Source organism: Fringilla coelebs, assembly GCF_963513975.1.
Source record: "Fringilla coelebs genome assembly, chromosome: 24".
NCBI classification, from domain to species: Eukaryota; Metazoa; Chordata; class Aves; order Passeriformes; family Fringillidae; genus Fringilla; species Fringilla coelebs.
The window spans coordinates 7,440,774-7,509,294 of NC_140050.1; the positions used below are offsets into that span (position 1 = coordinate 7,440,774).

At 54.1% G+C, this 68,521-nt stretch overlaps 4 protein-coding genes across 6 annotated transcripts in view; 3 read left to right on the plus strand and 1 right to left on the minus strand.

Moving 5' to 3' along the window:
* Window positions 1–8,739: 8,739 nt before the first annotated feature.
* FEM1A (fem-1 homolog A) lies at window positions 8,740–12,750 on the plus strand. Its single transcript, XM_084221159.1, has 2 exons — window positions 8,740–11,093; window positions 11,542–12,750. The coding sequence occupies exon 1, from the start codon at window positions 8,884–8,886 to the stop codon at window positions 10,888–10,890; it is 2,007 nt and encodes a 668-aa protein (XP_084077285.1). The 5' UTR covers window positions 8,740–8,883; the 3' UTR covers window positions 10,891–11,093; window positions 11,542–12,750.
* A 2,474-nt stretch (window positions 12,751–15,224) lies between these two features.
* TICAM1 (TIR domain containing adaptor molecule 1) lies at window positions 15,225–17,313 on the minus strand (the record flags this gene model as incomplete). Its single annotated transcript, XM_084221112.1, has 1 exon — window positions 15,225–17,313. Exon 1 carries the CDS (start codon window positions 17,274–17,276, stop codon window positions 15,225–15,227), a length of 2,052 nt encoding a protein of 683 aa, XP_084077238.1. The 5' UTR covers window positions 17,277–17,313.
* Window positions 17,314–18,944: 1,631 nt separating this feature from the next.
* UHRF1 (ubiquitin like with PHD and ring finger domains 1) lies at window positions 18,945–45,944 on the plus strand (the record flags this gene model as incomplete). Of its 2 annotated transcripts, XM_084221162.1 has the most annotated exons (18): window positions 18,945–19,003; window positions 28,679–28,761; window positions 29,457–29,529; window positions 37,002–37,265; window positions 38,000–38,172; window positions 38,573–38,788; window positions 38,921–39,027; window positions 39,185–39,371; window positions 40,067–40,190; window positions 40,264–40,371; window positions 41,094–41,198; window positions 41,654–41,760; window positions 42,256–42,418; window positions 42,508–42,645; window positions 43,008–43,119; window positions 43,239–43,396; window positions 43,657–43,755; window positions 44,565–45,944. In XM_084221162.1, 15 exons carry the CDS (start codon window positions 37,002–37,004, stop codon window positions 44,709–44,711), a joined length of 2,208 nt encoding a protein of 735 aa, XP_084077288.1. In that variant the 3' UTR covers window positions 44,712–45,944. The 2 variants fall into 2 exon arrangements, with proteins under 2 accessions (XP_084077288.1, XP_084077287.1); XM_084221161.1 differs by lacking the exons at window positions 18,945–19,003; window positions 28,679–28,761; window positions 29,457–29,529 and adding an exon at window positions 34,342–34,494.
* A 1,626-nt stretch (window positions 45,945–47,570) lies between these two features.
* Window positions 47,571–68,521, plus strand: part of KDM4B (lysine demethylase 4B) — a 73,013-nt gene continuing 52,062 nt past the window's right edge. For both annotated transcript variants that reach the window (XM_084221361.1, XM_084221362.1), the window contains exons 1-5: window positions 47,571–47,669; window positions 57,031–57,181; window positions 59,652–59,827; window positions 60,794–60,908; window positions 62,175–62,368. In XM_084221361.1, the coding sequence (XP_084077487.1) occupies window positions 57,041–57,181; window positions 59,652–59,827; window positions 60,794–60,908; window positions 62,175–62,368 (626 nt within the window). In that variant the 5' untranslated portion in view covers window positions 47,571–47,669; window positions 57,031–57,040. The remainder of the gene's footprint in view (window positions 47,670–57,030; window positions 57,182–59,651; window positions 59,828–60,793; window positions 60,909–62,174; window positions 62,369–68,521) is intronic.

The window sequence follows — 68,521 nt, forward strand, 5'->3', positions numbered from 1 at the left end:
CCTGGCTCCTTCTGTCACAATCCCAGTGTGACCTCTCACGGCAGCAAGCAGGGTCCCAGACTGTTTGCCCTACAGATGAGGCTCTAAAACTTAAGTCAGAGACCCCTGCAAAAGCTTTCTATTGTAGGAATAAATAATCACCCCTTCCACTCTACACAGGCACTACTGATACCCTTGACTCCTCTCACCCAACCCCAAAATCCATTGTTTTAGGTGGCACTAGAACAGTAATGTGGGCTTTGTCCCTTGTCACTGCAATTCCGTGTGTGCCCCAGAATCGACTGGGCTGAACCAGGATTCCTGGGGTGAGAGCAGGAGGGGCCAGAGGTTCATCCTGAGAGCACCCCGAGGCTGAGCTGAGCAAACGAGTCAGGCAGAAGAATTCCACCGGGGTTGGCAAATTCTTCTCTCTCACTGGACTTGATGGCAGCCAGTCCCCTGTGAATCCCTGACCTTCACACTCCACAGGCTGCCTGGGATGGCTCACAGGAACCACAGGAGATTTTCTCCTGTTCCTGATTGTCAGAGCACACAGCAATTCTGGTGTGAATGTTGTTGCATCTGCTTTGGACAAGTCCCGTCAACAGCACCTCTGCAGCTGCCCAGAGCTGTGCCAGGACATGCTTCGGGGTGCAAATGAGGATAGGGAAGCATTTTCACTGAGAGAATCACAGAATCCCAAATGGTTTGGGCTGGAAGGACCATAAAGCCCATCCAGTGCCACTGCTGCCATGGCCAGGGACACCTTCCACTATCCCAGGCTGCTCCAAGCCCCGTCCAGTTCCACTGACTGTTCCAGATGGGGTTTGAAATTAGTTGGGTGTCTGATCCAACCATTGGGCTGCAGTTTGTGGAGACAGACGGACATCCCTGGACAGCAGGATAACCTGCCAGTCAAGTCCTGTCCCAGGGTGAGAGGAATTGTTGTGCCAGCTGGGCAGGGAGGCTGCATGACAACACTGAAAGCCCAGCTGCCAGAGAAACCTGCCTGAAATACCCTCCTTGCCTCTTAAACTCCAGTCTTGTGCATGAACCAGCTCGGTGGGTGGAAGGGCACCATGTGATAACTCGCCTCTTTCTGCCTTTTGACTCCCAAACACTCCTCTCTCATTTTTCCCTTTTAGCCCTTCTGTCCCTCGCCCTTTTCTCTCTCCACCTTCCCTCTGATTGCTGAGCAGCTTTTTGACTTTTCCATCAATAAGTCTAAAGAGCATTTGAACTGCTCTGGTCCCCCTTCTCTCCTCCCTCCAGTTCCAAATCAGGCAAGCTCATCGATCAGAGGAGCTCAGGAAATATCTGGTGTTTTGTTGTCAGGCTGATAATAACATTGCAGTTGTGAATGGGCTGCTGCAGGCCTGATCATGGACACCTGCAGGGTTTGTTTAATTGCATTTAATGACAAATCCTATACAGAGGAGCATTGCCAGAGAGATTTATTATCCGCCAAAGAGGCAAAGCACAACAGCTCAAAATATAATTTGCACTGAGCATTTTTCCCCCTGCCTCTCTTTAAAGCACGGTAATAAATGACAAATCGGGTAAAGTGGGAGACATGGGGCTGGGGAGGAGGTGGAGGGCAGAGGACAGAGATTGAAACCAAAGGAAATAACAGCAATAAGGCCACATTGTTCTCTCTGCCCTCCCTGTGGTCTGGTGTGGAGGAAATTCTGTTTGTTTAATTTACAGCCTGGGAGTGCAGCTGGGGATCTCTCTGTGATGAGCCTGGTCAGAGATAGCTGCAGGCCAAGAGTCCCCACTCTTTCCAGACAGGCTTTTTCCCATCTTCTGGAGCTAAGTTTAGCTCCCATCCTTAGAAACAATTCCCGAGGAGCCTCCCAGGGCTGGGGAGAGGGGCGAGGTCCAGCTCCACAGGACAAGGAGCCACGTCCCTGAAATCTCTGGGACAAAGCAGAAGTGGCAGATCCCCTCCTGACAAATACCACACAGAGAAATACAGCCCCACAGAGACAGTCTAGACAAAAACCTCACATGCCTCTGAGCCTGCAATTTATGTTTCCTACTGAACACCTACCTCACTCTGAACAGGGAATGGCTGGGTGTGAAACCAAGAGAGAAGCTCTTGCTCACATGTCTCTGTCTTGATTTTTACCTGTCTGGCAATGACTTGTGGTAAATCCCTTTGTGCAGCTGTGTCCCAGAACAAGGACTGAAAACTTGGTCCTGGTCACCTGGAATTCCAGTCCAGCTTAGCACTTCCCAAACTGTCTTCTCTCTCAAATTCATTCTTCTTTACAATTCATTCTCTCTTCCAGTTATCTTGGGCCAAAGACTGAATTGTCCTGAATTTCTATTTCTAAATATTGTCTCACTTCCCAGATGTTTTCACTGCATACTCACTCCTGTCCCACTTGATATTCAGACTAGAATCACAGAATATCCTGAGTTTCAAGGGACTCAGAAAGACCATCCAAGTTCAGCTCCTGGTTAAATTTTAGCCGGGAGGTTTGGGGTGACAGCAGTTTTGTACAAGAACACATCCCCCTGTGTTCAGCAGCTGGCTCTGTCCTTACACAAACAGGGTGTTGGGTAACACCTGGACCCGTTTTTATCTGATTTCCTGGACAATGGCAGTATCACTAATGCTTGCTGTTAAATAAGACCACCTGGACATCTCCTGGTATCAGCCCCAGCTATCACAAACACTCCTGCTACCTAGGCCTGCACAAAGGGCTGTTATCTCGGAGCAGCACAAATCCCCAGACTGAAACACCCATCTGGAGTTGAGTAAAGTGTCCATAGAAAGCACATATGTTATAAAAAAGGAGAGGGAGGGATGGGACTGCTCCCCATGAGCTCCCACAGGGCACAGCCCCTGCCAGCAGCAGCAAACCCAAACCCTCTCCTGTTGCTGCACACTCTTCATCCTCCCATGGAAGGAGCAGCCAAGGCAGCTGAGGAATGGTTTTATTTCTTTCCCTTTTTCCCCACCTGCTTACAAAAGTACCCAGAAAAGCTGGGTGAAGATGGGAAGAGGCTGTTCCCTGCCTGATGTCAGTGGCTGAGGTGACAAGGAATAAAGTCAGATCCTTTCCACGGGTGTGAGCCAGCACTGTCCTTCCACACCTCATCCACGTGAGGGATTAGCAGAGAAGACCTGGGCAGTGAAAGAAAAGCTGGACCTGAACCAAAGATTGCTCATCAACGAATCCAGAGAAAGGGAACAGCAAAAGGGGTCTGTTTTCCTTGCTGAAATCAGCTTCTCAGTGGCAAACCAGGAAACTCGACCCTGGCATTATCTTTCTCTTTGCAGAGTCCTTTTCTCCAGTGTTCCCCAGCACATATTGCATTTGCTTATTGTAGTCAGACTCAAATACAGCTGGGAGACAGACAGTTGACAGAGCACTCCTGGAGAAGTTTATCCCAGGGTAAGGCAGAGGAGCCCCTGCTGAGCCCTGATGTCCCTGTAGAGTCTCTGGAGCGAGGAAATGGAGCAGAAGCTCACGGGAACAGCACAAATTGGAGAGATGATTACAGGGAGGTTTGATGTGGTCTCGGGAGGAACGCTGCAAAGGGCAGCATCCATCCCTGAAGGAGTGACAGGAACAAGGATTACAGGATGAGAAGAACTGAGGAAGGATGCTGGGAGAAGATGTCCCTGAGGAGGAATGGCTGCTCTCCTGGCCTGGCTCTGTGTGGAAGACTAGTGATTTTGTTGTTGTGTTTGTAAAGGTGACAACAAATCATAGCCTGCCATACAGCCCAGGCTGCCACGGCCCAGGTGTGCAAGTGTTTGGGGGTGCAGGAGCTCCTGTCGTGGCTTATCCTGCTCCTCAGTCCAAATGTCCCCCAATTCCCTCTTTGGCCCCATTTATATCCTGAGCATGATGTCCTGTGCTCTGGAACATCCCTGGGGTCAGTTGGGGTCAGTGCCAGGCACCCCCAGCCCCTCCCCAGCGTGGCTGGACAAGCACAGGAAAGGCCTTGGCTCCGAGTGAGCTCAGCAAGAACAAAAACCTCTCTGAGTTATCAGCCCTGTGCTCAGCACAAACCCAAACACAGCCCCAGAGCAGCCACTGAGGAGGAAATTCACTCTGCCCCAGCTGAAAGCAGCACAGGACCCAAGGAGCCCACCCAAACACACCAGGGCAGGGTCAGGGCACCCAGACACTGCTGGGCTTCAGTGCCTGGCAGGGCTTGTTTGGAGAGCTGAGCCCTTTGCTTCCAACAGGGCCTTGAAATATAAAAAGAACAAATTTTCAACACCACTCAGAGCCTCCATTCTCAAAGGTATTTAGGTGTGAAAATGAAACTCTTGAATCCTGCCGAGGCCAGTGGTAAAAGCACTGAAATATCTTTAATAATTTGGGTTGTTTGTGCTGTCAAGCACTTTTCTCTTTTTCCATTTTTATTTTTTTAACTCCCCAGGCTCGGCATTGTCCACATCACTGGTACTGTGGCAGATGTGATTTGGGAATCACAGAGTGGTTTGGGTTGGAAGGACCAGAAAGCTCTCCCAGTGCCACCCCTGCCATGGCAGGGACACCTTCCCCTGCCCCAGGTTCTCCAAGCCCCCATGTGCAACCTGGCCTGGGACATTCCAGGGATCCAGGGGCAGCCATAAATCTGCTGCCAGAAGAGTTTTAAACCTGTACACAGAGCTGACGTTTGATAGTGCCTGAAAGAGAAGATCCAGGTTTCATAAACCACAACAGCTCTCTCTCCCCCTGTCTCTTCCTTCCCCACTGACAGATTAAACCCACACAGAACGTTGAGGCAGCAGTGCAGCCATTAGTGCTGCAATGGCCAGGCTGGTGTCTGATGTAAATGAAACTTTGATTTAGTGTTCCCCCAGCAGCCTCCCCAGCGTGTTCACCCTCTGCAGGCTGATCAAAATCCTCCCTCCCAGGTACCTGCAGCCTTGTGCCCCACATAAGCACAGAAAATAATGTCATCAGAGCCCTGCTGATGGAGGCAGTTACAGGACAAAGGCCCTGCAGCAAGGTGGGGATTGGGTCATCGTTCCTGCTAATGTCAGGGTGCCATTTCTCCCTATTTTTAGAATTGTTCCCTTTGTACAGCAAATTGCTTAACTATAGAGACAATCTGGTGTTCACCGCTCTGGGAGCGGGGACCCATCTTTCCTGCCTTCAGGAAATCACACAAACTGCTGAAAGCTGGAGATGGATAAAACCTGGGCACACAGGAGCCTGCAAACCTCAATTTCCACAGAAAAACCTGCGGAGCTGCTGCAGCCCTGACTGAGCACAAAGGAAATTTCTGCAGGTTTCTAAATTATCCACTCTCTGCTTCAGAAGGAACTCAGGGATTCAATAAATCAGTATGGACTCTGCTCCTAAATTTTTTCGCTGCTTTTGGAACTCTTAGCACAGCTCCAAACTTCTCCACGTTTTGAGGGAAGAGATGGGGAGCAATGGATTAGGAATTCTGGAGCCTTTCACACTGAGGATGTTCCAAACCATCCCTCCCAGCCCTTTGTTATTCTCCACACTGTACACCGTGGTTGTCCCAGACACCTCAGCGTGGATTGAAGCTCTGGGGCTTCAAAGCACAGCAAACACGAGCTGTAAATTCTGAGTTTGCAGCCCAAATAAGCCAGGCAGACAGAGAACAGTTATTATTCCTGGGTTATTGGCAGAGAATTGAGACACAGGAAGATTAAATGACTGGCCCAAGGTCACCAAAGGAGCCTTCTGTAAAGGTGAGGGCTCAGCCTGGATTTCTGAAGTCTGCCCAGTACTTCAGCCATCCATTCACTTGCTCTTTAAGTACCCTGTCATTATTTCTGTGAAGGAAATTATGCTCCTCCTGCAGCAGCCAGCACCGTGTAATTCTGCTTGTCTGAAAGGGAATATGAAATGGCAGTTTCACAAAAAATTAACCCTCCTGCCTCGCAGCCTGGCAGCCCTGTCACAACGTCTCATTTTTTATCTGCTCTTCCTCCCGTGGGGATTTAACTCCCCCCTTTTCCCCAGAACTCTGGCTGGGGTTTTTTTCTGTGTTATCCCAAAAAACCCTACACCCCTGTGGGGTCTGCAGGGCAGGGATGGGGGGGCTTGGAGCCCCTCGTTCCTGCCCCAGCTCTGGGGATTCACCCAATTCCTGAGCTGCTGCTGCACAGGGAGGATCCCGGCAGCTCCTGGGAGGAGCAGCAGCAGCTGGAGCACCTGGGAGCAGCCACAGGTGCCTGGCAGCCCCAGGGGATGGCACAGGTGAGAGGGGGAACAGCCACAGGTGCCTGGCAGCCTCAGGGGATGGCACAGGTGAGAGGGGGAACAGCCACAGGTGCCTGGCAGCCTCAGGGGATGGCACAGGTGAGAGGGGGAACAGCCACAGGTGCCTGGCAGCCCCAGGGGATGGCACAGGTGAGAGGGGGAACAGCCACAGGTGCCTGGCAGCCCCAGGGGATGGCACAGGTGAGAGGGGGAACAGCCACAGGTGCCTGGCAGCCCCAGGGGATGGCACAGGTGAGAGGGGGAACAGCCACAGGTGCCTGGCAGCCTCAGGGGATGGCACAGGTGAGAGGGGCAGCAGCCACACCTCTGGGGCCTGAAGGGGCTCCAGGAGAGGGACTGGGGACAAGGATGGAGGGACAGGAGCCAGGGAATGGCTCCCAGTGCCAGAGGGCAGGGCTGGGTGGGAGACTGGGCAGGAATTGTTCCCTGGATCCCTGGCGGTGCCCGAGGCCAGGCTGGACTGGGCTGGCAGCCGTGGTCTATAAAAGGTTTGGGGTGAGTTCCTGAGGCTCCAGCACGTTGCACACCCAGGGATCTGCAGGACAGGCTGCTGTGACACTTCTCCTCCTGCTCTTTATTCCCTCATTACTGAGAAATTTCTTATTAATGGAAAACCCATTTCCATCAGCTGCACTTTACCCCACGATGTCTCTGAGCCCACCCAGAGCCGGGTTTGGGACCTAACAACCTGTGTGGCGTTCTGGTGAATTCCTAATGGATTCTATGGAGGGGAAATTAATAGGAAGCTTTGGTTAATAGATACTTCAGATAAAAGAGCGAGTGCATCTGGTCACCATGGCAACAGGGAGAGCCAGCGGGGAGAGGAAATGTCACCGTGTCTGTGCCTTGACCTGCAGCACAAACAGCCTGGCAGCTGGGCTGGCACTGCCTGTTGACAGAGGGGACAGGCACAGGGACACTCCCGGGCTGGCACTCACAGCCCAGGAAGGCCCTGACACGCCCAGAGGGCTCAGGGTGTTCAGGTGGAGCTCGTGGGGCTTTTTCTGGGTGAAAACTCGAGGAACTCGTGCCCAGAGTTGTGTGTTTCCACAGCCCTGAGGGAGAGGTCGGACTCGGTGCTCCTGGAGGGCTTTTCCAAGCCGAAGGGTTCCCTGGTTGCTCCTGCCCTGGCGTGCAGGGAGCTGCCCTTGCACAGCACAGACACCCTGCAGGTGTCTAAGGGACCTTGCCCCTTTTCTTCTCGAACACAAAGTCACTGTGCCACACAATTCCAGGAGGTTTGGGCTGGAGGGAGCTCAGAGCCCACCCAGTGCCACCCTGCCATGGCAGGGACACCTCTCCCTGTCCCAGTGCTCCCAGCCCTGTCCAGCCTGGCCCTGGGCACTGCCAGGGATCAGGGCAGCCCCAGCTGCTCTGGGAATTCCATCCCAGCCCCTCCCAGGGAACAATCCCCGGGCACACACCTGGTGTGGGAATTGTGCCACGGACACTCTGCTCCAGGAGCGGCGGCTGCTGCTCCCGGGCACTCGCAGAAGCTGCTGAAGTGAAAATTGGGCTCCTGCTGCCTGTTATGCAAAAGCAGTTTCTTAGCAACAAAAGTGATATTCTGCGTGAAGGCAACAGGCATCAGTGGGATAATCCACTGTAATTCCAGACAAGACCTAAAACGGGTGGATGGACTGAATAATAATAATCATGACAGACAGAATAGTAATAATGGAAATAATGAGACTAAGCTTATTTCCCTTGGTAGGAGAAACCCAGCTATAAATAAAATACAATGGGAGAAACCCTGTGCCAGTTCTCTGTATAAAGATTAGGGACACCTAAACTCAATTTATGCCCTAAAAATAGACTCTGGTGAGTAAAGCTTTGCTCATCTAAGCCGGGCTATTTATTGCTTGAGTGTTTTCCCTCACTCTGGGCAAGTATTGTCGCTCAGGCATGGAGTGAGCTGGACCTAATGCCCCGTGGGGGGAATTGGAGCGAATAAATCTGTGTTCGCTGCTGGGGACGAGGCTTTGCCACCTCCAAGGCAGGAAACTCGTATTTTAGAACGCACCACCAGACCTGTGCAGGACCGTGGACAGGCCTGCGTCACCCATCTGACTCCGTTACAGCTCAGGACCTTATGGCTTCATAAAACCTGCAATTAAACCACGTCAGATTAATGCTGTGCAGCCGCTGTGTCTTGAAGTGCCATAACATCAAGGAATTTAATAGAAATGACACCGCTATGAAAGCAGCACACGCGGGGAGCCACAGACACACCTGGACAGCGCCTGGGCCGCGCGGGGCGCACTGGGAAGTGTAGTCCCGGCGCTGGTGAAATCCCGTTAGCGGCGCAACACCCAGCGGGCTAAGAAGACTACAATGCCCAGCATGCCCCGCAAGGTAAGGGCGCACATCCTTCCCACCTCTCCCCTTACCCCCTCTGCCTTCTGGGAAACAGAGTGCGCGCGGTGCGGCGTCGGGCGAGCACTGCCGCTCCCGGGACTACAATTCCCATCATCCACCGCGCGCCCCGCTCCGCCCCTCGAGGCGCCATTTTGTTCCGCGGCGCAGCCTGAGATGGCGGCCGGGCCCGGGCGGTGAAGGTCCCGCCGCGCTGAGGGCAGGGGGGTCCCGCCGCCCTCCGCCCGCCCCGCGCCGCGCTGGGGCCGCGCCGCCGCCGCCGGTCCATGGCCTGGAGGCGGCCGCTGGCGCCATGGACCTGCGCACGGCCGTGTACAATGCGGCCCGCGACGGGAAGCTGAAGCTGCTGCAGAAGCTGCTGGGCAGCCGCAGCCGGGAGGAGCTGGAAGCACTGACGGCGGGGCCCGGCGGCGGGGGCGGCCCCGGGGCCGGCAGCACCCCGCTGCTGATCGCGGCCCGGCACGGCCACCTGGAGGTGGTGGAGTACCTGCTGGATCACTGCGGGGCCCGCGTGGAGGAGGGCGGCTCCGTCAGCTTCGACGGGGAGACCATCGAGGGGGCCCCGCCGCTGTGGGCGGCCTCTGCTGCGGGGCACCTGGGCGTGGTGCGGAGCCTGCTGGACCACGGCGCCTCGGTGAACCAGACCACGCTGACCAACTCCACGCCGCTGCGGGCCGCCTGCTTCGATGGGCACCTGGAGATCGTGCGGTACCTGGTGGGCGAACGCGGGGCCGACCTGGAGGTGGCCAACCGGCACGGCCACACGTGCTTGATGATTTCCTGCTACAAAGGGCACCGGGAGATCGCCCGGTACTTGCTGGAGAAAGGGGCCGACGTGAACCGGCGCAGCGTGAAGGGAAACACGGCCTTGCACGACTGCGCCGAGTCGGGCAGCCTGGAGATCCTGCAGCTGCTGCTCCGCTCCAAGGCCCGCATGGAGAAGGACGGCTATGGCATGACCCCTCTGCTTGCCGCCAGCGTCACTGGCCACACCAACATCGTGGAGTACCTGATCCAGGGGGGGCTGCAGCAGGACGAGGCTGCGGGGGGCCAGAGCGGGACCTGCGCCTCAGGTGGGAGCCATCAGAGGGGCTGCAGTGAAGAGGGCTGTGAGGGCTGCGGTGCTTCGGCTTCCAGTCAGGACGAGGTCCCGAACGTGTTCTGCACTCGAGAGGCTGCCGTGGAAGCGCTGGAGCTGCTGGGTGCCACGTTTGTGGACAAGAAACGAGACCTGTTGGGAGCCCACAAGTACTGGCGCAGGGCGATGGAGCTGCGCTGCGAGGGCGGGAAGTACCTGCCTAAGCCCGAGCCCCGGCAGCTGGTGCTGGCCTACGACTACTCGCGGGAGGTGAGCTCTCTGGAGGAGCTGGAAGCCCTGATCACGGACCCCGACGAGATGCGCATGCAGGCGCTGCTGATCCGGGAGCGCATCCTGGGCCCTTCCCACCCTGACACCTCCTACTACATCCGCTACCGCGGGGCCGTCTACGCCGACTCGGGCAACTTCGAGCGCTGCATTAACCTGTGGAAGTACGCCCTGGACATGCAGCAAGGCAACCTGGAGCCCCTCAGCCCCATGACTGCCAGCAGTTTCCTTTCCTTTGCCGAGCTTTACTCCTACGTGCTCCAGGACCGTTCCAAAGGCACTTTAGCCACCCACCTGGGCTTCTCCGACCTCATCGGGGTGCTGAGCAAGGGGGTCCGGGAGGTGGAGAGGGCCCTGGTGCACGGCAAGGACCCCGTGGCCGACTCGGCGCAGTTCACCAAGACGTTGGCCATCATCCTGCACCTGGTTTTCCTGCTGGAGAAGGTGGAGTGCACCCCGGAGCAGGAGCACCAGAAGCGCCAGACCATCTACCGCCTGCTCAAGTGCAGCCCCCGCGCCAAGAACGGCTTCACCCTCCTGCACATGGCCGTGGACAAAGACACCACGACGGTGGGGCGATACCCCGTGGGCAAATTCCCATCCCTGCACGTGGTGAACTTGCTGCTGGAGTGCGGGGCGGACCCGGACAGCCGGGACTATGACAACAACACCCCCCTGCACGTGGCTGCCCGCAACAACTGCCCGCTGATCATGAGCGCCCTGATGGAGGCCGGGGCGCACATGGACGCCACCAACGCCTTCAAGCAGACGGCCTACGAGCTGCTGGACGAGAAGCTGCTCACCAAGAGCACCATGCAGCCCTTCAACTACATCACCCTCCAGTGCCTTGCTGCTCGCGCCCTGGACAAGCACAAGATTCCCTACAAGGGATTCATCCCCGAGGAGCTGGAAGCCTTCATTGAGCTGCACTAGGGCGTGACACCGACGGTCCCCGGCCTGTCCCACCCCGCTGAGGTTGTGCAGCTGGAGGGCTCGGGCTGGCTGTGCCAAAGTGCCCAGGGCCGTTACTGTGCTGAGCTTTGTCCCCATCTGTCACCACCCAGCTGGCGTGTCGGGCAGGGGAGGAGGAGGAGGAGGCCCCTGAGCTCATGGCTGTCCCTCGTTGTCACCTTCAGGTACCAGCTCTCTCCAGTGCACTCTGTCCACAGAGGCCACAGCCCCTGCCCTTCCCCATGCCACCATCGTGTCCTGAGAAGGAAGGAAATGGAGATTCCCTGGGACCTGCTGCCTCTCCCGTTAGTGCTGGATTAACTCAGTGTTCAGCTTTGGAGCAGCTACACATCCCCCACGTGCTCTGGCCCTTCCCACCCCACACACCCAACACATAGAAAGTGAGTGAGGAATGAAATACCCTCCAGTTAATCCCTTCCCCTCCTTCCTGTCAGCTTTGGGACAGCCCATGCCCAACAGCCTAGGGGCTCATGCTCTGCCCAGGGATGGCACAGGGCTGGGTGTGCTGAGGATGGGGTTTGTCTCTCTCTTGGTTGGCCAAGTAGCAAATGCTCTTAAAGGCCTGAGATTTCCATGATTGTGCATAAAGCTGGGATGTTTTTTCTCTCGTAGAGCCAGGCCCTATCTATGCTGCAAGACTTCTCCAATCCTGTAAGATAGAGGAAGGTCAGTTCTGGTTATACAGTTTCATCCATAGATGTTGTAGTTTATGAATGGGGAGGAAAAAACTACTGTAAGAACAAAATCCTGATGTGGTGTTCAGGCCCTTGGCTTGTCCATTGCACACCCATTTGCTCCATTCCCAGCATGTGCGTGCTTTGGCTCCAGAGGGCAGCAGGGATTGAGCTGGAAGGGTGAATGAGGATGGTTTGGGAGCCAAAACAGCACATTTTGACCTATTTTCAAAGCTGAGCTCTTGCAAGCCCTTTAGGCCAGGAGGTACCTGCAGTGTGGAGGTGCTTGGAGGGGGTTATGAAGGCAAGTGAGTGTTTGTGGTGGGTTTGCACCAGGGTGGGCTGAAGGAAGAAGCAAGAAATGAAAGTTTAAGGTGCCTCCTTGTCCTTCTGAGGTTTTAGTATCATGTGCTTGGGCTCTGTTATTGCCCCATTCTGAAACTTCATGCAGTGGATTCTTAGCAGCGGGTTTGGGCTTTTGAGTCTTCTTTTTTTTTATTTTATTTTTTTTTTATTTTTTGTAACTTCACTGAGGATGGTGCTACTTCCAAGGTGGAATTTGAAATCTCACCTGGCTGCTGTTTGGGCAATCTCCTTCCTTTGATGAGGATCTGCACACACCTTGTTTTTAACTCTGTAGTCTCAGGGCAGGTTTTTGCCTCTATGAGCAGACCCCTCCGTGGTGCAAAACAAAGAATTTCCAGCAGTTTGTCCTTGTGCAGGCGGTGATGGGCAGCCTGTGGCTCCTTCCCTGGCCCTGAGCAGGGTGGGAACACAGCTGAGGGGGGAAGCAGCTGCCTGGAGCTCTGGGAAAGGTCCACCTGGGAGAGCAGACCCCTGGCCCCACCCTTGCTCTCTGTGCTACTGAAGCTTCTCTACTTGTATTTATCAGCCTCAATAACCACGCTCTCCGCCCCTTCAAGATATTGTAGATCTGCCAGTACATTTTGCAGTGTTAACTATAACATTTATTTATAAAGCGAGGAGGTTTAACTTGAATTGAGCTGTCAAGTGCAGAGTTAGTTTAGCTGCCTTCTATTTTTTTTCCTTTTGGCTGAAACCTGAACTAAACTGCAGGAATGGGATTTGTTCCTTTGTGAGCTGATGAGCGCTCTTTAAATAATAAAACAAAAAATGGCTGCTAGAATGCAAGTGCCTTGGACTTCTTCCTGATAAGCCTCTATATTCAGGTGTTCTCCTCTATTTTCAGTTTGTTTCCCAGGGATGGGACACTGTGGGTATGGAATTCTGGGGTGTTTGCAATTAAACAGGTGTGATTGGTTCATTTCATGGTTACTCCTGTGGAAAACCAATCTGTGCAGCGTTGGCAAGCTTCCCCTGGAAAAGAATGACCCTGACACTGAAATGACACCTCTTCTTCTATGTTTTGCCTTATATTTTGATGCGAATCAATGTGAGAGGATCTGTGTTGATTCAGGTTATTACCTGCCTTACGCATGTGGCACAGTGGACATAGCAAGAGAAAGAGGAACACTGTCATCAGTTTGGTTTCCAACCCCAAATCCATCAGGGATTGTAAAAACAGAGGAATTAATGGTACTGGAGTTAGTTCCACACCGGCACTTGGATCCCAGAACTGCTTGGTCTTCCCCAGGGAGGGTGGGTGGATAAAATGTTTGAACATTTGTCCTGTCGTTTGTTGCTCCATCCCTAGTTCTGATGCCTTGATGAGGGACGGTGCCCTTGTGCTGAAAGGGCCATTTGAGCAGTGTCTGTAGAGCCTGGGCCGTGCTTCTCCCAGCCAGCCATTCCTCCTGTGCTGCAGGTGGTCTCCAGGTGTGGGAGAGCAGCTGCCAGGCAGGCACCCAGAGCCAGGTGGCCTCGGGGCAATTCCATCTGCACCCAGAGAGGTGGGAGGGAAAGGGGTTAATCCAGGCAGGAGCAACTGGAGCAGGGCTCTTGTGGTCAGGGAGCTGGGGGAGCCAGTCAGGTGCAGCAGCCCTGAGGAGAATATTCTGTGTGATGGAAAAGGCTTCACTTCTTTTAAACACATAAATAATCTCTAATTACATAGAGGGCCCAGCAATTAAGTGTTGATAGTAATTAGAGGGTGGAAGAAATCACTGCATGATTTAGGAGTAATTACACTGAACAGGCCTGCTTGGCTGTAGGGCCAGCTCCATGTGGGCAAAACACGGAGTTGTGAGGAGCAGGGCAATGTTTCAGTGATTATTTTGTTAATTCTTGGACAGAGAGGAGCTTTTTCTCCAGTGTGGTGGCTGCAGACCCTCTTGTACCCCAGACACAGCTCTGCCTCCCCTGTGTGTGATCCAAGCACGCTGGATGTGGCTGTGCTGAGGTTGTTTACAAGCTGCAGCAGCTTCCAGTTGACTAATTTTGCATGATTATTTATAGTAGGAGAAGAGCTGGGAAAGGGGAGATGTGGGAGTGCTCCCAAGGGGAGGGACTGTCCTGCACCAACGGCGGGGACAGGAACTGCAGTAACACACCGACTCTTAATGGTGCTATGGAGAAGAGAAACCAGGAAAATAAAAGGAATTTGAGCACTTGGAGGATGCCAGCAGGCTCTGGAAGGAGTGGATGAGTTAATCCATTGTCACTGGATCCTGCAGAGTTAAAATCCAGTCTTTGAGAGCTGGAAGCCAAGAGTTGGGGGCAGCTCAGAGCCTCCTCCAAGGATTTAATAACATCTGTCTCAGGGGCTGGCTTGGGGCTCAGAGGGCTCTTGGACCAAGGCTGCAGTCTGGAATGAGGCCTGACAGGGCCCAGCTCGGGCAGGGATGGGCTTGGATCCTCCTGGAACCTGCATGGACAGCCAAGGAGTGCCAGGAGCGCACACAGACCTGCAGGGATGCCTGCAGTGGGGTCACTTCCCTGTGCTGATCACAGGGGCCTCCACCTTAGCAGGGAGTGGCTCCTGAGGAGCCTGGAGCTCTGCCCTGCCCCTGGCACAGGCTGAGCTGGCTGCTGGGGAGGGAACAGCCCCATTTCCAGTCTCTGGGTGGCTTTGGGGTGACCTCTGCTGACGACCAGGAAAATGGCTGTGCCTGGAGCATGGGAGGAGGAGCGAGGGCTTTGCTCCAGGTGCCCTCCTGGTGTTAAAGCTCAGCAGGTACCACCCTGGTAGATCCCTTGCTCAGATCCTGCAGAATTACCCCTCCCACTCTCCATTCCTGCATTTCTCCACCCTTCTGCACTATTCTGCTCACTGGTTTTGGTTTTTCATTCTGCTCTTTCCTTTAAGGCAGCTTCCCAAAGCATCCCTTGCAGATTGTCCCTCAAATCATTTGGTCAGTGCCATCCCCCAGCCCCTCCAGCCAACATGCAGAATAGTTTTCCATATATCCCTGACTACCCCTTTTCTAATTCTACAGGAAAGAACTGCAGGAACACAAATAAATTAATTACAATTTATTTATAAAATCTTCAAGTAGTTCCAGACAATCAATAAAATAATTTTTTTAGTTACTTGAAAATAAGCAGAAGGAATAAACAGTTTCAAGTGATCACTACATCTTTTTTCCAACAAAAAATGAAGAATTTTCTTTTGTGCTTCAGGAAAATGGCACTCTTGATGCATAGAGTAACAGTCCCAGCCCCAGCAGAATCACTGTAATCCAGGATTTGAAATGAATTTTGTCAGAGGTTGTGCCTGGCTTGCTCCTGGCTGTGCCCTGGCCCAGGTGGGGCAGTTTCCACCTGCATCACGTTGTGGTTCCCGATCTGAACCATGCGGGCGTGTTGGATGATGAGGGGTGGCATCCCTGCCTGGCCTGCTGTGAGGTTGTAGTGGCCTGGGGGCAGCTGTGCTTGGGAAGGGGGAGGACCCCTCTGAGCAGGAGGGGGGTCCATGGGGGCAGGGGGACACCAGGGTTGGGCTGCTGGCCCTGGTGGCCACGGCCGTGGCACTGCCGGAGGCACCCAGGGAGGGGAGCCCAGGCTCAGGGCAGCCAAGTTCTGCTGGGCTTGGTGCTGTTCCTGGAGCTTCCTTCTCTGCTCCCACATGGCTTTCTTTTCCCTGATCTTCTTGGGGTTAAAAGTCTTTTGCACATTCTTGGAGAAGACAGGAGAGCTCTCATTCAGGGTGACGAGCGCACTGAGCATCCTGGGGATCTGGTCGCACTCCAGGGCATTTGCCTTGGGTAGAAATGGGATGACTGAGTCTTGCTTGGTGGGGTCCAGGATGGACTGCATCAGAGCAGTGTCTGTCTGGTACAGGCACAGGTTGCAGGGAAAGTTCTTGGTCAGCAGGAGGATCATGAAGGCAGAGTTTTCCATGGCCTCCTGGAAGCAAATCATGCGGCTGCGCCCGGCGATGAAGAAATCCTCACTGAGCGTGGCACCGTTGGACACCCCCATGCTCTCCAGCAGGTCCTTGACCTGGTGGGCCACGATCTCATCTTCACTGGCGTGCAGGACAACAAACGTGAAGAACTTGGCCCCATCTGGCTCTGATGGATCCATGGCTGGGGGAGCAGGAGGCCTGGCTGGAGAGGGGGATGAATGCAGGGGAGGAGGATATGATAGTTTGGAGGGAGATTCCTGAAGAGGAGGAAGAGTTGAGGAGAAGGAATAAGTAGGAGGAGGAAGGGAACAGGTTGAAATAGAAGCAGGTGCAGTGTTAGAGGGGATGCCTGCTGGAACGTAGGAGTCCTGCATGGACACGAGGGCTGGAGCAGTATCCACTGCAGCCCTGGAGTCAGGGACATCAGCAGATACTTGCTTTTCATCCTGCTTTTTCCTTGGGGGGTGAGGCTCTGTCACTGTGCTGGACACGTCGCTGCTTTGGGCAGGCTCTGAGGGCAGCAATGTCTCGGGAACGGGGAGGGGGGAGGGGTGACAGGGACTGACCTGCAGAACCTTCTCTGGCTGGGGCCCTTGGGCAGCTGTGCCCTGCCCAGGGGGAGGGCTGCGTGTGCTGGCCCAGCTGGATTCCTGTGGGCCGTGGCTCTCTGTGTCCCCGTCGGGGTGTCCGGCACGGCTGGGCCAGGGGACACACTCGGGGACAGAGGGCTGGGTGTGAAAAGCAACTGTTGGTGACGCACTGATCTCCAAACAGCTGGACAGGGAGGAGCTCCCCACAGAGCGCAGGGTCCGTGGGCCTGAAAGGTCTGAGTTGCCTCTGATCTCCACTGGTGAGCTCCTCACCATGCAGTGGGAGCTGGCTGTGTGGGGAAATCCTGCATCCTCACGGGATCTCAGCATCCCAAACCCATCCCCTGAGCCCCCACTGGCTGCAGAGCCCTGTTTGTCCCGTTCCTTGGGAGGGGTGTTGTTGAATGTCCCTTGCTGAGTGTCCTTGCTGGCACGGCAGGCTTTGTCCCTGGCCTCAGGACTGCACAGCTGTTCCTGTGCCAGCACCGTGTACACCTGTGCCAGCAGTGCCACGGCACCTGCATCCAGCTGAGGAGGCTGCAAATGCTCCCTGTCTTTCTGCGCTCCTGCAGTGCCCAGTTTGATCTGCTGGACGTACTGAGCTGCCCGGTTATCCCTCAAGGCATCCAGACAAATTCTTGCATCCGTTTCTTGCCCCAGAGTGAGCAGGACCATAGCTTGCAGTAACTTGCTGCAGGGCCCAGGCATCAGGTGCTTCAGTTTGAGTTTGAGGCTCAGCAGTTTCTCTGCTGGGGCCTGGGACAGAATGTTGAACACGTCCTCGAAGCTGGGCTGCAGCTCAGCGCTCTGTGCCATCTCAGCAGCTGCTGGCCCACACCATGGACTGGAGCAGGGATGGGAAAAGCATCTTACGGCAGAGGGCTGTCAGCCTGTGGGGCTGGGGGTGCCCCGCTCGCACTCCTTGTACCCCACAAACCTCCGGTGCCCAGGGACTCTGCTCGGAGCTGGGGCCTCTCAGTGCTGGCAGTCTGTGAGGAGAACAGAGGACAGCGTTCAGAGGGGTGCTGTGGGCACTGGGGGATGCTCTGGAGCTGACAGGCTCTCTCTCACACCTCCCAAATGTTTTTGCATCTGTTCCATGCTTGCAGCTGTGGCAGCGCTCTGTGCATTATTCCGACTCTGTGATTAAGCAAAGAGCACATTCTTTGCGTTCATTTCACATTAATTATAACTGGTTTAAGATAATTGATGAAATAATGCTATATTTAGGTAAATCCAAGTGTCTCCTCCAGGCAGCTGGTTCCAGGGGTCTCTCAGGCTCCTTGTGATGGCAGTCGAGGCATGAAACAGGTGTAGAGGAAACCCTTTCCAGCCGATAACCTGTGTTATCAGGGAAGATTCACAGGAAAAAATTCCTTCCCAATATCCCACCTAACTCTGCCCTCTAGCAGTGGAAGCCCTTCCCTGTGTTCTGTCCCTCCATCCTTGTCCCCAGTCCCTCTCCAGCTCTCCTGGAGCCCCTTCAGGCCCTGGAAGGGCTCTGAGCTCTCCCTGGAGCCTTCTCCTCTCCAGGGGAGCACCCCCAGCTGTCCCAAAGCTCCAGAGGGACTCCAGCCCTTGGAGCAGCTCTGCAGCCTCCTCTGGACTCTGTCCCAGCAGCTCCACGCCCTTCTTTCATTGGGAGACTTTAGATCCCCATCCACGGGTGATCCCTGAGCCCCTGCACTCACCCCAGGCCTCTGATGGGATTTTAATTAAACAACAGGAGCGTCTGGAGGGGAGGAGTGGGGTCCCGCCGGGACACTGCTCCAGGCGCTGCCTGAGCCTGCTGCAGAAGCTTTCCCTATTTAAAGGCAGCCCCAGCAAACGTCCCGAAATAACTCTCGGCTGGTGAAAGTTTCCAATTTCAGTTTTATTTTCCTGTCTCATGAAAACCCTGCAATTGCCCAATTGCCCTCCCTCCCTCCCGGGCCGGGCCGGGCCAGCCCTGCCGTGTGTCCCGCGATGGGCACGGCGGTGGCACGGCCGGGGCCCCGGGGAGGGAAGGAAGGGGTCAGCCGGGAGGGGAAGGGGAGGAAGGGGAGGAAGGGAAGGAGGGGAGCAGCCTACCTGCGGCCGGGGCCCGGGACAGGCGGAAGCGGCGCCGGCCGATGAGCGCGGGCGGGGCAGAGCGGGGCGGAGCAGGAACCGGGCACCGGGAGGGCACAGCCCGGGAACCGCGGCACCAGGGCCCCGGCCGGGTGAGCCACCCGCACCTGCCCCAGCCAGAGGTGACACAGGGCGCTGGGGACAGGCGGGGACCGACCTTCCCCTGCGGGCAGTGCTGGAATAGGGACGAGCAGTGCAAAGCCCAGCATCCAGGGGTGGCAGATGGAGCTAGGCGTGAGGAGGAACAGTGGGGCGTGGGCAGACGCACCCGAGCCTCAGGAGTGCAGGCAGAAGTCAGGGAAACAAGGCGTTTTTTTTGGTTAAAGCATGGGACCTGCTAAAGGCGCTTTGTTTTCTCCCTCCAGCAAGAGCAGGGAACAGACAAGCTGGCCAGGGACAAGAGTTGGTAAAAACAAGGCTTCATCACAGCTCAGGTAAGAGGAGAGCACAACCCTGCAGCTTTAGGTACACACAAACCCACATGGTTTTGAACACAGGTCACACTTTATTCCAGTGTCTGCTCACCAGCCCTGGCACAGGGACAATGCCAGGAACAGTTACCAAAATAAGTTACATTAGACATTATTACAAAGTAGCATTTTCTGGGAAAGAACCAGCACCTGGATTAAAATCCCCTCTATTTTAATAACAGGATATCCTAATCCCATGGCATGTGAAGTGTTTCACACATGGAGTTACTCACAGATAATCCTTGAAGTCATAAACAGAAATAGGAAAGATGATTAAAGGAACCCCCACACTGCCGCAGGCTTCTCCATGAAGGAAGGAGGGTTTGGCTGATCCATGAAGAGATATCTCTTCTTGAGAAGCAGCTTCTTGCCCCCAGCTGTGCCAGATATGCTGCAGGGCTGAGCCTCCCCAGAAGCACAACAGGCACAAAGGAAGTTGTGTCTGGAACTTGTATTTTTAAATGTGAGAAGGTGGGAGATGGTATCAAAGGTCAAACATAGCATCTTCTCAAGAATTCCACAGCTTGGGCAACTTAAAAACAAATCCAGCATTAAAAATAAGTTGAGATCACTTCTCTCCCACAACTTGTCTCAGCAAGATTTAGCCACTCACAGCTACAGCTGGGCTGAGTTAAGAAGCTGCAGTGCAGGTAGGTCCCATCTCCCCTTTCAGCACAGCAGTTGGATTTAAAAATACTAAATCAAGATTCAGAATCTCCCCACCGTGGTTATAAACCTCCTTACAACTACATCTGATTGTAAATTCAGAGAGCAGAGGCACTCACGGCACAAGTGGCACACAATTAGAAGATCCAGTGCTGTTCTAACCAAGTAGCCTTGGCCAGAAGAGCTGGGATTTATCAGAGATCTTCCTCTGCTGCACTGGTTTTTATCTCCTTTGCAGCCAGTGTCTCCTTCCCTGCCTTCTCCTCTAGCTTCTCTAGCACTTCACACCATTTGTCTGAGAGCCTGTTGGTTCCCTTTGGCTCTTTGGGTGCCTTTGTTACTTCCCGTGATAGCGGAGCCTTTTCCAACTTGGGTAATTTTCTATCACTCCTCATCTCTTCCTTCTTGTGCCTTCTGCTGTCCTGTGCCACCTCAGCCATGGCCCTGAAGGGCCCCACAATCCAGTTCAGAGGGATGTTGCGAGTGACAAATTCAAAGAGGACATCGAGGGACCTCCGGGCCTCTGCCACACGGTCCTGGCTCCGGGCCAGGGTGGTTCTGGAGAGGTCCTGGAAGGACACGGCCCTGGAGAAGGAGCTGTGGAGCTTGTGGATGTGTCGAGCGGCCCGAGACACAGCTTCCTGGATGCTGCTGGGGAGGCCGTGGATGCTGAGCTTGAGGCGGTGGTAGGCGGGCTGGAGCTGCTGGGTGATGATCCTCAGCATGGCCAGAGTGCGCGGCTCCACCTGCCGGGAGAGAAGAGCTCAGGGCCGGCTCGGGCTCGGGAGGGCCCGGCCCCGCGGGGCTGCTGGTGCGCCGCGGGGGTACCTCTGCCTGGCACGCGGTTCTGACTTGGGTTCCTTTGGGCTGCGTCAGGCTCCAGTCCACCCACAGCTGATGGAGCTTCTCCTGCCCCTCCAGCAGCTTCTGGCCGACCTCCTGTTTCACAGATTCAATCTGATAGGAAAAATGAGAGGAAAGGTTGTACTCAAGCTGTACTACACACAGGCACGAGCTCTTCCCTGCCAGGGAAGGATCCAAGGTGACACGGAGCTGGTGGGAGATGGAGCGAGAGCTTCCAGCTGGATAGCAGGGCAGGAAAGGCTACAGACAGGAGGAAGAAGGGCAAAGCACGTTGGTACCAGTTTTATTGCCAGCTGCAGCCGTGACAGGGTGTCCTGGGTGCGGTGCCTGAAGCCCTGCAGCTTGGCCAGGGAGTGCTGGTAGGCTCGGTGCCGGAGCCGGCCCGGCAGCGAGCCCAGGCGCACAAAGTAACTCCGCTGCCGCCTCTGCTCCTCCACGGAGGCCACGCCAAAGCCCTGCACCGTGGTGGCCAGTTTACCTGGAGGAAACAAGAACAGAGTGCAGCTGGGCTCACTGCAGCTGGGAGGGGTGGAAGAGGTTGGATCACCCCGTGGAAAACATGAAGGCTGAAGCTTGCTGTGGGAGCAGGAGGTTTATAGTTGCTCATGTGCTAAAGGCAGGTTAGTCCCCGTTCAATCTTCAGGTAAGCAGACTCGATGGAGAGGCTGAAGCATGAACCCATGTGTTTATTTACCTTGAGGCTGACTGACAAGGACCAGCCAGCAAATGCTTGAACTCTGTCCCATGCCATGTGGCAATTTGGTGTTGACAGCCGGCAACTTGGCGACAAATTCAGAGCTACCTGTCTGCTTCAGAAGCTGAGTCTTGCTGTGTCAGGTGCTCTCTACTCACATGGGAAAGGACTTGCATCTACAAGCGCCAGGTAAGTATTTTCTTACCTAGTTCCTCCTCGGTCATTGGGAGGTAATGATCCACCAGATCTTCTGACATTCCCAGGACAGATTCCACACCTCCAGCCACTGCCTGGCTCACTGCCTTGGCCTTGCTTATGCTGTTGGTCACCACTGAGTTGGTCATCTCCACGCCCTCCTGGAGAACCTCCCTGCCCTGCTCCAGGGCCGTGTTGATCTTGCTGGCGATGGTGCCATAGGCAGCATCCAGAGCTGTACTGACCGTAGAGGTGACCACAGATTTGGTCTTCTCAACGCTGTCTTGAACAGCCCCCTTGGTCAGGTCCACTGCTTCGGTCACCTTGTTGGCCACCAGGTCCTTGGCCCCCTGGGCAGCCCCCACAGCTGCAGTGATGGTGGAAGCAACAGCAGACTTGGTCCTGTCAATGCTGTCCTCCACCGTGTGCTTGGTGACATCCACAGCCTCTGTCACCTTGTTGGTCACCAGCTCCTTGGCACCCTGGGCAGCCTCCACTGCATTGACAATCGTAGAGGCAACTGCAGATTTGGTCAGGTCAACACTGTCTTCTACCATGTGTTTACTGAGGTCCACTGCCTTGGTCACCTTGTCTGTCACCAGCTCCTTGGCCCCTTGAGCAGCCTCCACAGCACTGACAATCGTGGAAGCAACTGCAGACTTGGTCAGGTCAACACTGTCCTCCACCATGTGCTTGGTGACATCCACAACTTTGGTGACCTTGTCCACAGCATCTGTCACCTTGTTGGCCACCAGCTCCTTGGCTCCCTGGGCAGCCCCTACGGCTGCAGTGATGGTGGAAGTCACAGCAGACTTGGTTCTGTCAACACTGTCCTCCACAAGGTGCTTGCTGAGGTCCACAGCCTCTGTCACCTTGTTGGTCACCAGCTCCTTGGCACCCTGGGCAGCCTCCACAGCGCTGACAATCGTAGAGGCAACTGCAGACTTGGTCCTGTCAACACTGTCCTCCACCATGTGCTTGGTGACATCCACAGCCTCTGTCACCTTGCTGGTCACCAGCTCCTTGGCACCCTGGGCAGCCTCCACAGCACTGCTGACAGTGGAGGTGACCACAGACCTGGTCAGCTTGACACTGTCCCCAACAACATTTTTAGTGAGGTCCACAGCTTCAGTGACCTTATCAGCCACCGCCTCCTTGGCCTCACAGGCAGCATCCATAGCAGATGTCACTTTGGTGGCCACCAGCTGCTTGGTTTCTGAGATTACCTGCACCAGGGAGAGGCAGAGAAAGATTTTTTTGTTGTTGTTCCAAAATATGTTTTCCCTCCCTGAAAAAGCTTTTCCACTTGGGTTAGTTGTGCTTGCAGTGTGTGGCAGGGCCAGGGAGGTGAGCACACCTGCACTGACATGGACACATTGACTCCTGCATGCTGAGGGCACCTCTCTAGCTTTCCCTGCTGCTGAGCTTTATTTATTTCCCCATATTCTTCTGTACCCATAGCAGTTCCACCAAGCCATGGCTTCCCCAGGAAAAGCCTTTCCTTACCTTGTCTGCTGGCTGCTGCAGGAAGGGCAAGTTCTCCTCCAGCTGATCCAGACCTTTACAGGCATAGTCATTCACGAGAGCAACTGGAAGACAACAGGCACCAGTTTATTCTTACATTTGGGGATGGGTTTTTGACCCTACAATGGCCAGCTCAGGCTACACTCATGAAAACAAGCCCCAGAAAAATAAATCCTCATTCTAGGGTGGGATGTGTGTGGGCATCTAGTTAAAAGTGAACAAACCCTAAAATTCAGCAGGTTCAAATAGTCTCCATTTTGCCTTCCCAGCTTTCTAACAGCAGACTTTAATCCAATTGCACTGTAGCACCTGCCCTTGGTGGGTAGGACATTGGGTTTAAAGGGTTGGAAAGTGCTGGGATAAGCCAGACTGAGCTCTGTTCCAGACTGACACAGCTCCTGCCTGGGATGGTCAGAACTTGCAGTGAGAGCCAGCGAGCAGGGAGTTACTACTCAGTAACCTCAAGAAATCAAACTCTGCTTCTCCTGGAAACAGTTTAATTCCCAGGCAGTTCAGTGTCCAGGAGCTGCTGGGTGGGAGGCCCAGTGCTAGAGGAAAAGGTGCTGTGGGAGGTGGGACCACCCTACAGGCACCTGAACCTCCTGTCCCCTGCTGGCCCAAGGGTCCCCCCAGCCCTGCACTTACTCTGTGGCTCGAGCTGGCTCAGGATGGGCTGTGCCCCTCCGACCACACTGCCCACAGCCACGGCAGCCACGGTCTCAGCCACACTGCAGACACCACTGAGGCAGGGGTGGGACTCCTTGGTGTGGTTGTAGGCAGAGGAGACCAGGTTGAAGGCAGAATTGAGCAAGGGCAGGCTGGTGACTCGATTGACAGCGCTCTAAACCCAAGAGAAACCCTGATGTTAGAGCCCAGCCCGAGCTGATGGGTGAACACAGCCACGTGGCTGTCCAGAAAGGTCCCAGCAAATCCTCCTCATCCTTCAACTCATCCAGAGGCCTCCAGCAAGCCAGGGTTAAGAAGTCTGAACTCGTGAACTTTGAGTCACACTGGTTTCAGCACCAAACCAGGTGTGGAAGTAGGACCTGTAACAGCTCCTGTTTCAGAACTACTTGCATCATTTGGCCAGCCCTGAAGCTGTCTCTTGAGCAAAACAATTACCTTCTGTACTGAGGGGGTTTTGATTCGGCCACAGCTTCACAGGGCTAATCTTTTTGTCCCCCCAGCCTGGTTTTGGGGTGCTGGCAGAGGTTTACCAGTACATGTCAGTGGGTGATTTAACTGCTGTGGGTGTCCTGGCACCTACCACAGTCTGCTGCTCCTCAGCCTTCAGCAGGTCTGGGGTTGGGGTCTTTCCTGAGGCCATACTGACTTCAGCTGCAGCTGGAAGGAAAAACAAGAGTATCATGAGCACAACTTCATTGCCTCCAAAGAAATAAAATCCTGCCAGAACAGGGGAAAAGCAGAGGGGAGCAAAGTTGGGATCCATCACTCAGCTGCTCCCAGGAAGGTTCAGGTTAGAAATAGGTGAGAACTATTTTATCTTTCTTGCCTGGACACCAGGTACCCACTAAAATAACTCCATCACCCCCCTCCTCAGCTAGACAGGGGACAGAAAATATAACAATATAGCCAGTCTGAGAAGGACATGGAAATCCTGTGGAGTTTTCCCTAGAGGGTGACCCATGTTTCCCAGCTGCAGCATTCCTTGGCTACCTGGAGACTTGCTTTCACATCCTACTGACCAGCAAGGCAGGAAATCTCACTTCCTGTGAAACCAAGGCTCAGAGACATTCTCATGACATAATGGGATTGAAGAAGTATAAAATGTTGCAATAGTCTGAATGGTTATTGGTCTCCTGTGGTATCTGGACACTCCTGTATTGGTAATAATAAACCCAGGATTACTCTGAGCCTTAGCCAGGCACAGCAGGGATTTCAGCACATTTGTTCTTTAGGACAGAGTCTGCTTTTCTCTCCTTTGCCAGTTAATTCCTATTCTTAGATTTGCTATGACATTTTCCAGTGGAAAACCCTCAAACCAGAATTCCTCCCAAACTGGATTTCCAAGCCATGCACCGCTCTAGGCTCACTGGCAGACTCTTCCCAAAAAAGCTTTCCATCTGACTTGTGGTGGAGCCCATTGTCTTGTTTCTTGTGTTCTTTGCCTCGTGCAAGGTTTTGATTTTGCTGAGAAACAGGAACAGAGAAATGGAGAGAAGTAGTGAAACCAGCATTTGTGAGCCCTGGACCCGGCTCTGCCACTGGCCAGGGACATCTCAGGAGGTGACTTGGCAAAACACCAAATATTGCTGCATTAACCACTGAATTAGTCAGAGTTCAGTGAGACTGGAGCAGGGCAGGGATGCCCAGTGCCACATGCTTATAGCAAAAGTGTCACACATGTTGTCACCTCCAGCCTCTCCAGTGAGAAGCTGGGAGCCAGCACTCCTCTGGGAGCCCTCCCCGTTTATCTGCACAGCAAAACCACCAAAGGATCCTCACCAGGCTGGGAGAAGTTGTAAAAAGCTGCTCCAAAGAAAGCAAGGCTGAATGAGAAATCTGAGTGCCAAAGTCCACAGGTTGGCTGTCAGTGGCTGTCCCTCCTGCTCTGCCTCAGGGCAGGTCTGTTATTTCTTTGGAGCCTTGCAGGGCTGACTTAGGGGCAAAGCACAGCTCTTTCAACACCATCACAAACAACCCCTTTGCTCAGTTATTTTACTTCGGGACAGGTGGAAAAAGCTCAAACTGTGGAGTTTGACACTGTGGTGGCCTTGGTGTCAGGGCCAGCACAGAGACAGCACCAAAAGGAAGAGGGGAGGACTCTGCTTAGAACAATTCAGGAGTAGCTTCTTGGCTGATGTAAAAACTGCTGTAAGGTTAGATCAGCCTCTGAAGCACAGGGATCCTGTGTTCATTATGGATGCAGCCTGCCAGGAACAATCCTTCAGCACAGTCATGTTGGAACAAGGTTTGTTCTCCACTGTGGAGGAGAAATCCATGTTTTGCAACACCCAGATTTGCAGTGTGGGCAGAGCTCCACAGCATGGTTTTATTTTTTTTTTCCCTGTGAAGTGCTGAGCAGCCCTTGCTTTGCTTCAGAGATTGCAGGAAAGCCCAGTGCTTGGCAGCTCTGGGTCAGGTGGTTCTGAATCCTTTGGAGAAGCCACAGCCAAGCCAGGATGGTTGGGAGTGGAAATCCCAGTGGGCAGAGGAACAGAAACAGCAGCACTTTGTTTTGGTTGTGGTTTCCTTCATATGAAAGTGATGATGTGATGACTTCACACTATTGCTACATCTGAATTATTAGGTCACTGCTGGAGAAAGCTCTTGAAACAGGTGGTTCCAGAACAATGAAGCTTCTTTTCTAGCATCAAGGTCAAGAGATTTTCTGGGATCAGGAGCTGAACTCCTGATCATTGCCCAATTGGAGTCAGTGAAGGAGCAAGGGCTGGCTCCCTGATTTCTGGCAGTGACCAGTTCATGTAAAACTGGTTTTTGCTCCCCTTGGCTGGAAGGTTTCCCTGTGGGGAGCAACATGGCTCCATGGGAACAGGCTGCTGCTGTGTGCTCCTGTTGCATCTTCATGTTCAGGAAGCTTCTCTCCCTCCCAAGGGATTTCACTTGGGAGATAAACTGAGCCACAGCCAGCATGGCTGGTTCAGTGGCTTAACTGGCAATTCCTTAATGACCACTGAGGAAAACAAAGCTAAATTTAGTGCTTTAGATGTGAGCAGGGAGGGCTAATCAGGGCCCAGGAATTCAATTGTGGTTAAAGCACCTATTGACATTCTTTTCGAGATTTGCCACTGATACCCAGTTCCCAAAAATGCAGAGCTGGGTCATGGGATGTCTGCGGGGAATGGGCTGCAAATGCTCTGAGGACAAAATTAGTTTTAGGAGGAAGATCAAATGATTCCCAGCTTTGACCTGAAGACAGTAGGGCTGGCAGAGGTGCCCAGCTCACCTTTCTGGATAAACCAGCAGCACTAGGAACCCTCAGAGATCAAAGCCACCCTTGCTGATGGATGCAAGGCTTCCCCCACACCTCTAGCAGAAATTGAACACTGCAGCCAGTGGCCACCACTGGGTCAGTAACTGCCTGAAACAGAGATGTTTTAGGAGAGGAGAGGAAGTTTTGACTGAAACAGCTTCTCAGTGCTTCCCAATCTTCCCATGAGGACAGAGCTCTTGGTTTCATCTGGAAGCTGTAACTTGCAGAGCAAGCAGCTCAGCACATTTCCATCTGGAATTTTCAGCAGAACCAGCTACAGAAACTGAAATCCTTCCCAGCCATCCACAGCTCAGGGTAGTCATGACCACATTTAAAGCCTTGTTAGTCTTGAGAAACAGTAATCCAGTTTGCCAAAGCTCCCTCTGGGGGCTGGCAGAGCCCTGCAGGGACAGGGTGCTCCTGAGCAGGAGTTCTCTTGTCACTCAGCTCTCGTGCCTCCACCGAAGGATCATGAGAAACAGCCCCGGGCAGGGCTGGCAGCGCTGTCACAGGAAGGGAATGCCGGGCTGGTCACCTGCACCTCCTGTCCCCGGGCTGTCACCTGCACCTGGAGTATCCACCCCAACCATCCCTAAACACAACACGGGGCTCTGCATGTGCAGGTGACTGGTGGGAGTCACCTCCTGTGGAGCCCCCACCTGGGATCCTCAGCAAACAAGAAGCAGGACAGAGCTTTTAAACCCCAGACTGCTCAGTCACAGGTCAGAGATGCACAGAGTTACCAAGGAGTCATCTCTAAGCTGGGAAGGAGCCTTCAGGGAACGGTTTGAGTCCCACCACGGTTTGGGTTGGATAGGACCTTAAAGATCACCTAGTTCCACCCCCAAGCCTCTCAGCTGTTACCCAAGGCAGACACATCACGACACCAGAAAATGTCACCTTCGGCCTCAGAGAGCAAAGCCCCCCACGCACAGGGACACAGGGACACAGTGCCCAGCTCCTGCTCTGCAGGGTGGGGAAGGGTCATGGGGCACGCCCGGCTCCCACCCAGGGACCTCCGAGCCATGGCCGCGGCCCCCCAGCCTGCGCCCCGGCCCAAAGCCCCAGCCCAAGCTTACCTGCCTCCTCCAGGGCCGGCACTGCTGAGACTGAGACTGGGAGCACTGGTGAGACTGGGAGCGCTGCTCAGACTGGGAGCACTGGTGAGACTGGGAGCGGGCGCCGCCCCAGTTAAATGCCCCGCAGGGTGATTGGCAGCGCCGGGCTGATGGCATCAGGGGCCCGTCCGGCCAATGGCAGCGCGGCTCGGCGGGGTGGGGCCGCAGGTGAGGGGCCGCAGGTGAGGGGCCGGGGGCCCCTCGGGGCCGGGGTGGGTGTTGGCAGCTGCTCTTTGTCCCCCCGGGAGGGATGGCCCTGGCAGGGGTGCGGGGGGTCCGTCAGAGGGGGTCATTATCAGCATCATCATCATCAGCATCATCATCCTGATGTTTTCTTGGCAAAGCTCCCCCTCCTCACACGGGGGCTGCTGGGCCTCCCTGAGCAGTCAGAAGTGCTCTCCCACCTCAGCCCATGCCAGGTCCCTGCAGACACCTGATGATGAAACTTTCTGCTTTTCCTCTTTGCTGGGATTTTCAGGGTAGGAGTTGATTTAAGTTTTTATCCTCACAGAGGGCCCAGCAGTGCAGGACTCCAGGGAGCTCAGGGCTTTTTAACAGCTGTAACAAATACTGAACATTCCAATTGATGCTTTTCTTTTCTATTTGTGCCTTTTCATCTTCAGCTCTCAAAAACTGGTTTGAAAACATCAATTAAACTTCCTGTTGTCTGTTTTCAAGATCAGCGGGGGAGGAAACTGAGGCACAGGTAAAAATTATCTGAAGTCTTCTAACACTATTACAGTGATTGAGTCACCTTGTTTTGGGCCTCTGGATGCAGGAGACCTTGGCCCTGTTTCTGTATTGCCATTCAGGCGGGGGGGTGCCAGTGGTTTTTGAAAAATGTGCTGTTAAGCTGACAAACATGTAAACAATTGTCACTCCTGAGCTTTGGGGCTGGAAGGAATCCTCGTCCTGAGGCCGGCTTAGCTGGGAGTGCTGGCTGGAGCGGCCTCTGGAGCTCAGGCAGCCCTGGAGAGCTGGGGCCTGGCTGAGTCTGGAGACAGCCCAGGGATGGAGATGTCCCACAGCCTCTCTGGCTGCTGGACCCATTGGGTCTGGGTGTTGCATTAATGGAGAAGTGTCCACGCTGAGCCCCTCCAGCTACAAACTGTGGCTTTTGCCTCTTGTTTGATCACCTGCACTGCTGGAAACAGTCCTTGTGCATTTGTCTGTGTGACATAAACTCCTTATTCCATCATCACCTGAGAACCTGTCACAGAGTCACAGGATCCAGAATGGTCTGGGTGGGAAGGACCTTAAGTTTTTGATGCAGTTCTGAAGTGTTTGATATCTTGTACTAAAACTGAAGCCAGCTTTTAACAATTGTGATGTTTGTAAGGGAAATAAAAATTGTTTTTCTCTGTCCTGTGAAGAATTGATGAAATGAAGGTTTTTTTACAGGAACAGAGAATCAAGAAATGGCTCCTGTGCGTTCTGGAGTGTTGGTCTGACATGGCCAGTGCTGCATCCTCAGGTAAGGTGTCAGTGGTCCAGCTGCCAGGTATTCCTGGGTGTGAAGAGCCCCAGTGGGTCAGTGCTGTGGGGATGGTGAAAGTCTCATGGGACAGGTTTTATTTCATCCCCTAAGTGAGTGAAACAGCACTGTCTGCATGATGCACCTCATGTGGCTGTGGTGGGGCACAGGGGAATGGGAGAAGTAATAACCAGTAATTAAAATTAACCAGGCAGTGTTTAATATCTAATGTGTGGCTTTGATATTAGGGTAAAATGTCAGTGCTGGGATTTCCTGCTGGGTGGCAGAACTGCCTGCAGGGTCAGGACACTGGATTTGGGAGATTGCAGTGTCAGAGCAAAGGTTTGCACAATTGCTTCTGTGACCCTTGGTGCTGTACGAAAGACACAGATTTAAATCCGAGATTAAGTCATCATAAGAGGTTTGGTGGGGTGGGAAGGGCGTGGGAGGAAGTGGAGAAACACGTTTGGGGAAGGGAGAGGAGCTCTGTTGGTTGGAGCACAGGTGCCCCATGCAGCCCTGAGCAAAGCTGCAGCATCCAGACCCAGGGCAGGGTCCTTCAGGTGTGAGCCCCACCTGCTGCTCCTGTGAGAGCCAGGAGCCCCTGTCCCTCAGCCCTGCTGCTTCAGCTCCTCCTGGCTCCTTCAGCTGCCTCCTGGCTCTGCCTGGGGATGAGGCCTCAGCCTCGAGCTTCTCACTTGTCCCGTCCTGCTGGGTTTCTGTTGAGTGCAAACCTGCAGTGTGTGGGGGATTTGGAGGGTCAGACCCCTGTGTCAGAAGTCATTCCTTTCCCTGCTCTGAGGTGTGTCACAGCTCAGCATTGTCCCTTTGGGGCCCAGAGGCCATGTGTGACGCTGGAGTTCCCACTGCAAATGTTCATCTGCTCAGCGGAAATCATCCTGCTGCTCTCCCAGGGCACGGAGTGCATGACTAACCTGCCACCATGCCACGGTCACCTTCCCCATGTCACCTCCCCTGGGGCAGGCACGGGCACGAGAAGGGATGGGAATGATGATTCAGGGCTGGGGCACGAGGAGCTCTGGTCAGCAAAGCCCTTGGGTTCCCAGAGCTGCCTGGGCAGCTCTGCAGGCCCCACGGAGGGGACAGCTCTGGGTCATTGTCATTCACTGCTGTGCAAAGCCCACCAACCTTCCTGGTCCCCCCAGGCCTTCAGAGCCCTCTCCTGGTCAGGGTCAGGACCTGCTGCAGGTCTCTGCTGCCCTCCCTCTGCATCAGCCCAGCAGGACCCTCCTGTCTCCTGTGCCTGCTCAAGGTGAGCCACTCCTGCTCCCCTTCCAGCACTCGCCTGGGCTCCCCAGCCCCTGTTCCCTGTCCAGGTCCCCTTCCAGAAGGACCTCCCAGAAGGACAGGTGGTGGCAGGTTCCTGCTCCCCTTCCAGCCACTTTGCTCTCACAGCAGGGAACAGCCTGATGGTTCCTGGCTGCTCTCCCACTATTCCAGTTCACCTTTCTGCTGCTTTTTCAGGCTGCAGGATGGTTTTCTACGTGCCTGGCTGCTCCTCCCCGCTGCTGCTCTCTTGCCTGAGGTAGAGGTGAGGTGGGGAAGTGTAATGCTGGGAGTGGGGATGTCCCTGGGCCTGCTAAATGTGTCCCCTCCATCCTCAGCTGTGGCTGAGACCCCAGTCCTGCTTCCCCGGAGCCACAGGCCTCCTTTGCACTCCCCAGCCCTGGGCTTTGGCCAGCTGTACCCTGTAAACTGCTGCTTGTTCAGAGCTTTGCATGGAGGGAGGGGAACATGGAATCCTGAGAGTTCCTGGGTGCAGCATGACTGGATCACCCCCAGCCCTGCGCTGCTCCCCCTGCCTCACCTGCAGCCCCACTGCCTCACCTGGGGCAGCTTTCTGGCTGTGCTGTGTGTGACAGGCCTCAATCATCACCTGTCTTTGGGAAAGCTATGCAAGGAGTAGCTATTTATGCACATAAAAGCAAAAATGCCCGTGCCTTTGTCCTGGTTTTGGCTGGGATAGCGTTAATTTTCTTCCCATAGCTGCTCCAGGGCTGTGTTTTGGATTTAGCATGGGAATAATGTTGATAACAACCGATGTTGTGGTTGTGGCTGAGCTGTGCTTACTCCAAATCAAGGACTTCTCAGTTTCCCAGGCTCTGCCAGTGGGCAGGGGCACAAGGAGCTGGGTGAGAGCGTGGCCGGGAGAGCTGACCTGGAGTGGCCAGAGGGATATTCCGCTCCACAGAACATCCTGCCAGTACAGAAACTGGGGGGCTGGGACCTGTCTGTCCCTGCTGTGGGACGAGCTGGGTCAGGGTGGTGAACGACTGTGTTGGGCAGCTCTGGCAGGGAGGAATTCCTGCCCAATATCCCAGAACCCTCCCAGGCCGCAGGAAGTGCTGCGGTGGCTTCAGCTTCATCCTCCAGTCCATCTGCAAGGGCAAGCAATGACTTTGTGCCAAGGCAGAGCCTTCAGCCCTGGGAGGAGATGGAGCCTGGCTGCTGCAGGCAGCCCGAGTGCCCCCACACCCCCAGCCCCCCGCACCGAGCCCATCCGGGACTGCTGCCGGCCGTGACCGCGGCTCATCCCGGGGGTCCATGGCAGCTCCAGGGCAGGCTGGGACTGCCCTGCGTGTCCCGGGGCACAGCGGGGCAGGAGGGCACCACATCCCGCTGCTGGCTGTGCGCCAGTGCCGAGGGGAGGCCGCGGGGGCGGGGAGGGGAGCACGGAAGCGGGGTGTGCCGGCCGTGCCGGGCCGTGCCGCGGCCTCCCGCGCCTCGTGCTCCTTTGTTCCGGCCCAGCCGCACCATCCCCGCGGCCCCAGCCCGGCCTCTCTCCCCCACAAACGCCAACCCTCGGCCTTTCATCCTTCTCTTGGAGCAGGCTTCTCTCAGGGGCCTCTTGGCCACGCTTTCCCCCATCCAACGGTTGTTTTAAGCAAATATGATCAGTTTTGATTTCCTCGTAGCATCGGTGGGTTTGGGGATAAACATCCTGCTGGATCTGCCCTTGCTGTCGGCTCACGCCAGGGCCCTGCCGTGTCACCCAGGCCGCGTTGTCACCAGTGGGGCCCTGCGCAGTGCGTGAGTCCCGCTGGAGCTAAGGGCCTGGGGAGTTAGAGCCCCTTTGTGGATTATTCGGTTTATTCGGATTGCTCTGTTTATTCGAATTCGGTTATTCGGTTTATTCGGTTTATTCGCATCATTCGGATTATTCGGTTTATTCGGATTGCTCTGTTTATTCGAATTCGGTTATTCGGTTTATTCGCATCATTCGGTTTATTCGCATCAGGGTAGGGCCTGGAACCCCCTGGGGGGACAAGAGCCCTCCTGCAGGTCCCCGGGGGAACAGGACCCCTGGGGAAGGGTGGCTGTCATAGCGTGGTCACTGGAGTCTCCTCTCCCGCTGGGGCTCACCAGGTTTTAGGACAATAACCGGTACCGTGCCCACGGCCCCGGGGGTTCAGGGCCGATGGAGCCCTTGGGGATTCGGGGGTTTTGCCCCCGCCATCGCAGCGGAGCGGGGGGTGCCGGGCAGGGTCACTGGCGGGGGATCCCCGCTGTCGCCCCCGGTTCCCGGGGGTGTTTTCCCGGTCCCGTTTCCCCCCCCGGCCCCCCCCCAGCCGCGGGAGGCGGCGGCGGCCCCGCCCCGCCCGCGCGTTCCCGCCAGCGGCGGCCAATGGGCGCGGGCGGGGCGCGCGCGGGGCTTTTCCGCGCCAAACTCCAAAGCCCGCGGAAAGCGCGCGCGGCACCGGCACCGGCTCCAGCACCGCGCCCCGGTGAGTCCGCCGGGACCCCCAGCCCCGGCACCGCGCCCCGGTGAGTCCGCCGGGACCCCCAGCCCCGGCACCGCGCCCCGGTGAGTCCCCCGGGACCCGCAGCCCCGGTGATTCCGCCGGGACCCCCAGCCCCGGCATCGCGCCCCGGTGAGTCCCCCGGGACCCGCAGCCCCGGTGATTCCGCCGGGACCCCCAGCCCCGGCACCGCACCCTGGTGAGTCCGCCGGGACCCCCAGCCCCGGTGAGTTCGCCGGGACCCCAGCCCGGGCACCGCACCCCCGTGAGTCCGCCGGCACTCCCAGCCCCGGCATCGCCGCCCATCGCGATGCCGCCGCGGGCCGGGGAGCGGCCGGTGGCACCGGGAGAAGAAGGACAACGAGGGGCGCGGGGCTTTCCCTGCCCTGACCGGACGGTGCGGGAAGTGGCGGGGGCGCTCCGCGGTGCCCGGGCGGTGACAGCTGGGTCTGATGCCCCGGAGGGGTCGCGTCGCTCGGGGCTGCGACAGCGGGACCGACCCCCGCCCCCGAACGGGCCCGCGGGAGGGGGTGTGGCCGTCAGGGGCGGTGCCGGCGGCACCGGTGCCCTGCGGGCCCGGGGAGTGGCATCGCCCCGGGGGCTGCGCGGGGATGACGCGGCCGGGCTGGGGCGGGTCCGGGCGCGGCGGGGGTCGCTGACGCCCCGCGGTTCCCGTCCCGTCCCGGGCGGGTGCGCGGCCGGGGGCCGCGGGCCGCGTTGTGCCGGTGACGGCCCCTTTAAGAGCACGCGCTCCACCCCCCCCCCGGCGCCTTTATCCCCTCTCTCATTTGCATGATCGCGCGAGACTTGGCGGGTGGGCGCGGCGGGCGGGTTTCAATTGTGGCGCGAGATACGGCCGGCGCGAGCGGAGCCGTTAGGCTCCCGCGTGGTGGGGCGGGGCCGGCCCGCCGCAGCCAATCAGCGAGCGAGCCGGCCGGGGCGCCGGCCAATGGCGTGCGGCGGGCTTGCGCGGGGGGCGCGGCCGCGGGCGGCGGGCCCGCCCCGGCGGTGCCGGCGCTGAGCGCGGTTCGTTCCCGGCAGCGGCGGCGCCATGTGGATCCAGGTGCGCACCATGGACGGCAGCCAGACGCACCGCGTGGACTCCCTCTCCAAGCTCACCAAGGTGGAGGGGCTGCGCCTGCGGATACGCGAGGTGTTCGGCGTGGAGCCCCACCGGCAGCGGCTCTTCTACCGCGGCAAGCAGGTACCGGCGCGCGGGGGGACTGACAGCCTCGGAGCGGCGGCAGCGCGGTGCCGGACACCCCCACGCGGCCCCTGCTCCCCTCCAGCTGAGGACGGATGTTTTAATTTATTTATTTTTAATTGCGTGGAAGCGAGGGGTTCTGCTGCCATCTAGTGATCCCGGTCCCGCCCGCGCTGCCCCGGCCGTGGGTTTGCCGGGACAGGAGCCCGCTGCAGAGCAGCCTTTATTCTTGCTTTCCTTTACTGTTCTCCGCCTAATGTTTTGCTCTTCTGCCTTGACATCGCCTTTATGAAGTGTCTGGAAATTACCAGTGATTTTATGGTCTTTAAAGTGCTTAATGTTTTTGAGCCTTGCAAGTTTCACCGCTCTAAAAGCCGTAAAGATCTAATTTTCCTTTGGAAATTGGGAAAAGCATCTCATGGTTTTGAAGTTTCTCAGCTCTGATATCACATTCTCACTAGGTACAGAACACTTGAGTGGCTCAGTGCTGTATTATGTTCTCAATAATATGTTCACAATTGCTGTTGCACAGCTGTTTTATTCCCTGGGAGTTAATAATGTAACTAAATTAGCAGCGAAGTCAATCAAAACCATTTAAAAGTACAGTTGCTGTATTCTGCCCAGTCCTGTGCTGCTAAACCTTTGTGCTAGAGAAACTCCTGAGCTGGTGTTTGGTTGATCACAGGATTAATTTCAGGAAAAGCAGTGGGATGTTGAGTTGGCTGGAGATGGACAATTTTTTCTAGCTGCTTTTCTTTCTGTTTTAGGCAGTCTTGAGCTAACTGTACTCTGTAACTAGCAGGTGTGGCTGTAGAACATGGAAATACACCTGGACTAGCCTCAGTCTAAGCTCAGGTACCAGTTCTAGCATAAAAAGAGGCCTGTAGGATGGTGTACCATCACCTTTCCGTTGGGTTGGTGTATTTTTGGGTGTATTAATGCCCCGTTTGTGTTGTAAATCAAGTGATAAGGGGGGTTGGTTCAGGGCAGGTGCACCTGTCAGCCTTTCCCTGAGGCCTGTGCAGGCAGCTGGGGTTAAGCAGATTTTCAGAAGTGGTGCCTTTCAGTCAGTTTGCCCTGGCCCCACAAAGGGAACCCTCCTCCTGCAGTTCCAGTGTTCTTAGCTCAGGCAGGAACGTGACCCAGCCTCTCCCAGGCCTTGTTCCCATTGTGCTTTGTCTGGCTGTTGGAACCCTGCAAGTGCTCCATTTCTTACTCGTGAACATTGTCAGTGGGGTTAGAAAATTAGCTGTTAGTTCAAACCTGCCTCCTTTGTCTGAGGTTTGTCCTCAGTCCCGGGCTCTTCCTGGCTGTGCTTTGAGCTCCTGTGGTTTCCTGTCCTGTTCCTTTGCTCTTCCATTTCACTTTGCACCTGTTGTCACTGTGTCCTCTGCTGCTGCTGTTCCCGTGCTGGTGACCCTGTGTCCTGGCTGAGAAGAAACAACCCATTTCTGGTGTGTTCTCATGCACCTCGAGGAGTTTGCATCTCTAAACCAGCAAAAAGCTCAGACCTCTTCCTGTGCAGTCAGATTTCCAGGGATTGTTCCACAGCCATTTGATACCATAAATCAGAATTGAATTATCATAGGGATTGCTGTGAAGTGTAAATTTTTGTGGTTTTGCTCTGCTTCCCCCCGATAGAGAACAAAGCTCCAGGGATTGCTTTTTCTGGTGGTTTAGGCTGGAAAGGGATGATCATTTCCTGTATAATTTCTTAGTCAGACCTTAAATATGTGGGGAAGCTTGTCTGAACTTCTGACTGCTCCGTGGGCTCCAGCCTTACATGTTAACTCTAAAATGGTTGTGCTCCTTAGAGCTCTTGAGAGGTTATCGAGGGACCTCTTTCTGCCCCTGCACTTCTCTTTTTGCTGGGGCAGGGTCTTGATTTGACTACAAACCGTGCCAGACTTGCCAGATAAACTCTTAGAATTAGAGAGGGTGTGAAATTAGGACACGCCAGGCTACGCTAAAGAGCAGTTTCGAGTTGAATTGAATCTTTTTTGATTTTGCTTTCAATGGAAAAAATGTGTGTTTGCTGGGAGAAAAGCGTGTGATTAACTCTGGCTTCTACTTAATGCTGCGAATAATGGAGATGGTGTAACAATAATCTGGATCACACGCAATTAAAATATAAAGACAATCTGCATTAGCATTTGGGATGTGTCTGAATTGAGGAAGAAATCATTTCCCGTTGTGTTTGTAGGTAATGTGGAATTATCTTTGAATCCTGATGGGAACGTGGGGGATCTGTAGTTGTTTAATTGATGTTTCGAGGGAACGCGCTGCAAACTTTTCCAGGTCTCCTGGCGGCCGGGTAGCGAGTCCAGAGCAGCTTGGGCGCCTTGCTCTGGCAGATTGCAGGGGGATTGAAACAAGAGCGTTGGGATAGCGGGGCAGAGAGAGAAGAAGGGCCCAGCTCTGGCTGATAATGGTTCCCAAGCCACGTGGTGGATGCTGGCGGGCCCTGGGCTCGATGGGAGCTTTGCAGCATGCTGCTTTCCCCGCAGATGGAAGACGGGCACTCCCTGTTCGATTACAGCGTGGGGCTGAACGACATCGTGCAGCTGCTGGTCAGACAAAGCCCGGCCGCGCCGCCCGCCGGCAGCAAGGACAAGGACCCCGAGCTCTCGGACAGCGACTCCGGCTGCGGCTCCGGCCCCAGCGAGTCCGACAAGAGCTCCCACAACGGGGAGGCCGCGCTGGAGCTGGAGGGCCAGCCCGGCACCGCCGCGCCGCCCGACTGGCCCGACCCCGGCTTCGGCCTCTACAAGGTGGGTGCGCGAGGCCGCGAGCCCCGGACCGCGCCGGGATTGTTCTCGGCGAAACGCTGAGAGTCCCTCACGCTCCAACTGTGTGGGCTGTCCCTTTCTTCCTCTCGAGCCCTCCGACAACAAAGACAGAAATACCAACCAGCCCACAAACCAATTCAATGCGACATGCTGTAGGTCAAAAAACTTAATTTTTTCATTTTGTCCTTTCAACTAAAACTGCAATACATTAATTTAAAAAAAAAAAAGCATTCAGAGTGTCTGGTTTGATTTTTTTACAAATTTTCCCAATATTTTTGCTTGGAGTCACTACATTTGTCAAAGCTGAAACTTTCTTGAATGGACAAAAGAAAATCTTGAGCAGCTGTTCAGAATAATTTCATTTCTCTGTTTCAATGGGTTTTATTACAGATCTAGTGATGTCTTTGCCAGGTTATGAGCAAGACACTTTGAAACTCTATTACAGACTAACCAAAAATGGTTTGGGCTCGCTAACAAGGCTGGGTTTACATGTGCTGGTGTAGAATGGATTTATAACCTTACAAATTCAACCTAAGCAGGCTGTAGGGCTGCACAACAGGACCAGGAGAGCAGAGGAAATCTTGATTTTTAAGGTGGCCAGTTAAATATCTTGATGATGGTGCAGTTCTTGAGATGGTTAAATCTTTAAGTAGATTGGAAATGAATTCCTAATGTTGAGATCCCTTTTGGTGAGCTGTGCTCTTGGCTCTGTATAGATCAATGACTTGGTGGATGCTCGGGACACGGACATGGGAGCGTGGTTTGAAGCCACAGTTGTGAACGTAACCAGGAAAAAACCCACCAGTGGATCAGCTGAGAGCTGCACAGGTCCTGACCAGCCCACAGCTGTCCCTGAAGAGGATGTAATTTATCATGTGAAATATGATGAGTGAGTTTTGTTTTGTTGCCTTCTTGACCAGTAAAGTCATTCGGGTCGTGATGTTGATGGGAAATGTTATTGCAGATATTGCACAAATGAAAACAGAACTGGGCAGTGACATAGTCATTATGTCATTGGGCCCTGGCAACTGGAAGGTTGTTTTGCAGTTGGAATTCCAGGGGGCTGGAATCATGTTTTTATGGATTTATAGGAAATGCTGGTGTTCAGGTGTTAAAGGGAGGCAATAGTAGCCAAGTCAGGCTGGTTGGTTCTGGCTGTGTCTGTGTGGGAGGAGATTTTATCCTTGATGGTATTCTTGTGTTGCACAGCAAAATCAATCTGTGCATAACAACTGTTCCTCCTCAGAGCTGATGTTGAATCTGATTTCTGTTGTGTCCCTCCCTTCAAGTTATCCAGAGAATGGGGTGGTGCAGATGAGCTCGGGCAACGTGCGGGCGCGGGCACGGACCATCCTCAAGTGGCACCAGCTGGAGGTGGGGCAGGTGGTGATGGTCAACTACAACCCTGATGAGCCCAAGGAGAGAGGCTTCTGGTACGATGCTGAGATCCTGCAGAAAAGGGAAACAAAACTGACCAGGGAGCTCAATGCAAAGATATTACTTGGGTAAGCTGTTCACGTGGGATAAATTGAATTCTCCTGCTCTGCTTCAGCTTCTGGGGTCTGAGTGACTCTGCTGGCATCTGTGAGCTTGAGCTGTGGGACACTTCCAAACTCTGATCTTTCCTCAACTTCTAGGGAAGCTGGCGATTCCTTGAATGACTGCACAATTATATTAGTGGATGAAATCTATAAAATTGAAGAGCCAGGCACTGCTTCTCCCATCAGTGCTGGCACCCCAAAACGTGAGTTCTTGCATGTCTGTCTTACCCTGTCACGTCCTGCCAGTTGTCTCTGTGAGGGACAAAGGTTTAAGGGTCCAAGACACATTCAGTTGTGCCTCCTTTGGCCATTTCCAGTGGATCTTGGCACTTGCTGAGTGTGGTTTGTGTTTGCCCACAGGACAGAGTGGACCTGTGTGTAAAGCCTGCAAGGACAACCCAAACAAGACCTGCAGGGTCTGTGCTTGTCACATCTGTGGGGGGAAGCAGGATCCAGATAAGCAGCTCATGTGTGACGAGTGTGACATGGCCTTCCACATCTACTGCCTCAACCCTCCCCTCAGCAGAATCCCAGATGATGAGGACTGGTAGGTTCTGAGGAGGTGTGTGGGGTGTCACAGTTGCATCTAATTCGGAACAGGGATGTGTGTGTTTAGTTTTGGTTTTATTTTTAAATGTCGTAGCTTTTCTTGAGCTTCATGAGAGTAGGTTTTAAAGCCATGGCTTGCACACTCCTTTTCCTAGTTTTGGGATCTAGATGTCTTTTTTGTGTACCTGCCTAAGGCCAGGGCTTGGAGCAACCTGGGATAGAGGAGGGTTTGGAATGAGATGAGCTTTAAGGTCCTTCCAACCCAAAGCAGCCTGGCATCCAAAGAGGACCAAATGACACCTTGATGTTGGGAGGCTTCAGCTGTGCAGTGGCTTTTGTGGGTCACTGCAGGCAGGCCCCATGCTCAGATCAGGCAGGTTTGTGCATCAGATATGTACAGTGAGAGCTGTGGCTGGTGCAATACAGCTTTCAGTAGACACAGTTAGTGAAATGCACTGCTTTAGTCCCTCAGTGTTCCAATACTGTATACAATGATTTTATGGCACAGCTGTTTCCTGACACATCTGCAGTGGCTGGTGCAAGGAGCTGTTGTAGGGTAAATTCCAGTATGATGGAGAGTGTTTCCATGTCCTGTCTGGTTTCACATAGGGAAATTGTAACATAACTCACTATGTTTGGAGGAAATGCTCCTAACTGAAGGCTTTGCTACTTGTTAATTTTCACTGACTTTAGGTATTGCCCTGAATGTCGAAATGATGCAAGTGAGGTGGTTTTAGCAGGAGAGAAATTAAAAGAAAGTAAAAAGAAACAAAAGATGGCATCTGCTAATTCCTCCTCCCGGAGAGACTGGGGCAAGGTCAGTCCAAAGCTGTTTTACTTGGAATTGTGTTTGTTCTGTGGGCCCTTGGCTGATGCTGCTCTCTGCCCAGGGCATGGCGTGCGTGGGGCGCACCAAGGAATGCACCATCGTCCCCTCCAACCACTATGGACCCATCCCTGGCATCCCCGTGGGCACCATGTGGAAATTCAGAGTGCAGGTATGAAGCTGAATCCTGGCCTGACCACCGTGGGGAGAAATGGGAGTGATCCAGCTCCTCCCAGAAACTGAAACAGTTCATGTGGAAATGTGTGTGTCACTGGATATATGGAAGTGCAGAAGGAAAAGAATTCTGGCTTTGTCTGGATCAAGTGTTCCATAACTAATGCTGCATTGTTGGACCATCAAGTGCTGGTTTATTTTGTTTTAGTGCTCTTTTTGGTAACTCAAAAACCCCAAAGCAAGCGGATTTGTTCCCAGTAGTTTGTCCTGGAGGTGTCTAGTGTGCCCTGGCAAGGGTGTGTCAAATACCCACATACATGAAACAGAGGGTTTCTCATCCTGTTAGAAAGCTGGGGCAGAAAAAAGCGCTGGCCCATCCAGATCTTGCTTTCAAGTATTGAGGGAAGGTTCCTATTACAACTCTTTCAAAACTTTATACAAATATTTAATATCTGTATTATTCTTAAATACCTGGAGCCTTTTAATAAGCAATTTCAGAAAGAAATATCCAAATTGTTAGAATGGCACAAAAACCTTATCCACGTGTTCAGTTTACTGATACAGTCAGTGCCTTATTTTTGGAGGATGATGGTGAGAGCAGCTTCCCCCTGTGGTACATGGAAAGCAAATGAGAAGTAGCACAGTTGGTTCTGCTCCAAGCCCGGTGCTGAGTGGGGCCTGTTGAGAGCAGGTGCCTCCAAAGCTGGTTTTGTCCCCCAGGTGAGCGAGTCTGGGGTGCACAGGCCGCACGTGGCGGGGATCCACGGCAGGAGCAACGACGGCGCCTACTCCTTGGTGCTGGCAGGAGGATACGAAGATGACATCGTGAGTGGATTCTGATTATTTATGCACAGAACCAAACAAACTCGTTAAAACTCCACACCAAACACTTGCCCAGCTCCACGCTTTCCCTTCAGAAGCAAATGAGGCAAGGAGAAACTGCAGCGATCTGTGCCAGCCTGAGCCACACAGTCCTCCAAACCCGGCTGGATTACACCCACGGTCTGTGGGCTGTGCTGCCAGCTGTTCACTTGCAGCAGATCCTGTGTGAGCCTGGGCTGCTCAGGGCTGTGATGAGACAACCTTGTCACCGCTGTCACCTGGTCTCCTCTCCTGGCAGCCTGAGGGAGAGCCGGAGACTGGCCCAGTCCGGGAGCTTAAATGTACAGGAAGCATCTTTGCTTTTTGAGAACGCCCTGCTGAGCCTACCTGGTTGAAAGACTCTCCTGCTTTTGTTGAGTTCTTTTTGTGACTGTGGAACCCCTCGGTGTTCGTTTCAGGATCATGGGAACTCCTTCACCTACACGGGGAGCGGCGGCCGGGACCTGTCGGGGAACAAGCGCACGGCGGAGCAGTCCTGTGACCAGAAACTCACCAACATGAACAGGTCGGCAGCCTCTGTGCTCCATCCTGGCCTCAGCACCTGGCAGGCTGTCAGCACAGGGGTTCTTGGGCTGCTAGCATCCTGGGGAGCTGGCTGAGCTTTGGAACAAGGGCCAGCGTTGGGTCAGGGCTGTGGTTTAGGCTGCAGGTCAGTTACACGGTGGGAGTGCTCCTGTCAGTGTGAGTGGGGTCGGTGTCGCCTGCAGTACTGGCTGACACTTAAGGAACACAGCAGCAAATTGCTGTAGGAGTTCTGCTCTCTTCTGGAGACCTTTGCAGCCACTGGTTACCTTGGGAGACCAGACCATTTGTAATTGTGAGCTGTTGCTCTCACAGATAAGCCTGGACTAGAGTGGAGGAAGTGCTCTGGGCCGGTGCATTAGGGTGATGCCACGGATAATCAGCTGTCTGAAACGTGCCCCCATCAGGAGGGTGCTGAGTGCAGAGGTGTCAGTGTCACAGGGGTTCCATGGCAGTAACACACTGGCCTCTCCTGCAGGGCCCTGGCTCTGAACTGCAGTGCCCCCATCAACGACAAGCACGGCGCCGAGGCCAAGGACTGGCGGGCGGGGAAGCCGGTGAGGGTGGTCAGGAACGTCAAGGGAGGCAAGCACAGCAAGTATGCTCCTCTGGAGGGCAACAGATACGACGGCATCTACAAGGTGAGGAGGGCTGCCTGAGCGGGGAGAAGAGCCTGTGCTCGTGGCCAGGGGGCTTTTGCAGTGTCATGGACTCGCTCTGGCTTTTTCAGGTTGTGAAATACTGGCCTGAGACAGGGAAATCTGGGTTCCTGGTGTGGCGCTACCTGCTTAGGAGGGATGACGAAGAACCTGCTCCTTGGACCAAAGAGGGAAAGGACAGGATGAAAAAGCTTGGCCTGACAATGCAGGTACTGCCCTAGGACATCACCTGGACTCTCAGCTTGATGGAGAGCAGGGATTTTTCTGTTATGTGCTCTTATTGAGGATGATCCTTACCTAAAAATCGAGACTAAGGGGGACATATATGCTTCCAGTCTGCTGGTTGTTTGTTTTTGTACATCAGGATGCTAAAAGGACAAAACTCACTTTATTTCTGGTGTGGAATTTCTATAGGCTGTGAAGTGCTTCCCTGTAGCAGGGATCTGTTGCTTAAAATAGATTAAAAGTGCCCCTGGAGCAGTTCTCCAGAGGTCACTCTTGGACCTGTCTTGGTCTGCAAGTCTGACCCGGTGTGTTTGCATTGGGTGCTCTTTGTTTTGTTTCCCTGCAGTATCCTGAAGGATATTTGGAAGCTGTTGCAAACAAAGACAAGGAAAAAGAAAATAATGGAGATGATGAGGTTGATACCCCAGGGAGAGGGAAGAGGAAAATGAAATCAGCAGGTTTGTGGAGTAGGCAAGTGGATCTAGAAAGCCTTGGAGGTTTTTGTGCATTTTACTTGGTTACTCTTTTCTGGTGGATTTTTGGTTTTTTTAAAAAAAAATGTTGTGTTTTCTTTCAGGTAGGGAGGAAACACCTGTCACCTCTCCAGCAGGGACTCCAAAGAAAACTAAAGTTGAGCCATACAAGCTGACATCCCAGCAGAAATCTCTTATAAAGAGTGATGAAGCCAATGAAAAGCTGTGGAATGAAGTCCTAGAGGCTCTCAAAGATGGACCAGTACGTTGGGCTTTCCCCCCAGCTGTAGTTGTGCTGTCTCCAGACACAAACCCTTGGCTGAGTTAAAGAACAGCCTCGGACCTAAAATGATTTATTTTAGTGTAAACCACTGCCAGCAGGTTTCATGGGACAGGGTTTGCATATAAAGATTTGTTGAGAATCTTTCTATGATCAAAGTACTCCCTTGCATTTAATGGTGGGGGTTCGGGTTAATTAATGTGTCTTTCAGCACTAAGTTGGTTGAAATGTTCTCTTTGCAGAAATTTCTGAATAAAGTGGAGGAGGCCTTTCTGTGTATTTGCTGTCAGGAGGTCGTGTTCCGGCCAGTCACCACCGTGTGCCAGCACAACGTCTGCAAGGTGGGCTGGGCTCTGCGGGGCTGGGCTGGGCTCTGCGGGGCTGGGCTGGGCTCTGCGGGGCTGGGCTGGGCTCTGCGGGGCTGGGCTGGGCTCTGCGGGGCTGGGCTGGGCTCTGCGGGGCTGGGCTGGGCTCTGCTGGGCTGGGCTGGGCTCTGCGGGGCTGGGCTGGGCTCTGCTGGGCTGGGCTGGGCTCTGCTGGGCTGGGCTGGGCTCTGCTGGGCTGGGCTGGGCTCTGCTGGGCTGGGCTGGGCTCTGCTGGGCTGGGCTGGGCTCTGCTGGGCTCTGCTGGGCTGGGCTCTGCTGGGCTCTGCTGGGCTGGGCTGGGCTCTGCGGGGCTGGACTGGGCTCTGCTGGGCTGGGCTGGGCTCTGCTGGGCTCTGCTGGGCTGGGCTCTGCTGGCCTCCGGGGCAGGGATTGTTCCCTGGGAGGGTGGGCAGGCCCTGGGATGGCATTCCCAGAGCAGCTGTGGCTGCCCCTGGATCCCTGGGGCGAGGTCAGGTTGGACAGGGCTTGGAGCCGCCTGGGACAGTGGCAGGTGAGATCTCTGCCATGGCAGGGGTGGCACTGGGTGGGATTTAAGGTCCCTCCATGCCAGCCAGGCTGGCATTCCCTGCTCTGCTGTGTCCAGCAGCAGTGGCTGGGTGGGATTTGGTGTCCCTGCTCCCTGCCCTGTCCCTGCTCCCAGCTGGCAGCGCAGTGTCCCTGCTCTCTCCGGTCCCTTCCCGGGAATCTCAGGCCAGCTCGCTGTGCCCAGCTGTGCCAGAGGAGCCCAGCTGCCTGTCCCTGACCCCGCTGGCTTCTGTCCCCAGGACTGCCTGGACAGGTCCTTCAAGGCCTCGGTGTTCAGCTGCCCCGCGTGCCGCTACGAGCTGGGCCGCAGCTACAGCATGGAGGTGAACCAGGCCCTGCAGAGCGTCCTGGCCCAGCTCTTCCCCGGCTACGGCAGCGGCCGGTGATCCCCCAGAGCACTTCTCCCTCCTCCCTCCCTGCCACACCCGCCCCGGGCTTAATTTAAAACAAAAAAAAAGGTTAGTCTGTGTTTTCTCCCGCCCCCCGCAAAAATGGTTTGAAGTCTTCCCGATTGTGAAAGCAGACCTGTAAACTCCAAGGATTATCCTTTTGTATGTTCGTGGGTTTTGTTTTTGTTCTCTGTGTGGAACTTTGCATTTTTATTTGTTTTTCATCCCCTCAAACCTGCCATTCATCAGCACAGAATCATTTGTTTCTAATGGACTGAAAGTGCTTCCGGTGAGGCTGCTAATGATGAGGAAAGTTCTCAGAGTGCCCCCGTGCCCCCTTTATTTTTATTTTTTATTCCAAAAATGGCTTGGTTGCTAGAACAATCTTGACTGTCTGGGGATTTGGCCATCAGGGTAGACTCGTGCATCACCTTGGCAGCATTTTGATACTCAATTTGTACAAGATGGTTCCTGGCTTTGTACCACAAGTGAGTTTTTACTATTTTTTTGTAAGAACTGGGTTTTATACATTTGACAAAAAGCCATTTCCTGCTAATTTTGTATCTCAGAACCAGAAGGCTGCTTGCTTAGAGCCAAGTGGTTGGAGCAATATGAAGTACTACCTCACTGGACTTCTCTTAGGGAAGGATTTGTTCAGCTGGGCGCTGTCCCCTGTCCCAAAATGCCATTGTGGAATATCCTAAAGCCATTCTTAAGTGCCTTTTGTCCTTTGCTGGAAGACTGGGCTCTGAATCACCATCAAGGTCTCCTTTTTTTCATAGCACTGAATTGTTGGGACTTGCCAGCCGGATTCTTTGGGAGCGTGGATCACGGTAGCTGTGTGTGATTAGCGGGGATTTGCAGAGGATCAGGTTTCCTAGTTATAGGTGTACTGGGGAGGTTTTTCTTTGTTTCACTGCATTTCTACCTGGAAATGAAAAATAACCAGTTCTGGCTTTTCTATGAACCCTTTTGTATTGGCCATGCCTGGAGAAGGCTCCCTTGGTCTCCCTCCAACATCACCAAAGTTTGCAGTTTGATACCTCAGCAAGACAGGGATGTTTTTAATCACACTTTTCTGCAGACAGACTGGAACAAATGTGCCTATTATTGGTTTCCTCAATTCTTACCCTTTGCAAAGTGATTATGTTAATATGTTAGGGAAAAAGACCCTGCAACATTTTATACGTTTTTTGGGTGAATTTGTCAATTTTTTGTATGATGTGCAAGTTGATGTTCTCAAAATAAATATCTTTTCAGATTAATTGTTGACTGTTCTCCTTCAATTCTTTTGATCCAAAATTGGTTTCCAGACCCAGTTCCTTGTGCAGGAATTTGAATTTATATCCCATTAAGCCAAGCCGTGATTTTCATTCATTCATTTTCACTGAAAATTTGGAGAATCCTCATTTGCTGTCCTTCAGCATAATTGCTTCTAGGCACTACTGAGGGCATGTGTTATGTTCAAGATTCCCCAAACTTTTCTTTTAACTTGCATTAGATTTCCACTGCTCCAGAATCACAAATACCAACTGGAGTTGGAATTGTTTGTCCATTTAATGAATCAACTCCAAAGCCGTTGGAAATGCCAAGTCCTGCCTCGTATTTGAGGTGTTACAGGAACAGGTGTGAGCTTCTCCACAAACCAGAGGAATAAATTCAGCCACTGAGGTTTTCACAAATGCAGATGAAGGAGGTAAAGCAACATTAAGGTGGTAAAAACAAAATCTGAAATTAAGCAGCATCATCTGCCCTCTTTGAGTTTATTTTAAGGTCATTGTTAACATTAAACACTTTCAGATACTTAGATTTCATTGAAAAGGTCCTTGTGCTTTTTATTCTGTGCAGTGATGGGAAGAACTGGGGGTGAGTGAGTGAAAGTGAGGAAGTGTTTCTGCATTCAAATTGCAATAACTGCAATGACTTCCTTCGTTTATTGGTTTTGCTGTTATTGGAACTTGAAAAACAAACTTTGTTTCCTCCATAGGTGCCAATGTACTGCTCTGTTTGTAGCTTTTTAAAGCAACAATTAACAATTCCTTTGCAAATTGGACACTTTCTGGTGAGGTGTGCCAAAATTACCTGTCACAAATTCCAAAGCCGTCCCAGGGCAATGCCTGTGCTGCACAGAGAGCGAGCAGCTCTGGCTGTGGGACACGGGAATTCCGTGCTGTGCCCCCGGTCCCGCTGTCCCCCCAATCCCCACTGTCCCCCCGGTCCCGCCGTCCCCAATCCCCACTGTCCCCCCTGTGTCCCCCCAGTCCCCACTGTCCCCCCAGTCCCGCCATCCCCAATCCCCGCTGTCCCCCCCGGTCCCCGCTGTCCCCCCGTGTCCCCCCAGTCCCGCCATCCCCAATCCCCGCTGTCCCCCCCCCATCCCCGCTGTCCCCCCGGTCTCCGCTGTCCCCGCTGTCCCCCCGGTCCCGCCATGCCCCGCCCGGCCGCGCGGGGGCGCGCGCGCTCGCCGCTCCCCCATTGGCGCAGCGCGGCCGCAGCGCCCCCGCCCAGCGCTGTGCGGCTCCTCACGTCCTCACTGCCCCGCCTCGCGCCCGACAGGCACCGCGCGCCGCCAATCAGCGCTCGCCGGGCGGCCGTCTCGCCCAATGGCCGCTTGGGGGCGGGCCGCCGGCGGCAGAAGGCGGCGTGCGATTGGTAGAAAGCGCCTGAGCGACGAGAGCGATGCCCGCTGCCCCGCCCACCCGTAGGCGGGCCGTCGCTCCGCGCCACCGGCCAATCAGCGTTCGCGCTCGCCTTGTTATTCGGCGATCCGGCTCGCCACTGGCTGGAGCCGCCGTCCGTCCCTGGAGGCGCGGCCAATGGACGCGAGGGCGGTGCCCCGCGCGGCCAATGGGCGCGGCGGGGAGGCGGGCGCAGGTGGTGGCCGCGGGGCGCTGCGCTCGCCTGGGCGCCCCCCCTTCGCTGCGCCCCCCGCGCCGCCGAGGGCCCCGCGCGCAGGTACGGCCGGACCGCGCCCCCGCCCCGCCACCGGCACCGCCACCGGCCCGGCCCGGCCCGGCCCCAGCCGCCCCGCGCCCCGCCGCCCCGCGCTGCGCCCCCCGCGGCGCCGGGCCCGCTCCCGGCCCCTGCCCCGGCCCCGCCGCTCCCGGCCCCGGCCCCGGCCCCGGCCCCGCCGCTCCCTTCCGGGCCCGCGGCCCCCGCGCGGCCTCCCCCGCAGGCCGGCCCGGACGGCCCCGCACGGCCCCGCCGCGCTTTGTGTGGGTGGCACCCCCGGGCAGCGGCGGCCCCGCGGGTCCCGGTGCCCGGAGCCGGGGCTGCCCGCGGGGATTCACCGCCCGCGGCGGTTCGGGCCACACGCGGCGATAAATGGCGATCCCGGGGCTCGGCTCGGGGCCGGGGGCCGGGGGCGAGCGGGAGCTGCCGCTGGCTCCGTGATTCGGTGCTGGGAAAACCGGGGGCCGGAACGTGACAGCGGCCGGGGCCGGGCTGCTCTGTCTGAGCCTTCCTCCCCCGGCGCTGTCAAAGTCTGGGCCCGGCCGCGGCGCCGCTCTCCCGGTTCTGCCGTTCCCGTGGGACTCGTGCGTGTGTGCGGGCTGACCCCGCACAGCCGCGGGCCGGGACAGCGGGCACAGCCCGGAGCCTCGGGGACAGCGGGCACAGCCCCGGGCAGGGACAGCGGGCACAGCCCCGGGACAGCGGGCACAGCCCCGGGCAGGGACAGCGGGCACAGCCCCGGGCAGGGACAGCGGGCACAGCCCCGGGCCCGGACAGCGGGCACAGCCCCGGGCAGGGACAGCGGGCACAGCCCCGGGACAGCGGGCACAGCCCCGGGCAGGGACAGCGGGCACAGCCCCGGGCCGGGACAGCGGGCACAGCCCCGGGACAGCGGGCACAGCCCCGAGCCCGGACAGCGGGCACAGCCCGGAGCCCGGACAGCGGGCACAGCCCCGGGCAGGGACAGCGGGCACAGCCCCGGGCCGGGACAGCGGGCACAGCCCCGGGTCGGGGCAGCGGGCACAGCCCCGGGCAGGGACAGCGGGCACAGCCCCGGGCAGGGACAGCGGGCACAGCCCCGGGCCTCGGGAGCTGCGGGGTCGGTGTGGCCGGGCTGTGGTGCCCGCTGCAGGGAAGATCGAGGGATGGGGTGCGGGGGGAGCCCTTCGGGAAACCCTTCCCTGGGGGCTGCAGCGGTGCCGGGGCCCGGCGTGGGGCTCAGGGCAAGGTGCTGGGCACTGCCCAGGGAATGGTCCCGGGGTGCCCGGGGGGGATTGCTGGGGGTCTGTGCAGGGCCGGGGGCTGCCCCGGGTTCTCCTGTGGGTCCCTCCCAGTTCGGGACGTTCTGGGATTCACCCAAAGGTGGTTCTTGGCTTTGGAGGGGCTCAGGAGCCGGGGTGTTGCAGGGAGGCAGCTTTGGGCCCCTTTGTACTGAAGGATGGAGGCACCGGTCAGGTGCGGCTCCATCCCTGCTCCCTTTGCCTGGGGATGGAGCTGCTGCAGGGGCTGGGCCCTGCTCTGCCCTGGGACCTTGGATCTGTGCTCCGTAACTCCTTTGAGCTGGGCCAGCAAGCATGACCCTCCCAAAACTAAGTTTCCTTTAACCAAAAAGAGTCAATTTTAAGCAGCTCCGTCCATCTGAAACCTGGCAGCATTTCACCCACAACATTGCTTATTTCCTGGGAACTTTTGCTTTTTTCTCGTCACTTTCCTTTTCCTGTTTCACTGAAATTCACAGAGTCAGGGAAACATTAAATCTAGGAACTCAAACTTACAGTTACATTTCAGCAATTGCATCAAGTAACTGTTGGAGCACGCAGTAATTGCTCTGTGACAGCAAGTTCCCGGTTCTTGGGCTTCCCTGTAACAAGAGAAGGAAGTTGGGGCGGGCTGACCAGCTCCTGCAGTGCCTGAAGGAATCCTGAAGGAATCCTGAAGGAATCCACAGCTGCTCCTGTCCCATGAGAGGCAGGAGTTCCTCCTATGCTCTGGAGATGTAGGTGGATATAAAGAGATTCCTTGTTCCAGGGCTGATGTTCACAGATGAAACATTCACTGGAGCATCTTCTGACAGGAAAATTCTGTCTAACACTCTGTGGTGGATTGTTCTTTTTATGCTGATTGGAAAAAGATAATTCCCTTGACTGGTCCCGTGGGACCAGAATATATATGGTCCTATATATAAACATGATGTGTGAAGTATGTAACAGATATACAAAAGGACATAAAATATATTTAAATATATATAAAATATATAGAAGGAGTCAGTTTTGTCAGTAAGTCAGAACACTTTGGTAAAGACCCAGAGTACACAGGTGTCACATTCCAGGTTTGGCTTTAGGATGAACCTGGGCTTTTATAAATAAAAATAAATGAGAGGTTTCACCAGCTTTTGATGGGAAGTCAAGAGCAGAATTGACTTTCAGGGAGAATCCCGGCCCTTTCCTGTAGATAATCCTGGCCAGTGGTCGTGGGAAGTGCTCACGTGTTTCCTGACACTGCTGCTCTCACTGGGAGCTGTTCTCAACTCCTGTCATGCACCCGGGAAAGATTTAGCAGATAAAGTGGGAGTTCCACAGCTCTGCAGGTGTTTTAGAGCACCCAAAATACAGACAGCTCCTGAATACTCGGAGCTATTTCCATATAAAAGGTTGTAAGAAATTTGATGTGGGTTGGGAGAACCAGTTTGGCCAGCCCTGCTGCAAGGGCTCTGTGGGGATTTCACATTTTTGCAGGCTTGTGTTTTATTTCCTCCTGGGATGTCCAGCAAACGGTGTCAGCATCAGGAGGCTCTGATTCACCTTGCAAGTTTCAGTCTCATTTTTGAGAGCAGGCAATCCACTGAGAGCAGAAATCATCTGTGAGCTGCAGGCTGAGCCACCCAGGCAGCAGGGAGGGAAAGCTCTTGGCAGTCAGGAGAAACTTGGTGTTCCTTAATTAATTCTGGGCAGTCAGGAGGGCTCGGGACCGGTGGATTTCCCCTTCCTGACTCACCAGGGCTCGGGGTGTGCTGTGGGGAAGGGTTTGCACAGCCCGTGCTGCTGCACGTTCCTTCACTGGAGCATCTGTTAATAGCAAAGATGGATGACAGCTAAATGTGTCACCACGAGTGAGGGATTTGCTTAATGGCTTTGGATGCCACAGGGATCCTCCGGGGCTGCACGGGGCGCTGCTGGAAAGAATTATTTGTCGTCTGCTGAAGAATTCAGGGGGGTTTGTCCGTTTGCAGTAGCAGCTGAAATCCTGGATGCTGCAGAAGGCTGGCAGAAATCCTGTCATTTCCCACAGGCTGGGGGATATTAATGACTTATCACTCTGGGGTATGAGAAAGGTGTTTCTCCCTTTTCAGTGGTCTCCACTAAACTGATTGTTGCTTAATAAGATTTTCTCTTTTTAACCTTTGTTCTGCACCAAGTATGTTCTGTCTTGTCACAGCTTAGGGATAGAGCCGTTTGCTACCACGGCTTAATTAATTAATTACCACGGCTTATTTTCATTTATATTTTCATAGGGTCAATCACTCTCCTTTATAGATGAGGCAGCTCCTCAGTCCTGCTCTTGCTGGATTACACAGGAGAACACTTTTGTGTTCTGCCCTTCCTTGGTCTGGGTGTGCCTCACTCATGGCAGAAGTGACCTGAAGCTTCATTATTTTTGTGCTTTGTAAGGCTCATGAACAAGGCCCAGTTCCTCAGAGAACACACACTGTCCTTTTGTTCCTGAATCTCCTGGAAATCCTGCTTTGGAATATGGCCCAAGAAGGGAATGTTGGGGGGTGGTGGGGGGCTGAGGTGATTTCTGAGGTTTTCTGAGGTTCCTTCACAGTTTTGGATACAGCCCAGGGCAATGGAGAGGCTTTGGTGAGGTTTTGGTGCAGATAAGAAGTTTTTATGAAGTTTCCCATATTTGATCTCAGTTCTGCTGGCAGAACGAGCAGCACAGCTTTGCCTGGGAGGGGTGTGTCAAGTTTGGAGCTGCAGCTTCCAGAGAGACCTGGATAAAACAGAGCTGGGAGAGATCCAAATTGTCTCATTTCACCTCCAAGCTCTGGGGTTAATTTAGGCTTTGAATTGTCACTCCCGGAGCTGCAGGTTTGGCTGGAAGGTGTGAAATGGGTGCGAGCTGGGAGGAGCCTGGGGGAAGGTGAGGAGCCTGGGGGTACCTGGGCAGGTGAGCTGGGGAGGGGCTGGGGGACCTGGGGGTACCTAGGCAGGTAAACCAGGAAGGGGCTGGGGTTCCTGGGAGTTACCTGGGCAGGTGAGGCAGGGGGTTACCTGGGTTCCTGGGGGTTACCTGGGCAGGTGAGCCAGGGGGTTACCTGAGATCCTGGGGGTTACCTGGGCAGGTGAGCCAGGGGGTTACCTGGGTTCCTGGGAGTTACCTGGGCAGGTGAGCCAGGGGCTTACCTGGGTTCCTGGGGGTTACCTGGGCAGGTGAGCCAGGGGGTTACCTGGGTTCCTGGGGGTTACCTGGGCAGGTGAGCCAGGGGGTTACCTGGGTTCCTGGGGGTTACCTGGGCAGGTGTTCTGCAGGGCTGTGCTGCAGGCTGGGGTGCCTGGGGGTTCCTGGGGGTGTCTGGGTTACCTGTCCAGGTGAGCTGCAGTTCTGCAGGGCTGTGCCAGGCTCGCAGCTCCTCTGCCCGAGCTCGGGAGCATTCCCGGGATGTGCTGGCAGCTGGAAGTGGGTCAGTGTGTCACACTCAGCCCGGGCGTTGCCTCGGGCACAAAACCAGCCCGGGGCTTCCTTTTGTATGGGCAGGGTGGTTAAAAACGCCTCGACAGCTCCATTTGATGAGGGCTTTTGTTATAAAAATCTAAAGGAGCTTAGAGAAGTTGCTGGGAACTCCAGGCTTTCTATTCTGGCAGGGTTGTGGAAGGAAAACTGGGAATGAGTCCTTATTAAAGTGTTACCTGCTGCAGGAGGCTCCTGCTTGCTTTGCAAGGTTTCTGACGTCCTTTCCTGTAGGAAGAAAGGCTGTGGGATACTTTATTTTTAACATTTGCAGTGCTGCTGCCTTGGATTGAGGTGCCATGGGCTAAAACTTGGAATTCCTGTTCAGATTCCGTGGCTCAGTCCATGTGAAGTGCCTTTTACAATACTTGTTTAAGTTGTTTTTGAAAGACTCCTGAAGCCTTGCAGTGAATGCAGTGGAGATAATAAATGCAGCAGAGGTAACTCGTGCCATGCAGCAAATTGAGCCTCCTGCAGTCCCTGGGAAGGCTGGGCCCCAGCAGTGCTTTGGGAACGGATTTGGGTGGTTTTAGGGTGAGTTTATCTTGACTTTTGAGTTTTTGAGGTTCTGATCTGGATTTAGTCAGAAATAACCATTACATGTTAACTACCTTGCCTCAGGCAATAACAAACTGTTTTAAAGTCATCCAGATTTATTGCTCTTAAATGTAACCACTTTTTTTTCCCCTTTTGAATACTGCTTGTGACTAAATAATTTTGTTGTTAGAGAAGTGTGTGAGTAACTGTGCACTTCTACAGCAAAGAGGGTGTTTTGGGGGAAAATTTTATTTTCCCTTAATGAGCTACATATGCTGCTTGATTTCAAGTACAGGAGGATCTGGAATTGTGGAGGAGTCTTGTGGAGTGTAAAATTTAATAGAAAATAACTCTCAATTTGTCACATCCCAAGCACTGTAGATCTTCATCCCTGTTGTCTCTGTTCCTCTTTCCCAAATATTTCCTCTGTTGTGTTTACTTAGCCTTTATGGAGGATGTACAAAACTCAAAGCAATTTGAATGTTAAAAATGTGATGAATTGAATCTATAAATGTTTTGGAGGGAAAGATGTTAGTTTAGATCCTTGCTGTAATTGCACAGTTGTTTAAAACTGGGCTGAGCAACAGCAAGCTTCAAATTTAAAAGTTTGCATTTTGTTTGTCTAAGTGCTGGGATGTGATTCTTGGGAATAGAGGGGAAGGAGATCAACAGTGGGGCAGCAGCAGGAACTGCTCAGAAAATCCCAACCCTTTTCCTGCAGGAAGGATTCCCAGCCCTGTCAGTCCTGTAGCAAGCTCCAGCCATTGATCTCAGCTGGGTGTCTTGGACTTTTTCTGTGCTGTACAAAGGTTTCAGTCAACAGGCGCAGGATTTCAGCCGCAGAAGTGCCTCGGTTCTCATCAGTTTTGGAAGGGAAACGTCTCCTGTAAAAGTCATTGAAATTAAAACTCAGTTCTTTGTGTGCACCGAGATCATCCCTCTGGAGACAAGTTTTTGTGCTTCCTCACAATGGTTGAAAATTAGAAGGTTTTCATAATATTTCAGGTTGTTACTCTCTCACAAAGAAACAGAATGTATCCAGCTGAGACAAATACCTCCACTCTTCAGGAGCTGGTGGGGGCTCTGAGTGCAGAATCCTTCTCAGTATTGAGAGAAGTGTTTGTTCCCCCCTGGCCCTCACCTGCAGCCCTGCCAGGGCTGGAAGGGGCTCTCAGTGTTCCCAGAACAGTCAGATCCTGCTCTGGAACCTTCCAGAGATGCTGTCAGCTCGTTAGGGCACTGCTTAATTGGGGCCATCTCCTGAAAATCCCAGATGAAGCTGCAGCCCTGTCCTGCTGCCTTGGCTGTGTGTGCTGTGTGGTCCTGGGAGCTGGGGCAGAGCTGGCCACGAGTCCTGGGACTGAGCTGGCCACGGGTCCTGGGATGGAGCTGGCCACAAATCCTGGGGCAGAGCTGGCCATGGGTCCTGGTGGCCACAAATCCTGGGACTGAGGTGGCCACGGGTCCTGGGACAGAGCTGGCCATGGGTCCTGGGATGGAGCTGGCCACAAATCCTGGGGCAGAGCTGGCCATGGGTCCTGGGATGGAGCTGGCCACGGGTCCTGGCACTGCTTTCCCAAAACACTTTGGTGCTGCCCCGTGGGAAGCACTTGGGACAGAAATTCTCCTCTCCCCAAGCTTTCCCCGGGCCTGGGTGTTCCCAGCTCCCACACCTCACTGGGGTCATGGACCTGATTCCCCCCCTCCCATGAGCCCTGGGGCCATTTTATTGTAATAGCTTAATTGGTTTGATTAGCTAAATGTACATTGTCTAGGGTAGGTGTTGAAGTGTTCTTCAGATAGGACTGCATGTGGAAAAATTTTGTGTTTTGTTGTCTCTGGACTAAAGAATTCCAGGGTGCCAGGTGATGCTGCTTGTATTGAGGCAGTAGACCTTTTAATTAATTAATTAAGCTTTGCAGGAAGTAGTTTTATCCTTTAATTAGTTGATTAAGCTTTGCATGAAGCAGTTTTTGATCTCCCTTCCTTACTGGAGCATGTATTTTCACTCTTTGCTCTGAGTTTATTGACTAAAAATTGGAATTTAGTGAGAGAATCTTGAGGGAAGGATGGGATAAAGCCTGGCTTTGGCTGTTTGTTTTGCCCTGGCTGTGGGTAAAGCTGCAGATCCTGGGAAGCCTCTCTGGAGCAGATGGTGCTGGCAGGGCTCCTGCTCAGGGTGGAATTCACTCCTGAGCCAGCTCCTGCCGGGGCTCCCCGCTCCCCCCGGGCCCTGGCATTTCCAGACCCTGCCCAAAAATAGCCCCAGTATTCCCAGAAGGTTGTGGCAGGCTTTGGGATGGTTTCTGTCCCTGTCCCCCCTCCCTGCAGCCCCTTTCCCTCCGGCTCAGCCCCGTTCTCGGGGGGATTTGAGCAAACCTCCGGCAGATGGGACCCAGCTCCCCCGGCTCATCCCAGGATTTCCTCCTTGTGCTCCTGCAGAACATTTGTGCAGGAAAGGCTCCCCCAGGCACGGATCAGTCTGCTGCTTCTCCTGCAGCGCTGCCCCTGCAGCAGCAGGGTTTGTTCTCAAAAGGCAGTTCTTGTTCCTTGCTTGGCAGGGTTGGCCATCTCCTTGGGCAGGGCCGCCCTGAGGATGCAGGGGTGGCTTAAATGGCCCTTTTGTTTCCAAGCTGTGACAATTCCTGTTGGAGACGGGAAGCATCTTGGGGTGAAGGGGGTGAAATGGTATTTTTCTCCCTCAGTTGGTTTTGCTCTGTGATTTCCTGCAATAATGGGATTCCTAGTTTGATTTTATTCTGGGCTGGGTTCTGCGTCTCTGGCTCCTGGCTTGGGAAGGGCTTTTCTGCCTGTGAGAAACTGTGATTTTCTGCATACAATTCCTTTAAAGACTCCTTGGGGAAGGATGTAAGACTTGCAGATCCTTGTTTTGAAACAAATTTGCATAAAAGTTACTGTGTAAAATTCTAATGTTTTCTGGCTTCTAAAATTTCACTCGAAACTGTTCATGCGCCTTTGAAATGAAAAGTTTTACCCAGTTAAAATGAAACCTTGGTGCCCTGGGTGTGGGGTCTGCCCACTTTAGCTGGTTTTAGTTCCAGGAGCTGGGAGCACTGGCTATGTCTGGGGCGAGTTCTGTGCCACACTCACCCATTCAAACCCAGAGCCGGGAGTGCTCCCTGCTTCATTTTGTGTTTTCCTAACACTCTGAGTACTTCCAGGAGCATCTGCAATACTTCTTGGCTGCTTTGAAATCAGTTTAAACGCACTTTAAATGCTTTTTTTCCGTGTGAAAGCCTGGCAGGAGCTGTTTCCCTGCAGTTCATCCTCCACAGCCCAGCACTGCCATCTCGTGAGTGCTCAGAGTGTGGAGCTGCTGCAGCTCCTCCTCGTGGAGAACTCCTTCGTGGGGATGTTTGCAGCTGAAATGCCACTACAACCTTTTAATATCCCTTGCAGATTTCCAGCATAACCTTTAAAAAGTCTATTTTAAAAATCGTGATTTCATCCTGAACGTTTGAAGGTTTGTTTTGGATGTTTTGGAGTTGTGTGTATGCATTTCTTGTAAGACTTGCCTGACACTTTGTTCTGTTTATGTACATTGCAAATGCAAAGTGTAATGAAGCTACATAAAAAAAAAACAACCCTTAATTTTATAATTTTTAGTGTAGTCTAGCACATGAAAAAACCCCAAATTTGGGAAAGCTGTTGGGTTTGAACCTAAACAGAAAATGGTGAAGCATTTTGGTGGAAAACTGGCGGGGTGGCAAGTTGTGCACACTGACAAAGCTGAAGGTGGTGAGGAGTTGTTATTTCTGTGACACCATCCTGGTGAGGCACCACTTTCTCTGCTGCACTGGGGGCAGATGTTAAGCCCCTGGTCTATATTTAGCCCCTCTCTGGGCTCTCGGGTGCTCCTGGTGTCAGGAGTTCCTGACTAAGTGGATTTTTGCTCGGGAGCTCCTCGTGTCCGTGTCAGAGGGTCGTTCTTGCAAATCCCCCTTGCGGGAGTCCGGGAGGAAATGAAAAATCTCTGCGGGCTTTCTGCGGAACTCCTCAGAGCTGGGAGTTAGAAACCCAAGGTTTTAACCGGTCCCTTTTCCTGCCCTTCCCTTCCCGTGTCCCGTGTGTGCAGGACTGGAGCGATGGGGTCGGAAAACCCCAGCCCGCAGAACCCTGGCTGCAAGATCATGACCTTCCGGCCCTCGCTGGAGGAGTTCCGCGACTTCGGCAGGTTCATCGCCTTCATGGAGTCCCAGGGAGCCCACCGGGCCGGCCTGGCCAAGGTGAGGGCTGGGCATGGTGAGGGCTGGGCCAGGTGAGGGCTGGGCCAGGTGAGGGCTGGGCCAGGTGAGGGGCTGGGCCAGGTGAGGGCTGGGCCAGGTGAGGGGCTGGGCATGGTCAGGGGCTGGGCAAGGTGAGGGGCTGGGCCAGGTGAGGGCTGGGCAAGGTGAAGGGCTGGGCAAGGTGAGGGCTGGGCCAGGTGAGGGCTGGGCCAGGTGAGGGCTGGGCAAGGTGAAGGGCTGGCCAAGGTGAGGGGCTGGGCATGGTGAGGGGCTGGGCCAGGTGAGGGCTGGCCAAGGTGAGGGCTGGGCCAGGTGAGGGCTGGGCAAGGTGAGGGCTGGGCCAGGTGAGGGCTGCTCGGGAGGTGGAGCTGCCTTCCGAGGGCATGAGATCTTGTTTGTGTTCATGGAGCTGAGCATGGTGTGGTTTTTGGAACACTGTACTTGGACTCTCTGGTTTGGTTATGGAGACAGGAAAGGAGAGGAGCTGCAGGGCTTTTGTAGAGCCATGGAGTGTCCTGAGTTGTGAGGATCATCCAATCCAACCCCTGTCCCTGCACAGACACCCCAACAATCCCACCCTGGGCACTCCTGAGAGCTCCTGCAGCTCTGACAGCCTCAGGGCTGGGACCATTCCCTGGGGAGCCTGAGCAGTGCCCAGCATCCTCTTCATGTGAAGCTTCTGACACAGAACTGCTTGGAAAACTCCAGGACTAAGTGGTTAGAAAGGGTATTTCTGTGGCCATGTCAGCACAGGCTGATGAGATCATTTGCTCTGACAAGGACTTGTTAGGAGTGGTGTTTAGCTGGCCTTAATAAAGCACAGTGGAGAAATAAAGCTGTTAGCCATGGAATAATTCTTATTTCTTCTAAAACACAGGTCAATTACTGGGTTTATTGCTGCTCTAAAGAGAGCTGGCTATTGATGAAGAGCTCTCTGTGGAATGTTTCCTTGTCCACTCAAGTGTACAAGCAATTACCTTCCAGGACTCTGCTAGGGAGATTATTTTAATAGAGCTTGTTGGTGACTTCCAGATACTGTAAAGAAATGACTTGACTTGTAGGATTAATCTGAGTGTTCCAGGTCAGTTTTGTGCCAGTTCAGAGCCCTCTAGGGGAAGTGGAGCCCCTCGTGCCCCCCAAACCCAGGGCTGTAGTGTCTGTGGCAGTTCCATGGCTCTGTCCCCATTGCAGTGTCAGTGACAGTTCCATGTTTCTGTCCCCATTGCAGTGTCAGTGACAGTTCCACGGTTCTGTCCCCATTACAGTGTCAGTGACAATTCCATGTTTCTGTCCCCTGCAGTGTCAGTGACAGTTCCACAGTTCTGTCCCCTGCAGTCAGTGACAGTTCCATGGTTCTGTCCCCATTACAGTGTCAGTGACAGTTCCATGGTTCTGTCCCCATTGCAGTGTCAGTGACAGTTCCACGGTTCTGTCCCCTGCAGTGTCAGTGACAGTTCCATGGTTCTGTCCCCATTGCAGTGTCAGTGACAGTTCCATGGCTCTGTCCCCATTGCAGTGTCAGTGACAGTTCCATGGTTCTGTCCCCATTGCAGTGTCAGTGACAGTTCCATGGTTCTGTCCCCTTGCAGTGTCAGTGACAGTTCCATGGCTCTGTCCCCATTGCAGTGTCAGTGACAGTTCCACGGTTCTGTCCCCTGCAGTCAGTGACAGTTCCATGTTTCTGTCCCCTGCAGTGTCAGTGACAGTTCCACAGTTCTGTCCCCATTGCAGTGTCAGTGACAGTTCCACAGTTCTGTCCCCATTGCAGTGTCAGTGACAGTTCCACGGTTCTGTCCCCATTACAGTGTCAGTGACAGTTCCATGGTTCTGTCCCCTTGCAGTGTCAGTGACAGTTCCAGAGTTCTGTCCCCTGCAGTGTCAGTGACAGTTCCATGGCTCTGTCCCCATTGCAGTGTCAGTGACAGTTCCATGGTTCTGTCCCCATTGCAGTGTCAGTGACAGTTCCACAGTTCTGTCCCCCTGCAGTGTCAGTGACAGTTCCACGGCTCTGTCCCCTGCAGTGTCAGTGACAGTTCCATGGTTCTGTCCCCTGCAGTGTCAGTGACAGTTCCATGGTTCTGTCCCCTGCAGTCAGTGACAGTTCCATGGTTCTGTCCCCTGCAGTGTCAGTGACAGTTCCATGGTTCTGTCCCCTGCAGTCAGTGACAGTTCCACGGTTCTGTCCCCTGCAGTGTCAGTGACAGTTCCACGGTTCTGTCCCCATTGCAGTGTCAGTGACAGTTCCACAGTTCTGTCCCCTGCAGTGTCAGTGACAGTTCCATGGCTCTGTCCCCATTGCAGTGTCAGTGACAGTTCCATCGCTCTCTCCCCTGCAGTCAGTGACAGTTCCATGGCTCTGTCCCCTGCAGTGTCAGTGACAGTTCCACGGCTCTGTCCCCTGCAGTCAGTGACAGTTCCACGGCTCTGTCCCCTGCAGTCAGTGACACTTCCACGGCTCTGCCCCTTTCAGGTGATCCCCCCCAAGGAGTGGAAGCCGCGGCGCACGTACGATGACATCGATGACATGGTGATCCCGGCTCCCATCCAGCAGGTGGTGACGGGCCAGTCGGGGCTCTTCACGCAGTACAACATCCAGAAGAAGCCCATGACCGTGGGCGAGTACCGGCGCCTGGCCAACAGCGAGAAGTGCGTGCCTGCGGGGCTCCGCGCGGGGTGGGGAGCTCCTGGAAGCTTTTCCTTCCCAAAGCTAGCTGCTGAGAAAATGCAGCCACATTAAATGTGGGGCATTTGGGGGGAAACTGCTTTTCCTTGAGTCTCAAACAAGTTTGTGACTTGGTGGGTTTGGTGTATCTCAGAGCTTTTTCTGAGAGTTGGTGTAGAAGGATTGTTCAAGGTCAGCATTTGGCTGAGAATCTTCCTGAAAAGAATGGCTTGGGAGCAAAAAAGGATCTCTTGGCTCTTCTGGAAAAGCTGTTCCATGGCTGGGGCAGAAATCCAAATACCGTGGGGTGCTTGGGCTGAGACTGGTGACACGAGTCTCTTCCAGAGTGCCTGGGGCTCTGCAGGGCTCTTCATCAGCTGGGATGTGCCAGCTGCAGTCTCCTCCTGGTTCCAGAGTCGGGAGTTCTCCACGGTTCTGGAGGACCCTGGCTTTCAATTAGGACTGAGTTTACGCAGTCATGGCTTTGAGCTGAAGGAGGGTGGGTTGAGATGGGATATTGGGAAAGAATTCCTGGCTGGGAGGGTGGGCAGGCCCTGGCACAGGTGCCCAGAGCAGCTGGGGCTGCCCCTGATCCCTGGCAGTGCCCAAGGCCAGGTTGGACACTGGGGCTGGAGCACCTGGGACAGTGGGAGGTGTCCCTGCCATGGCAGGGGTGGCACTGGGTGGGATTGAAGTTCCCTTCCAAGGCAGCCCATTCCAGGATAATCAGCTGTGGAGTTTTCCTGGCAGCTGAGAGCTGTGGGATAACCTCACCTCACGTCTCCATGGGGTGGGGATGCGGTGCTGCCCGTCCTGTCAGCCAGCCTGCCCCAGAGGCTTTGTGCAGAGGTGGAAAGGCAGCAATTCTGTGAATGAAAGGTGAATTGCACCCTCCCAGCTGCTGTGCTGGCTGCTCCCAGGACTCCTCCCATGCCTGTGTTCCCTGGCAGGTACTGCACCCCTCGGCACCAGGATTTTGAGGACCTGGAGCGCAAGTACTGGAAGAATCTCACCTTTGTGTCCCCCATCTATGGGGCTGACATCAGTGGCTCCCTGTATGATGCAGTAAGTGCAGTGCTTCTCCTTCATTTGTTTCAGACACGGACACTGACTTCCTTTTTGTGCTTTTCTCATTGAGGAGCAGTAATTCAGAATTTCATTGATGTAACCACCCTAAAAACCTCACTACCTTGGTGTTTTTCCTTTCATTACAAAAGGGGGACTAAAAAGTGGGACTATTATCCTGAATCTCCCCTGAGATTCAGGATAATAGTCAGTGGAAGCTGTGAAAAGCTGACTTTTAGTAGAAAAATGAGGAAAAGTGTGATTTAAACAAATTCTTTTGCAGACTGTGGCAAAAAATTGTCTATACCTTGGGTTTTGTTTCTTTTTTAAAGGAATAAAATGGAGATTTCTGCTGAAGCTCCTTAGAAAGCCAGAGAAAACCAGCATTTCAAGGAAATGGTGCTACATCAAAAATATTTTTCGAGTCTTAACATAAATAATTTGTATTTGGATTTTAAATTATTTACATTGGATTTTAAATTATTTGCATTTGGATCTTTTCCTTGTAGGCAGCTCCATTAGGATACAATGCACCTGCACACTGAATTATTTTACAATTCAAATTGTTTAAGCTTTTCCATGGTGAAATTTCATCCTCTGCTTCAAGTAATTCTGTAAATGATAAAGGTTTCTCTCTTCTTACTCTTTTTAGGCAGATAATTTAAATCTCTTCCTCTGTAGTTTTCTTTTGAGTGGGAAGTGGTTTTTTTTGGAGTGTGTTCTGATTGTGTGTGAATGCATGAGTGTCCTTTTATTATCAGTGTGGTTTAATATGGGATTAATTAGGATAAGCAGAGATATCTGAGGTGCTCAGAGCCATGCACATTGCAGGGTGCAGGGGATTTGGGGCTTGGGTGGGAGTGTCACATCCTTCCCCTGCTGTGGTCAGGGTGGGACACACCAGGCACCAGCACAGCTGGTCTCAGGTGCTTTCCTGGTTTCACCTGAAGTTCTGGGCTCAGGAGAAGGCTCTCCCCTTTGGCCACACTGGGCTGTTTCTGACCAGGGGAAGAAGATGTGGGAGGAGTGTGTTTCACCCTGAGAGTGTGCTGTGGTCACTACCAGAACAGTTAATTACTGCTGGGGTGCTGCACAGTGCCAGAGCCTCTTCAGAGGCTGCAGGAGCACCAAGGAAACCTTCCTGGCAGCAGAGGGTGTTCAGTTAATGCAGGTGGCCCCAGCAGCTGCCCCCGAGGCCCTGCAGGGAGCTGGGGGCTGGGCTTGCTGCTGGCATTCCCAGTTCAAACCATTGCTCTTGGCTTCCAGGACGTGGACGAGTGGAACATTGGCAACCTGAACACCCTCCTGGACATGGTGGAGCACGAGTGTGGCATCATCATCGAGGGGGTGAACACTCCCTACCTCTACTTTGGCATGTGGAAGACAACTTTTGCTTGGCATACGGAGGACATGGATCTCTACAGCATCAACTACTTGCATTTTGGGGAGCCCAAATCCTGGTAAGTGAGGGCTCTTGGACACCACTAAAATAGCCTTTCCCCAGCTCTGCCAAATCCCATCAGGTTTGCCTAATCTCTCGATTCCCATTTTTTCTCTCCTCTTCCCTCCTACTTTACATTTAAAAGCAATTTCACTTTCTTTCATGCTGGCTTGCTCAGAGGCCTAATTCCTGACTTTCAGCAGGATTAGGGAGACTTGTTGACATCACGATTAAAACCAGATTTCAGCACTTGGGGATTTTTGCAAACTAATGCACAGGAGAGCAAATGGGGATGGGAATGTGTGGATGCTTCAGAGGCACTGTAATAGTGAAGCACTGTTGTTCTTGCACTGTGCTCTAGGCAGGAAACATCTGTTACTTTCAAATTTCCATTATTTAAATACATAAATATGTTCACAGCTCCAGGGACAAGTTAAGTGAAAAGGTTACTTTTCCATGGTCATTTTTTGGCGTGATGGTAAAGCATTTTTCAACACTGTTGATGCATAGACTGGTTGGAAATAACTTCCCACAAAAGCAGTAGATAGTTAAGGATGAAATAAAGAATGTAGGAAGTCTGGAATAAGTTACCAAGAGCCAATATGCTCCTTTTTAAAGCAATTTAAAAGTATAAGTGCAGAGACTCAGCAACCCAGGGGAGCTGTGCTGAAGATCTTGATGTGACTAATAAATATTGACATTTGCGTGCAAATGAGAGCAGAAATGTCACAGGGAGGCTCTGCTGTCACGGTGCCCTGGCAGTGGCAGCAGCATCCTCCCACCTCTCGGGGCTATGGCTCCCGGGGGGCTCTGGGGCTTGGTGCCTGTGGCACATAAAGGCCCCCAGGAGCCAGGAGGCTGTAAATGAATGGCTCCAGTGCTCTTTGGCAGGCCTGGGGAGGGGGCAGGGAGGGGCTGACTCTCTGGAACATCGATGGGAATTTTTAAAATCCTTCCAACACATCATGAAGTCTGTTTCCCAACATTGCTGTCCTTGGGCTCGCTGTCTGAGGCAGATGCAGGAGGATTTTGCAGAGTCTCTTGTGGTACCTCTGTTAAACAAGGTGGAGCTCCAGAAATGTGGCTCTGGGTTATGACTGGGGTGTGACTGGTCCCAGGGAAAGGTTCTTCCCCCAGAGGCTGCTGGGGCACTGCCCAGGGAATGGTCCCAGCCCCAGGGCTGCCAGAGCTCCAGGAGTGTCCCAGGGCACTGCTGTGGGACAGGCTGGGATTGTTGGGGTGTCTGTGCAGGGCCTGGGCTTGGACAGGTGATCCTGTGGGTTTGCAGCTCAGAATATGATTCAGTTTGGATCCTGTCAGTTCTTCCTCCAGAGTCCCTTAATTCCAACCCTTTTTCCTGGTTCCATCTCCAGCAGATGGTGCCACAGCCCGTGGGAAGCTCCTCATCCCCTTTGCCCATGGAGCTCAGGGCCACCAGGACACTTCCAGCAGGAGCTCAGGGCCACCAGGACAGTGCCAGCAGGAGCTCAGGGCCACCAGGACAGTGCCAGCAGGAGCTCAGGGCCACCAGGACAGTGCCAGCAGGAGCTCAGGGCCACCAGGACAGTGCCAGCAGGAGCTCAGGGCTACCAGGACAGTGCCAGCAGGAGCTCAGAGCCACAGGACAGTGCCAGCAGCAGCTCAGGGCCACCAGGACACTTCCAGCAGGAGCTCAGGGCCACCAGGACACTTCCAGCAGGAGCTCAGGGCCACCAGGACAGTGCCAGCAGGAGCTCAGGGCCACCAGGACAGTGCCAGCAGGAGCTCAGAGCCACCAGGACAGTGCCAGCAGGAGCTCAGGGCCACCAGCACAGTGCCAGCAGGAGCTCAGGGCCACCAGGACAGTGCCAGCAGGAGCTCAGAGCCACAGGACAGTGCCAGCAGGAGCTCAGGGCCACCAGGACAGTCCCAGCAGGAGCTCAGGGCCACCAGCACAGTGCCAGCAGGAGCTCAGGGCCACCAGGACACTTCCAGCAGGAGCTCAGGGCCACCAGGACAGTGCCAGCAGGAGTTCAAGGCCACCAGGACAGTGCCAGCAGGAGCTCAGGGCCACCAGGACACTTCCAGCAGGAGCTCAGGGCCACCAGGACAGTGCCAGCAGGAGCTCAGGGCTACCAGGACAGTGCCAGCAGGAGCTCAGGGCCACCAGGACAGTGCCAGCAGGAGCTCAGGGCCACCAGGACAGTGCCAGCAGGAGCTCAGGGCCACCAGGACAGTGCCAGCAGCACTGGGCTGCTCCAGGAGGGGTGGCAGCAGCTGGCTGAGCTTTGGGCTGGGTTGTTGTGGTTGTTCCATCCCTTTTCCAGCCATCCTGTGTTTGGCAGAGTCGCTCCTCTGCAGCTGCCCCAGCTGGGGGAGGTGAGGGTTTTGAGGACAGGCCGTGTTTGGAGCAGAAGCTTTTCCCTTTCAGAGGAGTTTTCATGGGTGGGTGACAGTGTGTGACACAGAGGGGGCTGGCCTGGGACAGGATGCCACTGCTGGTTTGGCAGGGCTCCCTGCCCTTCCCTGGGCATCAGGCAGGAGTTTGCCACTTCCCAAGGCACTCCTTGTTCTGCACCGTGCCAGCTCCTCTCAAGAGTTCTCCAGCTCTTCTCACTGGCTGCAGAGAGTAAATCGGAGTCCCCTTGGAGCAGATCTGGAACTTTCCAGGTGCCTGAGCAGTGCTGGCAGTGAGTGCAGCTGTCCCGGAGCTCAGCTGGGGGAGCTCTTGGGCTGCACTGCTGGAACTGCAGCGCTGCAGCCTGGCTGTGCTCAGGCATGGCTGAAATGTTCCTTCTGCTTTGCTGGCACCACCTCTGTGGAAATTTCCCAGCTTCCTTCATCCTTTTTATAGACTCTGTGGCTCTGACAGTGATCATCTTGGAAGCACCTCAGGGAATAGCAGGAGTGTGGAGAGTTACAAAGTCTACCAGTTTGGGGTTGAGCTCTAAAATTAGAGGCAGAGTTATTGTTTGGCTGTCAGAGATATTTATTCAGTGGAACCAAGGACTCTGTATATTGGTAGTATCTGCTTCAAAATTGCTCGTTAAAAACCGTAACTCTTGCTTTGTGTCTCCCATAAATTATCTGGGGCTGTGGGAAGGGTGAGGAGCCACCAGCCCTGCTGCCTTCTGAAGGGAAGGGGAGAAAGGAGCTGCTTCCCTCACAGCCCTCCTTTCCAGGGGGACTTTCCCTCTGGGTGTGCTGTTCCCAGCACAGGCTCTGCTCCTCACCTTCTCACTCTGCTGCTGCTGCAGCTGGAATTGGGTCTGGCAGCTGGAGCAGGAGGCCTGGGAGGTGTGGGCACTGCCATGCAGCACCCCCAGAGCTGGGAGCAGTTGTGTAACCTCATGTGAAGCCCCTCAGGCAGGAGCTGCCAGATCCAGCCTGTCACTTGCTTTTTTCTCAAATTACACTAAAATGTCCCTCTCGCATTAGGAATTTAATTGCCACCTTTTCATGGTCTCAAACTTTTGAAATAACTGAAATGTATTTAATTCTGCAGCCCCATATTAAACCTCTGGTGATGGGAATTTTTGCTGTATCAATTATACATATTGTGTATAATTACCTCATACACTCCTGTGTGAGATCTAAAATTGAGCATATTGTCAAACGGTGCAGGCAAGAAACTGATTTGATAATGACAGGAGCAACAAAGCTGAGTGCCAGGCCTCATTCTTCATGGTTATTACGGCATTTCATTGAGGAATGGATGTGGCTCAGCCTTTGCAATTCCAAAAGAATATTTTTAGACACTGAGGTGTTCCACCAGCGCTTCCTTTTATCTCCATCAAGATGTGCAGTCCCTGCCTGGAGGCTTCCTGGTGTGGGGAAATGCTGCAGGAAACTTTGAATCTGTCTTGTGAATTTGCCTGATACACTTCAGGAGTGTAACATCTTATTTTGTCAGTACCACCCGGCTGGGTGATACAGTTATTTTTCCTGGCTATTTTGTGATCTTGCTGTACAGTAACAGTATTTAATTTCCCTTCCCTGGGTGCTGGTGGGATGTTACACTCTCCCTTCTCCCAGAAACCGCAGGTGTTAAACCAGACTGACACCGAGGAAGGTAATTGATTTTTATAAAATGTCCCTTTTCCCTTATCATGATGGATGTTTAATCCCCTTTAATTAAAACAGGGAGCCAGCTTTAGCTTTTAAGTTATATCATCTCCTCTCCAAAACACTCCCTCGCTGGAAGTGGATCATGCCTAATCTGTTTGACTTTGATATCACAAAGTACACTTTATGCCAGAACAGCAGTTTGTGTGGAATTAAGGACAAATTACCAAAGGAACTTTAAAATAATATGATTAGTAGGAAGCACTGGTCACAGATACAATTACACTCCAGAAACACTTCTGGAATTCTGTCTTGTGAAGGGACTGCAAACCTGAGAGTCCATGGAGTTACCCCAAGCCTTTGTTGGTTAAAATATTTTAGAATTTCTGCTTTCTTCCCTCCAGGTGCCCAGCGAGGCTCCCTGCGTGGGGCAAGTCCCGTCAAGGAGCAGGCAAGGAGGGCAAATCCCTGGGACAGTGGGAGGTGTCCCTGCCATGGCAGGGGTGGCACTGGGTGGGACTGAAGGTCCCTTCCACGCCCAGCCATGGGGTTCCATGGCTCTCTTGTGAGAGCTGCAGTTTGGTGCATTGCTGTATCTGGTAGTGCTGCTGTCAGCAGGGAAAGCTCACCTTCCCCAGGCCTGGGAGGCAATTCCAGCCAGGACTGGCTGTTCCACAGGGAGGCTTCTCAAAAGAGCCCCTCTGTCCTTGGCTGAGAGCCCCTCCTGGAGCAGCAGCAGATCTGAGCTGCTGAGCATCTGCCTGGTTTTATTTCTCACTCTGGTCTGCAAGAGCTGCAGCTTTCTTTGCTGAACTCTTGTCCAGTCCTCCCCTCAGGACAGGAAATGTTAATCCCTGGAAAACGCCTTGGAGGAGGAAAGTGACCCACTGCAGCCCTGGGGCTCAGCTGTGCCAGCCTCCCTGCTCACTGGCAGGGTGCTGCCCCAGCCTCCCACCAGCCCTGTGCTGCTCTGCCCCTGCCCTGACCCCCCAGATGTTCCCAGATGTGACCCCATTGCAGGCAGCTGCTCTCGTGTTTGGTCCAGCCCCGAGTGGCTGCAGGCCAGCCATGGTCCCTCCATCATTCCTTCCCTGCCCTCAGGGGCTCTGCTGGATCCCTGCAGGGCTCGGGTGTCGCTGCTTGCTGGGGTCTCAGCAGCCCTGCACCCTGGAGATGCTGAGGTTCCTTAGGCTGCCTTAGCTGGGATCACAGCTGGGATCCACAGCTGGTCCTCCACACCAGAATTTTTATTTTTCTGAGTTTCGCTTTTCCTGTTTCTTGGTGTTAGGCTGCAGAATCTTCTCCTGAATTCCCTTTCTTCCCTCAGTCCCCTAGGTCTGCATCATCTTCCATGGGAAGTGTGTGAGGTGTCCTTGCTCCTAAAAGTGTTCCAGGCCTGGCAGCAGAGGTTTGGAGGCTTTTTGGTGGAGTGGGGAGAAAGGAGAAGCAGGGAAGGCCATTTGGCTGTGATGGCAGCTCCTCACAGCTCCCACATTTCCTTCCTGCCTCTGCTGTCCCATGTAATCTGTTTTACAGCTCTGCTGTTTTGGATGGAGAAAGAGCAGAATTTATGGTGATGGTTGATTTATAGATTAACTGCAGCACCATTTGCTCTCAGGCAGATTTGGCAGAGCAAGACCCTTTTCTGTTGATAAAAGGGAGAGAGAAAGGAGCAGGGATATTCATTAAAAGGGATAAAAGGAAAGGGAGATAAAGTATGGCCAGGCAGAACAGCTTTTCACTCTCCTGACTTTTCTAAAGTGAAGGTGAAATCTGCTTTGGAATGGGCTTTCTGCCCTGAGAATCCGTGTGCAGGTGGGTTTGCTGGGGATGCATGGGAGGAGGGATGTGCTGGGATGCAGAGCTGGACCCCCTGTAATTCCCTGATAACTGAGAGCAGGAGTCATTAATCCAGCCCTGCAAGCTGCAGTCATTAGTTAATCAACACAAAGCACTCCCAGCCCAGCTCCCCAGCCCTTCTTCCTGGAGGTGGTGCTGGGGGAGAAGCATGAGGGGGTCCCTGAGCGAGGGGACAGTGCTCACTGCTGGGTGAGGGGGTCTCTGAGCGAGGGGACAGTGCTCACAGCTGGATGAGGGGGTCCCTGTCCCTGAGCGAGGGGACAGTGCT

What these genes read in the sequence shown, in the direction of transcription:
- FEM1A (XM_084221159.1), top strand. Translation starts at nt 8,884, where the DNA reads ATGGACCTGCGCACGGCCGTGTACAATGCGGCCCGCGACGGGAAGCTG.